General features: G+C 38.3%; 1 protein-coding gene across 1 annotated transcript; it reads left to right on the forward strand.

Moving 5' to 3' along the window:
• The first annotated feature begins 8747 nt into the window (after positions 1–8747).
• On the forward strand, positions 8748–34110 carry LOC119780101 (cGMP-inhibited 3',5'-cyclic phosphodiesterase A-like). The gene is made up of 15 exons (XM_038280003.1): positions 8748–8804; positions 9413–9658; positions 20120–20265; positions 20342–20457; positions 20537–20780; positions 20861–20937; positions 21021–21217; positions 21319–21456; positions 23210–23321; positions 23985–24092; positions 24338–24537; positions 25330–25533; positions 25613–25774; positions 30830–31085; positions 31289–34110. The coding sequence occupies exons 1-15, from the start codon at positions 8748–8750 to the stop codon at positions 31600–31602; spliced, it is 2577 nt and encodes an 858-aa protein (XP_038135931.1). The 3' UTR covers positions 31603–34110.
• The last annotated feature ends 21571 nt before the right edge of the window (positions 34111–55681 follow it).

Genomic DNA, 55681 nt, shown 5'->3' on the forward strand with positions numbered 1-55681 from the left:
CTTTTTTTTAAACCCTTTTGTACCCCCCCTTTTTTGCCCTCTATAACAAATGCTATGCCGGGGGGAAACGATTACTCAGTTTACACTTTGAGAAAGAAAAAATGCAAGCGACACTACAAAGACAGTGGAAAAGTCTGGAACACATACAAAGTAAATGACAAAAGCAGAGACCGTTGCCAGTCACTGAGCTTTTGTAGCCTCAGGGATGGAGGGGGTGGGAGGCAGATGGGAGATTTGGAGGCTTATGGATGGACCTGATCATGTGGGGCCTATTCGCTTGAAGAGCTGGCCAGAGCAGCAGAGAGATACAGGAAGTGCAGAAGTAGAGGAGGGGAAAACAGGCTTTGATTTCTGCGTTCAATAAGCTCCCCACTATGTTCCTTTAAGCTTCAACAAAAAAAAAGTCTTAGGTTATTTCTTAATTTAATTATTTATAATTTTTGTATTTTGGTTTTTCATCAATAAAAGTATAGAGATATATCAAAGTATTGTGATAGTCTTTAATCTCCAGTTTAATAACACTGATGATTTTTTTTCCGGGTTATGCATTTCTGTGTATAAAATATTAAAAAGAAAACAGGAGGGGGGTTTATTATGAACAGACAACGTAGATACTTCTGTAGAAAATATTCCTGAATCAGAATCAGTCATACTGTAATAATCCAGGGGGAAAATTACTTAAACTTTTTTAAAAACATATATGACAGGGACAATAAATGTTTCTAGATCCTTAATTGTCCTGGGGTAATCCAAATAGACTCTGAGCATTTACTGTTTGGGATCATTTACCCCAACAAAGTAAATGTTTGGGATAAATTATTACATTAAAAAGTGTCCAAATTTAAATTTCAGCTGAGTATACATCTTATATTCTATTTCAACAATAAAAAACAGACAAAAAAAGCTGATTACGGCTGTTACTTTAACTAATAGTTAATGCTAAAGATTTATGAGGTGTGTTATACTACTAAAAAAAGAAAATAAATCTTTACAGAGTTGACAGTTTGGTTCAGTGGTGTGCTTTTCACCGTTCAATGACTCCGGTCATTTTAAATGCTTGCATGGTTTAGCATACCTGAATCAAATGAATGAGTCATAAGCAGAAAAAAATGCAGAACTTCCTGAAATGTTACTGTTGCCATTTGAAACAGCCGTGTTGTAAAGCAGGGACCCATTGGAATCTGCATGACCCAAACTTAGAGTTGGGTGTGCTTTGTTGAAACCCAAAGCCAATATATTTGACCATATACAGTAAAACCCTCATCTGACAGAATGCAGTCAGAATGACCAGGTACCATTTTTAAACAAAACTTCAATTTGAAGCAATTTCTTATGGGGTGCATCCGATAGTCAACTGCTCATCATGCATTTTATCTGACTTCCGTCCAATTGTCCAGGATCCCACTAAGTATTCACACAGACTTTTCTTGAGCCGCAGTAGCCACTGCTCCTCTAGAGGCTATCTAGGCTAGGCTCCATCTTCTTATTATGTGGTCATCATATGAACAGCAAGTGGATTGGCTCTCATTGCTCAATGATTTATTAACACAGAAACCTGCATCCACTCTGAATTATTCAATAAAGCTTAAAAAAAAAAACTTCAAAGTAACATTCACATCCACATTTACTTCCGTAAAAGTTTAAAAAACAATCCTCTGGACTTGGTTTCCAAGGTTTAAAGATGTTTTGCGGGTCGTCGGTTTCAATTTGCATGTTTCCAAGCAATACAAGGCCTGGTATATGTAAAGCCTCAAACTCACTGTGGATCCAGACATTTGAATTGAGAAAGCTTCCTGGAGGGGAAGCGAAACGTATATGTGGGGTCTATTAGACCTTGGAAACCAAGTCCAGTGGATTGTTTTTTAAACTTTTATGGAATGACTATGACCTGGATGACTGAGAATCTTCATCACCACATTTACTTCCATAAACAGCGCTCTGCTGTCACGGTCTACATTCTCCCTTTGCATAAGCAGGTTGCTTTGGGGTTGTGAACCACTCAGATAGATGTATTTGATTTGTGGGATGAACAACCACATGCACAAAAAAATTATTTAACTAAAGAAAATAAGACTGGGTGAAAATTTGCTTAATTATTAGCCTTATCATTGCTAGCATTAGTAACTATTTCCAAGGGAGCACTAACTTTGCTGTAAGATGTTTCACTTTTTGGCTATTTGTTGATGAATCACCCTCATCCATGTAGCATGCAGTCTGGATGAGTGCAGGCATGACTCTGAAAAATACACAGTTTTCTTTTAAAAAGCTTGTTACAGATTTGATGTGGATATCATTGGCAGAAACCTGTGCCATCACAAATTGAATTTTAATCCGTCCAGCTGAATCTGTATTTATCTAAGTTAAAATTAAGTTCACTGGTTTAAAGTGAATTTTGCTTCCAAAATTTGTTTTGATGCATTTAAAATTCAATTACTCTGTTTTGAATTTAAGATTTTTTTAATTCAGTTAAAATGCATTGGCTTGGTGGATGGCAATAATTTAAAATTATCATAAATAAAAAGTCTTATCAAAAATGGGTGTGGGCTACCTGTAGCTATCAGCTAAAGATGCAACGATTTGCCTAAAGAAACACGTTTATATATAAATATTAACCAATCCATGGTAAATATATATTTTTAATCCAATCTTCAAATACGTATATATCTATATTTTTACATTGATGAAAAGTGGATCAGGCTTCCTAGAGAAACGTCTCTTATTAGGGCAAATATTTAACATAATCCACCATTTAATAACTCTTGAATTTTCGTTTAGGAATAAAATAGATCTATGTATAATTTTTTTTTAAATGTCATCTTGGACAAAGCATATTTATTTGACTCTCCACTTCAGTGTTGGAAACAATTCCTACCTCAGTTTAAACTGCAATTTTTTCTTTCCTGTGGTTGCCATTGGTAACAATTGAATAGCACTGATCAGCTGGCTCATTTAAATAAACAGTGCTTTCATGCAGTACTTCACATGGACCATTATTGGTTAAATGGGAGAGTGTAGAGGGCCAAACATCAGGTAAAACAAAAATTTCAGAAACAGCTGTGATTTATAAAGGAAAATTGTTTGGTTTTATAAATCAAACATTTTTTTTTGGGAGGAATACTCCATTTTTGGGTGCTCAGTGTACGTATGCTTTTATTATTGATTCTGTGCAGTGTTTTACTAATGACAGCTCAGGCCTGTACTACCAGAAAAAGACTGGACAAGTTTATACTCTTTTATTTTAACTGGAATTTCTTGTCAGAAATAAAAGAATGATACAAAACTTAACATAACTGCAGATCAACTGACTTAAAATTATGTTAATAAATAAAAACTCAAACCATTTTGGCAACCAATGAAATGAGACATTGACATTTTCCTATTATGAGTATTTTTTTTGGATAAACTTGACATTCTGTAATTATTGTAGGCCACAATTTTAAATGTTGCCCTGTGATAGACTGGTGACCTGTCAAGAGTGTACCCTGCCTAACACTCAGTGACTGCTGAAGATATGCCCCACCGTGACCCCGATGGTTAAAAGGGAGAAGATGGATGGATGGATGGATGGATGGATGGACGGACGGACGGACGGACGGACGGATGGATAATTTGATGGATGGATGCGTGGATGGATGGGTTATATAACTATGCCTCTTAGGTGCAGTTTGGAAGGAAACACATAGTCAGACACACAGATTTAAAGGGGTCATAGAATGCAAAACAGAGTTTAAATAGTCAACCATAGTTCAGTGGGTGAAATGGATGTACAGAGAAGTTCAAATCCCATCAACACCTCCTTTCTCTGCAAATCTCACAATTCTAAACTTCCACCATAAAACAGGCAAATTGAAACCAAGCACCAAATTTATGTCAATTCGGGGATTCAATTCAATTCAGTTTATTTATATAGCGCCAAATTCACAACACATGTCATCTCAAGGCCCTTTACAGTTCAACCAGATCATACAGTCAAATTAATACAAAGTTTTCTATCTAAGGAAAACCAGTTGATTGCATTGACTCATTGACTCAAATACAATCCCCCACACTAAGCATGCTTGTAGCGACAGTGGAGAGGAAAAACTCCCTTTTAACAGGAAGAAACCTCCAGCAGAACCAGGCTTAGTGTGAGCGGCCATCTGCCGAGGCCGACTGGGGTTCAAGGAGACAGAAGCAGAGATACAAAAAGCAGCTGTAAAAGGCGGCCCCGTCCAGGAAACACACAGCCAGGCAGACGAGCTCCAAGGCAGCTCCCATGCCAGAGGACGAAGAGAGCACATCCACTCAGTCACGGTCAGAGAAACAGGACCACACTGGAAAACAGGCCGATCTCCAACATCTATAAACAAGGGTGTTGATGGAAGCAGCACAGCTGATGTTTCTTTCCAGGATGACGTCACAGCCAAACAGGAACAGACGAGGCAAAGCTACTCTGAGGAAAAGCAGAGAGAGCAGAAGGTTAGAGATTGAACTAACAGATTCTGCAGAATAGGAGAACAGAGAGAGAATGAAGCAGAATGATGAAATGGGGGTCCCTATGTCCTCCAAAAGTCTAAGCCTATAGCAGCATAACTATAGAGATAGCTCAGGATAACCTGAGCCACCCTAACTATAAGCTTTATCAAAAAGGAAAGTTTTAAGCCTAGCCTTAAAAGTAGACAGGGTGTCTGCCTCACGGACTAAAACAGGTAGTTGGTTCCACAGGAGAGGAGCCTGATAACTAAAAGATCTGCCTCCCATTCTACTTTTAGAAATTCTAGGAACCACTAGTAAACCTGCAGATTGAGAGCGAAGTGCTCTGTTAGGAACATAAGGAACAATCAGATCTCTGATATAAGATGGAGCTTGGCCATTTAAGGCTTTATATGTGAGAAGGAGGATTTTAAATTCTATTCTTGATTTAACAGGAAGCCAATGAAGAGAAGCCAGGATAGGCGAGATATGATCTCTCTTTTTAATTTTCATTAGAACTCTGGCTGCAGCATTTTGGATCAGCTGAAGGCTTTTAACTACAGTTTGTGGACTTCCTGATAGTAAAGAATTACAATAGTCCAGCCTTGAAGTAACAAATGCATGGACTAGTTTCTCAGCATCACCCCTGGACAGGATATTTCTAATTTTTGCAATGTTCCTCAGATGAAAGAAGGAAATTCTGGAAACCTCTTTGATATGGGATTTAAATGACAGGTCCTGATCAAAAATAACACCAAGATTTTTTACTTTATTATCTGAAATCAGTTTAATCCCATCCAAATGAAGTGACTGGCTAATCAGTTTCTTTTTCAGAGACTCTGGTCCAAAGACTATAACTTCTGTTTTGTCTGCATTCAGAAGCAGAAAGTTAAGAGTCATCCAGGTTTTTATGTCTTCAAGACATGCCTGTAATCTATGTAATGGGTTAGCTTCATCTGGATTTATAGACAGATATAGCTGGGTATCATCAGCATAACAGTGGAAATTAATCCCATGCTGTCTAATAATTCTACCAATTGGGAGCATGTATAAAGTAAAGAGAATTGGTCCTAGCACTGATCCCTGTGGTACTCCACAGGTAACCTTTGAGCATGTGGAAGATCTATCATTAACATGAACAAACTGAATTCGATCAGATAGATAAGATTTAAACCAGTCTAGTGCTGTTCCTTTAATTCCAACAAAATATTCAAGTCTTTCTAAAAGAATATTATGGTCAACTGTATCAAATGCAGCACTAAGATCCAACAGGACGAGCAGAGATACAAGTCCATTATCTGAGGCCATGAGAATATCATTAGTGACTTTCACCAGAGCTGTTTCAGTGCTATGATGAGCTCTAAAGCCAGACTGAAACTCTTCAAAAAGTTCATTATGGTGGAAGTGATCGCAAACTTGTTTGGCAACTACTTTTTCAAGAATTTTGGATAAGAAAGGAAGATTGGATATAGGTCTATAATTGACCAAGTCATCTGGGTCAAGAGACGGTTTCTTAAGCAGAGGTTTAATTACAGCAACCTTAAAAGCTTTAGGTACATATCCCTGTAACAGAGATAGATTAATCACATCTTAAATGGAGGAGGAGATCAAAGGGAATACCTCCTTAAATAACCTGGTTGGAACTGGATCTAACATACAAGTTGAAGGCTTAGATGAAGACAATAATTTTGCTAATTCAGAGAGTTCAACTGGATCAAAGCAGTCTAAACCCGGTTCAGATTCCATGACTACCTCAGGTACAATCGCGGATAGAGGAGTGCTTATGATCTTATTTTTAATAAGATCAATCTTATTTATAAAGAATCCCATAAAATCATTGCTGCTAAGAGCAGGTGGAATGGACGGTTCAACAGAGCTATGGCTCTGGGTGAGTTTGGCAACTGTATTAAAAAGAAATCTAGGATTATTCTTATTCTCCTCTATTAATGAGGAGAAGTATGCTGCTCTTGCTTTACAAAGGGTCCTCTTATACAGCAGTAAACCATTTTTCCAGACTAGGAAGGACTCTCGCAGGCCTGTGGAGCGATATTTTCTCTCCAGTTTCCTAGCATTTTGCTTCAAAGTATGCAGCTCTGCATTAAACCAAGGAGCAAGCTTTCTATTTTTAACGGTTTTCATTTTCAAAGGAGCTACGTTGTCTAAGGCAATACGCAGAGAACTAGCAACCCCATCAACAAAATCATCAACCTGTGAAGGGGAATAAGCTAAGCTTTTGCACTCTGCAGCACTGCTCAGTGACACAGAGGAGAGAGAAAGTGAAGCAGATTCTTTAAAATTTATAACTGCACTATCTGATAAAGATCTACTAAAATTAAACCTTCTTTTGGGGGAGGAGAACTCTGTTAAAGTAATCCTGAAGGTTATTAGAAAGTGGTCAGAGAGGACAGGGTTGTGAGGAAATACTGTTATTTCTTCACATTCTATGCCGTATGTCAGCACAAGATCCAAAGTATGAAGATGAGAATGCGTGGGACTATTCACATTTTGAACAAAGCCAATAGTGTCTAAGATAGCATTAAAGGCTGCTCTTAAGCTATCGCCTTCAATGTCAGCATGGATGTTAAAATCTCCCACTATGATGACCCTGTCAGTATTTAATACCAAATCAGAAAGGAACTCTGAAAACTCATCTAACAATTCAGAGTAAGGACCTGGTGGACGATACAAAGTTACAAAAAGAAGAGGTTTTCTTGCCTTGAAATTTGGATCAGGGATATTAAGGGTTAAATGTTCAAAAGAGTTGTAGGTATTAATTGTTTTGGGAGTAATCAGTAAGTCAGATTGGAAGATTGTTGCTACTCCTCCTCCTCGCCCAGAACTTCTGGGGATGTGAAAATTTAAATAGCTTGAAGGAGTTGCCTCATTTATGCTCACATAATCCTCTTGCTGCAGCCAGGTTTCTGTAAGGCAAAACAAGTCAATGTGATTATCACAAATCAAGTCATTAACTAGTAGACTTTTAGAGGAAAGCGATCTTATGTTAAACAGACCGCATTTAATTGTTTTAACTTTTTCCCCAATTGGAGTTATTTTGATTTTAATTAGATTATCATGATTTACTCCTTTGGGAATCTTTGCTAATTTATTAGATTTTGGTCGTGGGCAAGACACTGTCTGGATGGAGTAAAGAGTGGGTAACAGTAGAGAAGCTGCAGAGATGTGTGTTAAACTACAACTCTGCTTCCTGGTCTGCACCCTGGGTGGTCAGGGTTTTGGAGGACTAATAAATGTGGCCAGATTCCTAGAAAGAAGAGCTGCACCATCCAAAGTGGGATGGATGCCGTCTCTCCGAATCAGACCAGGCTTTCCCCAAAAGGATTGCCAATTATTAATGTAGCCCACGTTGTTTTCAGGGCACCACCTAGACAACCAGCGGTTGAATGACGACATGCGGCTAAACATGTCATCACTGGTCAGATCAGGGAGGGGACCAGAGAAAATTACGGAGTCCGACATTTTTTTGGCAAACTTACACACCGAAGCAACACTAATTTTAGTGACCTCCGATCGGCGTAACCGGGTGTCATTACCACCAGCGTGAATAACAATCTTACTGTATTTAACCTTATCCTTAGCCAGTAGTTTCAGGTAGGATTTGATGTCGCCCGTTCTGGCCCCCGGCAAACATTTGACTATGGTCCCTGGTGTCTCTAATGCCACGTTTCTGACTATGGAGCTGCCAATCACCAGAGTGGGCTTCTCAGTGGGTGTGTCACTGAGTGGGGAAAACCGGTTAGAAACGTGAACGGGTTGGTGGTGACCAGTGGGCAGAGATCCACGACTACGCTTTCTGCGTACAGTTACCCAATCGCCTGGCTGCTCAGGCACTTTTGGAGGACAGCTACGTGGGGGGCCTACTTAAACTCCTGGATGTTCAACAGCCTGAAGCCTGGATTCTAACTCTGACACCCTCGCCTCCAAAGCTACAAAAATACTACACTTATTACACATCCCATTATCACTAAAGGAGGCAGAGGAATAACTGAACATCTGACACAGAGAGCAGCAGAGAGGAGAGGAAGAAGGAAGAGTTGGAAAAGAGTCAAGGGAGGGAGAGAGAGAAGCCATAGCAATGCTAAGCTAGCGCTAGCCTAGGCTAGCTACTCCTTGCTATCAGAAATAAAACCGTGTGAAACTGACAAGTGCTCAGTAGAAAAGTGCAGCAGAAGGTGCTATGTTTTAAAGTAGTCAGTTAGAGTTACTTGGGGATGTTACCTTCTTTGGTTGTGGCCTGTACTTTTACAGACCAGCCCACTGGTTCATTGGCGGGGGGTATGAAGTGTCGACTGCTGGGCCTCAGCAGAGAGTCGGAGGAGGGGGGCTGGCGGCTGGTAACAGAGTCTCCCGGGAGTCTCCTTGATATAGATAGTTGTTCATGGATGCCGGCGAGTTAGATTAATTATCCCAGATTTTAGACTATGTGAGATGCTTGCACTGTAGTCGACCAAAACCCTGGACAATTTTGAAATTCCACCTGGACATTTTTTTAGGTATGAAAAGTAGGACATGTCTGGGAAAAAAGGGACATCTGGTCACCCTGCCATATCAACAATCAATGTTTCAGTGAATAAGTGCTTGTTGCTATGATGCGCCTTTGCTCAGCAGCTTCGCTCATTGCAAACCAACCAATCAGCGCACAGCTCATCTAAATATTCATGAGCATAACATAAAAGGAAGAAAACCTGTTGTTTCATTCTGGGGCTTTTAACCAGGCTTGCATTAGGGCTCATAACAGCAAACATGCCATTTTCAGCCCAATCAATGTTACACACCCTATTCAGTGACCTAAAGGACCAGAACCAAATACCCTATATACTCATTCTATGACCCCTTTAAAAGTTTGCTAATAAACTCATTTCTTGTTTTTTTCAAAGAACAAAATCTTTGTCTCAACTAAATTAGCTTTTGTAACTCTTATCTTGTTTTTCTCTCCTTCCAGTCTTCTGGCACTAGTGTGGTGGTGGACATTGCGGTAATGGGAGAGGCCCACGGTTTGATCTCAGATCTGCTGGCAGACCCCTCCCTGCCCCCGAACACCTGCAGCTCTCTGAAAGCTGTCAGCAATCTCCTCAGCACCCAGATCAACATCCAGCCGCTCCATCGACCTCGCATCCTGACAGATCCCCACGTCTGCTCCGACTCAGAGGACGGAACAGAAAAAGGAGACAGATTGGCCATCCCAAAGGTTAATATTTGGCTTCTTCTTAAGAATTACAAGATGCTTGTTAGGGCAGAAACACACTGCATGTGTCTGATTCTACAAGCCCCAAAGAGTTTTGTTAGTTTTTCTCTTTCATGCGTAGGGGGTCCCTCTACGGACCACCAGCTGCCTGAGGTCAAGTATTCACAGGAGAGTATAGGGTTGGGAATTGAAAAGATTTTCACGATTCCGATTCCCTTTTCGATTCTATGAAACGATTCGATTCTTTATCGATTCTTTTTTCGATTCCAATTTGGGGGAAAAAGGAGAACAAACAGTTTGATTATCAGAATCAACTTTGTTTACTTAACTATTGCACAATCTTACAAAATCAACAAGATCAAGATGGCCACAGGAAATGTGAAACTGGAGTAACATCTGTGTTTAAATGAAAAATGAATACAAGAACAAACTTAATAACAAACAATGTCTAATAACAAATGATGGGATTATAACCTATTTTAAATAACAAAAAGTACTAATTATAAAACAGTAGTAGGGAAAATTAACAGTTCTTTTGCAGAAAGATGAGCATATCTGCTTTTTCTGGAAGGATACGGGATCTTTCAGCGCTTATGGTGTCTCCAGCCGTGGAGAACACCCTCTCAGATGGGGTGGAGGAAGCCTGCACACAGAGGTAGTTTTCAGCCAGTCAGATAGCAAGGGCAGCACATCTTGCTTGTTCCACCACCACAGTGTGGCGCTATCCCTGCAGGGGATGGAGGGCAAGCTTTTATAGAGCTGGATTTCCTGATCTACCCTCTGGGCTAAGGAAAGACGGGGCTTTGATTCACAAAGTGACCGCAGCTCGTTGTCTTCCTCCTCGAATAGTTCTTCCAACTTGCGTAACTTGCGTAAGTTGCGTAAGCTGCGTAACGTACGTAAAAAACGTGACGTAAGTCGTGCTCCCCAGAGCCGGCGCGCTAGGCTCTGTTGCTGCGGGAATCGAAAAAAGAATCGTTCAGCGAGCTGCCAAACGATGCCATGGAATCGAAAAATACGGAACCGGTTCTTAACAGGAACCGGTTTTCGATTCCCATCCCTAGGAGAGTATGTACCGGAAATTCCCGCAGCATTTAAATGATGGGCAGTAAATGGGAAGCTGCAGTTGCTTTCTTATCATAATTGGTTTAAATTCCTTAGAACCCTACACAAAGAGGTTTTTACAATATTAGATTTAATTATGACAATTTAATATTTTTTTCTGAAGCAATATAAAATTACACATACCGTGCTGTAAAATGTTTTTGCCCCGTAAAAGATTGCCTTTTTTTTGCTGATTTCTTCTATTTTTACTTTTTTGCAAACATAAATATTTCAAGTCAAACTTAATTTGCCTTGAGACCTTACACTTGTTAAGAGTATCTGGATAAGTCCTAAGAGTTTTATTGGGGTTATGGACACCTTATGAATATTTACGGATTACTTTTTGAGAATAGCTGACTTCAAAGTCTTTATCTTTGCTTTAGGTTAACACCATGTACCCCATATTGATTTAGGGTGAGCAGCCAAAGTATTAAAGTTTCTGTTGGAAATCTATTCTTAACAGAATAGCCACTGTGCTGCAATTCTGCCTGCATGGAATACAGCTTTTTTTCCTGTTAACAAATAAAAGCAAAGGATCCAGAGAGACTTTGGAATATTTGACAGATTTGCCTGCATGTGCCTCTAATGGACAAGCTGGATCCCAGATGGTTTTATTTCGATATATCACCAAAAATGTTTTCAATTGAAAATGTCCAGTGTTGTACAGTAAAGCAGGTCACATGAAAAAAGGGAAACGTTATCAGTTGCTTTAAATCTGTCCATCCTTTAGTGTGTCTGTCCTTGCTATCATCCATACACCTGCCCTGTTCTTCATCTGTCCTACCATATGTTCAGTTACTTATGGTAATCAGGGACAGCTTGTATTGACATTAGGAATTGAAAAATCTAATCCTGAAAAACCAAACACTGAAAATACCGACATTGAAAATTCAAGCATTGAATCATTAAAAATCACAGAAAATTCAAAATTCCTTCTAAACAGTGAAAACTTAAGATGGTACTGTCATTTCTAGCTGCAGCAGTTTCTGTAATGAGTGATGATTTTAGTGTCACTGCAGATTTCCTTCAGCGTTTATGTCACTAAAAGCTGGTGATGTTTTAGCATCAGAGGGCGGGGCTTTACAGAAAGCTCCCTCAGGATCCTTCATTGAACCAGCTCCATAGCTAACATGCTTCCATTGTCGTTCAAAAATTTATATATATATTATACAGTTGCTGGTCATAAAATTAGAATATCATGAAAAAGTAGATTGATTTCAGTAATTCCATTTAAAAAGTGAAACTTGTATATTATATTCATACATTACATACAAACTCATATATTTCAGATGTTTATTTTGTTTAATTTTGATGATTACAAATGACAACAAATGAAAATCTCAAATTCATCATATCAGAAAATTAGAATATTACTGAAGACCAATAAAAACAAAGGATTTATAGAAATGTTGGCCAACTGAAAAGTATGAACATGAAAAGTATGAGCATGTACAGCACTCAGTATTTAGTTGGGCCTCCTTTGGCCTGTATTACTGCAGCAATGCGGCGTGGCATGGAGTCGATCAGTCTGTGGCACTGCTCAGGTGTTATGATAGCCCAGGTTGCTCTAATAGTGGCTTTTAGCTCTTCTGAATTGTTGGGTCTGGTGTATTGCATCTTCTTCTTCACAATACCCCATAGATTTTCTATGGGGTTAAGGTCAGGAGAGTTTGCTGGCCAATTAAGAACAGGGATACCATGGTCCTTCAACCAGGTACTGGTAGCTTTGGCACTGTGTGCAGGTGCCAAGTCCTGTTGGAAAATGAAATCTGCATCTCCAAAAAGTTGGTCAGCTGCAGGAAGCATGAAGTGCTCTAAAACTTCCTGGTATGTGGCTGCGTTGACCCTGGACCTCAGAAAACACAATGGACCAACACCAGCAGATGACATGGCACCCCAAACCATCACTGACTGTGGAAACTTTACACTGGACTTCAAGCAACGTGGATGAAGTGCCTCTCTTCTTTTCCTCCAGACTCTGGGACCTTGATTTCCAAAGGAAATGCAAAATTTACTTTCATCAGAGAACATGACTTTGGACCACTCACCAGCAGTCCAGTCCTGTTTCTCTTTAGCCCAGGCAAGACGCTTCTGACGCTGTCTGTGGTTCAAGAGTGGCTTGACACAAGGAATGCGACAGCAGAAACCCATGTCTTTCATACGTCTGTGTGTGGTGGTTCTTGAAGCACTCACTCCAGCTGCAGTCCACTCTTTGTGAATCTCCCCCACATTTTTGAATGGGTTTTGTTTCACAATCCTCTCCAGGGTGCGGTTATCTCTCTTGCTTGTACACTTTTTTCGACCACATCTTTTCCTTCCCTTCGCCTCTCTATTAATGTGCTTGGACACTGAGCTCTGTGAACAGCCAGCCTCTTTAGCGATGACCTTTTGTGTCTTGCCCTCCTTGTGCAAGGTGTCGATGGTCGTCTTTTGGACAACTGTCAAGTCAGCAGTCTTCCCCATGATTGTGTAGCCTATAGAACTAGACTGAAAGACCATTTAAAGGCTTTTGCAGGTGGTTTGAGTTAATTAGCTGATTAGAGTGTGGCATCAGGGGCCATCAATTTTGAACCTTTTCACAATATTCTAATTTTCTGATATGATGAATTTGAGATTTTCATTTGTTGTCATTTGTAATCATCAAAATTAAACAAAATAAACATCTGAAATATATGAGTTTGTATGTAATGTATGAATATAATATACAAGTTTCACTTTTTAAATGGAATTACTGAAATCAATCTACTTTTTCATGATATTCTAATTTTATGACCAGCACCTGTATATAGATATAGCTAAAAGATAATAACAAAATTAATACCGTTACTTGTAGTTGAGTTGCCGCACTCTGACCAGAGTCCTCCATTAGTTTACCCCAGGTAGATAATGAGGACTACCGAAAAAACTGAGGACCTTGAAGGAGCCTTAAGTATAACAGTACCAGCTAGAAGTGTCTTCATAGCTGAAGGAGCACTGCAGTGACACTGAAATCATCCCTCATTGAGAAAATGCTGCAGCTAAAAATCACAGTATTTTACAAAATTTTGAATTTTCAATGTTTGGTCTTTCAGTATTAGACTTTTCAGTGCCAAATCTAAGGTTAGAAGTTACTGATTTTATGTAGCTGTGTAGCATTTTGTCTTTGAGAAGCATAGGTGTTTGGCTCTTGTTTATAATGTTCTAGACTTTGGGGTTGTCATGTAACTTACTGCTATTTGCAAAATAAATCCTCAGCTATTCTATAGTTAATTATTCTTACCGCACAACTAATAGCGAAGATGCCTAAAGAGAAAGCAGTGAGAGATGTCAACAGCACACCTTCGGTTTGTGTCATTTAATCAGCATGTATGTTGAGATGAGACATTTGTCAGATTCTACAAAACAATCTCATTCTTATGTCTTTTTTTGGTATAGGGATCTAGACAAGAAGCAAAGAGATGGGATTTTTGGTACTTTGGGTTTTATCCAGGCCTGCCCCTTCCCTGTATAAATTATGCTCGTTGTCGACTTTATTGCAGGGTTAGTGTGACTCTGAGGGCACAAAGGCCTCTAGATGGCTTTATAATGTTTGACCAGGGCCAATGCTTCAAAATGTACACAGGCGTTCAAGCCGGCAAGAAAACTAAATAAAGCGTGTGATGTTATACAGAATACCTGGAAAGTGCGGAGTTGCTTTAGGACATGCCTGACTGACCTGAAATGCTTAACACATGTACTGAATCTCAATGAGGAGCAGCTTGATCAGAGCAGTGATTTGGAGCAAGAGGGACAGAGAAGAATATAATGGAGAATAAGACAGAAACAAAGATATACTAAACATATAATCTAAATTACAAGAAATTGACTAAAATATATGAAATATTGGACGTAAACAGAAAAGAAATGGATAATACAGAACTAAAACCCGCAAACTTATCACAGCTGGATCATGACACGAGGGCAACGATATGTGTAATGGGAAAGCAGCAAAAAAAAAAGAAAAAGACTAACAGGGGGTGCATCATGGGACATCCTCCACAAGTTCAGGCCCATAGCTGTGTATCATAGGAACAGCTCAAGGTCACCTCCCTCAGGCTGTGCTTCCTGTTCCACTTTTAGAAACTCTAGGAACCACAAGGAAATCTGTACTGTGAAAACAAAGTCTGTGTTAGAGAGATGTATGAAACTTTGGGCAATTTGTGTCTGGTTGGAGCTTTTTAGATAACAAGTGAAGAAATGTAGATACAGTTTTTGGACTGAAGCAACAAAACTTGCATATAAAATAACTTTTAATCTAGCCTCTGCTGTTTTCAAAGGTGATCTAGGGCTGCAACAACGAATCGATAAAATCGCAAAAAATCGACTTTTAAAAGCGTTGGCAACGAATTTTATCATCGATTAGTTGTGTTGCGCGATTAAAGCGTCATCCGCCACCGTCATCATCGCTGCCACTTGATTGAAACGGGGGAAGAAAAGAAATACGGCAGAGCGAGCCAGCGCCGCAGGTGAGCAAAGGCTGTTTTCAAAAGGCAGTAACGTCAACTGTTCTAATGACCGATAGCGCAAATGCAAGCTGCGTCTCAATTCGCAGACAGCCTGCGCTTTGTAAAGCGAATAAAGTCATAACATGCAACTTTTGTAAAAACAAATTAACATGACACGGAAGCACCACTGTTATGATGCAGCACCTGAAAAGAAAACAGGTTGGAGCCTTCGATGGCAGTGAAGAGAGCTGATCAGCTGGGTGAGCGACCATGTTTGTTTCGTTTTAAAGGGGAAACGTAACGTTAGTTTCTCAGGTAGCTCATCTGATGCTTTCCTTACCTTGTTAGTAGGTTACAGACAGTGATAAGGTTGGCTACTTATTTTACTTTTAATTTCATTTGAATTAGCTTAAGCAGCGTTTATATTTTCTTTATAAATAAATTAACTTGCAAATTATGAGGGCAAGGCTTTTAAAGTTTAAATCTTCTGGCAAAGATAAAGTAAAGATCCTGCAATTTATGGAAGTAAAGCAGAATAAAATCTAGCAAGATCAGTAATATGTCAATATGCCACATTCCCATGTAAATATCTGTCTTTGGAGAATGTGTTTTTTAGCACCCCTAGTTCTCTCATTTTTATTCCAAATACAATTTATAATTTGAATCACAGGGCTATTTTTATCTCTATGGTTGAGTATTTTCTCAAGTAGCAACTTTAACTGCTATACTTTCCTGTCTTAAAAGGCAGAACTCTTCTAGTCTAAAAAAACCCTCATTTGTTGAAATGGGGGGACGTATTGTTTGAACCCCTTAGGGGCTTTTAAAAACAAAAATGTCCTTTTTTGCGCTTTATGAAACAAAGTAGCCTATATTTTGTGGATGTACAGCTACATTTCTCATGTAAGTTTCCGTAGTTTTAACACAAACATTTATTTTTCATATTGCACCAGTACAGTTAATGAGCAACCTGTACTTGTGTGCTTGTTTGTTCTGTCTTAAATGTTTATTTTGGAATAAAGAGGATAATATAAAAAATATTTTTTGTCCGATTCATCGATTAATCGAAAAAATAATCGGCCGATTCATCGATTTTTAAAATAATCGTTAGTTGCAGCCCTAAGGGGATCATGCATGGCTTTAGAACCTTCTACACCAAATAAAGGCACTGCATTAACGCAGAATGTGAATTTTTATGTAGGACAGAATTGACTCGTTTGGGCTAAGACAATTGCCCCGTTTCTGACCTACAGTATAATTTTACCCCAAGCTTGCTCATTAGTTCCAAACCTATCTAAGAAAAATCAAGTTTTCAAGAAATAGGACATTAAACTAGACTGCTTCTGTACTTTCATAATTACTTTCCTTATATTATTATATATGAATAAATTTAGCAGTAATATCCTTATTTCAAGTCTTCCTTTCTTGCATGCTCCTAAGGTTTTTTATAATAGCTTTCCATAACAGCACTTGGCAATGCAGGGAGTTCTCCTTATTTCTGCATCAGCTTGGACATGTGTTTGCTGCCATGTGGACACCTTGTGTTTGCTTACCTTTGAAAGGGTATGCTTAAACAGGCACCTTCTTGTCTTTTTGTTGTGATGCATTAGGAAAGGGTTTTGGCCGGGTTTATGGCATTTTTAAACGCTGAAAGATGTGGCAGTATACAGAGAAATGGTTCTTGAGCATTCCTCATTACACAGTCAAGATCAGGGGCTGCAACCTGTGGCTTCAGAGACACAAGTGGCTCTTTAGACACACTTTGGCTAAAATGATAAACACCCAATTAACCTCTTAAAATGACATATACTAACATTTAATTGTAGCATTTAATTTTTTGACTAATTGCTTTTTATCTCCAATAAAATAAATGTATTTTTTCCATTTTGGCAAAAATATTGGTCTTTTCAGCATGGTTTTCCGCATATTTTTGCAACCAACTGAGAAAATATTTACTACCTTTTAAAATGTTTTTTTCTTCATTTGAAAAACCTAAAATATGAAATGGAATGCTTGTTAAAAAGGCTAAATCTCCAGTGGTAGATATTTATTTTTTATATTTATTTAGTTTTTAAAAAAAGGTCATATAATGTTTGAGGCTGTTTACAAATGAGTTTTGTTCATTATTGGCCTTAAGTGAGAAATGGTTAATTGGATTGTAAAGGTTACAGAACCCTAATATAAATTGTGTGGCGTAGCCATTAATACAAAGAGGTCTGCTGAGAAGGAAGAAAACAGAAGAAGGAACATTGTCACTCCCTATGTTGCTGGAGTCTCTGGAGTTGGAGGAGGATTTTCAATTAGCACCGGATCCCTGTGCACTTCAAACAAAAACTGGTTCACCCCAAAGACAAGAAACCCAGAATTAAGGCCGACAACGTGGTTTATGCCCTTCGGTGTAGTGAAGAGTGCACAGACCTTTAAATTGGAGAGACAAGCAACCATTACACAGGCACATTGTTCAACACAGGAGGGCCAACTCCTCAGGATAGGACTCAGCTGTTCACCTACACCTGAAGGCTAAAGGACACTCGTTTGAGGACCAGAACGTCCATATTCTTGCAAAGAAGAACAAATGGTATGAGCGAGGGGTTAAGGAAGCCATCGTTATTAACCTGCAGAAACCATCTCTCAACAGAGGATGTTGTCATAGACATAACCTTACACCCACCTACAAAGCAGTTTTAGGAACAATACCAAGATGATTCCCCTCTCACCCTACTCACACTTCAACAAGGCATGCGACCGAAACCATTCTCGATGAGGGAGCTAACAACCCATCAGAATCCCCTAACGACCATTAACACCCCCCAGGTGACCTCCATGGCCAAGCCGGTGGGAGGGATCAGAGCCAACTTTTGTTTCCCCTAAATCTTTGTTACACCTACAGTATATTAATGTCAGTGCTCCCTACAGCTAGTTAGAACCGAAGAAGCCTCTTGGATGAAAGGTGAAACATCTTCCAGAACACTTCACGTTCAGTTCACTGTTCAGACTGAACTTTTTCAGGTGCCGACCATGACCAGGATTACTGAGAATCTTCACAGATACGTTAATGCTCCCCTCCTTCAGCTCCCAAAAAGGTCTTCTTTAGGACTAGGTCTTACGGCTAATAGAATAGAATAGAATAGAATAGTGTCATGATGGGTTTCAGAAAAGCCCAGTATGCAGAACACCACGGAAACAGATGAAAAGTTTAACAAGTTTATTTGAACACAAGCACATGGAGTTCACACAGGAACTGGTTCAGGCCTGGGGGCAGGTTCACTGGAGTCTGTGAGGATGACAGTTCAGTTAGCTTGGAAGCCGATGAGTTTAGATTTGAGAGTTTCTGATTTGTACCTTGAGGAGTCCGGGTTTGGCTTTGAGAGAGGAACTGTTGGGTCCAGAGATTGTTTAGTTCAGCAGAGTTCAGTAACCGTTCAGCGTCTTGCTTCTGACGTGAGAGCAGACCTTGACTTTGAGTTTCCAGCTCTTTGTCCAGAGCGGCATGGGAATCCAGAGGAGAGTCTTCAGGTTTGGCTCAGAGGGCAGGCTCGGCAGGTTAAGCTTATCCAGAGCTTACAAGGGAAACAGGATTCCAAACTGGATAAACACTGCTTTAAACACAAAGGACTAGAGATCACAAACTTGACTTGGGATCCCAACAAATAGAATAGAAAATCGCTTTATTGTCCTAAAATTGGGAAATTCTGGTGTTTAGAGCAGCAAAAACGTTATAGAAAAAAAGTCATACAAATATGGACCTTAGAAAGGTGTATAAGAATAACATAATTGTAAAGAGTGAAAAGAAAAACAATTAAATACTGTGTGTACTACTTAAGTGTACAGTATAAAGAATATAAAAACCGTCCACCTGGGGAATAAATCACCAATAACAGCTGTGGAAATTTTTACAGTAATGGATATGTGAAAATAGCAGCAACATCAGAGATGTGCAGAGAATGAGAGCAGCATGTTATTTAACTGACTAAGGTAGAAACTGTGTAAAGTCATAAATGTAACAACTAATTAAGGTTGTTGGGAACCGTGGTGGTTATAGAGTCTTACAGCTGCTGGGAGGAACAATCTGTGAAAACGCTCCTTGGTGCATTTAGGGTGCAGAAGTCTGCCACTGATGGAGCTCTCCAGTTTTGACCAACAACGACATTAACAACGATGAGTTGTTAATGTCGTTGTTGGTCTGCAGATTAACCAAAAACTGGCCCATGCCTCTGCAATAGGGAGTCGTTAGGGTCGTTATTGGTCTGGCTTAACAGGGCCAATGTTTTGACCACCTGCATGTAGATGAGGATTGAGGTAATAGTGGGAAGGAATCAACTCTTTCGTGGCATCGTAGGTTTTTGAGAGCTGAAACCTGAGTCCACCCCCTCTGTTTAATGTTGGTTTTTCACTCTTAACGTAAATGGCTTCCTTTACACCCCTTTCAAACCACTTGTCCAAGATGTGAACATTCTGGTCCTTAAACAAGTGTCCTTTGTCCTTAAGGTTTAGGTGGATAGCAGAGTCTTGTCCTGAGGAGGTAGCTCTGTGGAGAGGCTGTTTGGTTTCTCCAATATAAGGATCAGAGCAATCCTCGCTGCACTGAAATGCATACACCACTCAGCTCATCTTAGTTTTGGGAGTTTTGTCCTTAGGATACACCAGCCTCTGTCTAAGGGTCTTGTTTGGTTTGAAATGTACTTGGATTTTGTGTTTGGAGAAAATCCTCTTGAGTTTTTTCAGAGACTCAACATATGGGATGGAGATATTATCACTATATCCTTTTAATTCTCTTTTATAGTACAATGAACAGATCCAGTTTTTTTCCAATAAGTGATGTGATATAACACAACAGAAGAAACATGGATAACCTGCAGGTGCAGGTATGTAAACATGTGTCTGTTTATTTGCCCTGCAGCGTCTCAGAAGGAGTCTTCCGCCAGGATTGCTGAGAAGAATTTCATCAACATGGACCACGACTACATCAGCTACAGGCCTGCCCACCATAGAGCCAGGCCCTGTACGGCGAGATCGCTCAGCAAGCATCAAGCCCACTGTGGACAGGTGATCACATCAGCTCTTTAAACGACATGTTACTACTTTGATTTCACCATCTGACTGAATCCTCTTGTTAAAGCAGTGAATATAGGAACAACCCATTGATGATAACCACCTCAAAGAGCCGCTCCATGTCAGCTACCTACACTGCCTCTGGCACTTCCAACCACCTCTACAGCAAACCACTGGGAAGACCAGGTGTGTGAGTAGACAATCCTTGGCTTTTCTGCTCATGTTTTAAATGACTCCATTTAACCTGAGGAACAATCTTTTCCAGGTTTCCCCCCCTCCAATGTGTCACCTCTGGGCTCTCCATCTCCGTCTCCTCCTGTTCAGGGAACTCCTGTCTCCAGCCCTACAATAAAGACGTGTTCAGTGCAGCTTCCTGAGCTGGTGGGGCAACTGACAGAACAGGTTCCTGTGTCTATAGCCCCTAAGAGCCATCACAGAGCCTTAACTCACAGCCAGAGCGCCCCAAGCTCCACCACCATTCACTGGCGGCCTCCATCACTCTGTGGCAGGTAAATGTCAGGCAGTTGTGCTCTACTATAGGGTACTAAATTTAAAAAGTAAGCCGATATGTCTTTGTTCTGTTTTCTAGCTGCGGCAGGCCGTTGAGCAATCGACTAAACAATGGAGTAGAATCAGGCAGCAAAACAGACAGAATACCCCATCCAGGTACTGCTCCACAAACATTGCATGGAAATGACTAAACAGCCAAGATTTAGAACATCACATTTTTGATTCTGTGTGATCCCCAGAAGAGAGAGTTGTAGCTTCCTCAGATTATGACAGCACCTATGACAGCACTTATGAGACCAACCACAGTGACAGCAGCGACTTTGCACAAAACGACGAAGAGGGAGAGGGAGGCAAGAAGCCACCTGAGGTGAGGGATGGCTGTAGGGAGTGCCCGACAGAGGGCATTGTTCTTCACCCTCTACTGCCATCACCAGTGGTAAGCTGTTATAGTGGGTTTAAGAATATTGCAATATTTATAAGGCCTTCAAACATGAAAAGAAAGTAAGAGCTGTCTCTGGCTTTATGTTAACCTGTAAGGACAAGTCAGCGTCTGCCCCGGAGAGTCCAGTCATGCCGGGTCTGGAACCCCTGATGAGTCAACTCAACAACTGGAACTTCCCCATTTTCAGCCTTGTGGAGAAGACTAATGGTAAAACAGGCTGCATCCTCAGCCAGGTAAAATAAATAAATAAAACATGTCTGACAGAATTTAGAAACACCATATATCTAGACTACAGAGCACACCTCACTATAAGCCGCACCGGGCTATAAGACGCTGATATCTATTAAACTCTCCCACCAAATTTGTAGGGGGTGGTCTACATATAGCCCCTGGAGTTGGGACAGAGAAGAATGCTAGCTCCCGTCCGTTAGTTTTTACTCGCAGCAGGAAGAGCTTCTAATGAAAGATGGGGCTTCGTCAGCTCTGCAGGAGTTGAGTCCAGTCCCTTCAAAGTTCGGCAGCTTTAATGAAGCAAATAAATGGCAAAATGTGCTAATTCAGGACAATTGTTCTCCTTCGTGCCTGCTGCTACTATGTTCTTGTGATAAATGAAAATTAACAACTTATTCTTTAATTTCCAATTTTGACTTCCCCCTCTGGTGGTTAAATGAATAGAAAAGTCACACCTTTTTATAAGCCGGATGGTTCAAAGCGTGGGAAAAAGTTGCAGCTTATTGTTGGGAAAATACGGTAGTAACAGAAATAGAAATATCCTTTATTATCATGCAGTGTGTAATTCAGGTGTATCAGTGGCGAAGCATTAGGCAAACAGGTTCACACCTCTAAAAGTCTAGAGTGAATCTGAGCAAAAACAAGAATCTAAAATTAGAAGATAATCAACAGTAAAAGAAAAACCTGCATCACCAATAAGAAATACTGGGCAGTTAAAAAATGGACATTCTCAGATTAAATTAAAGGTGCAACATTTTTGGATGACAAGAAACCTACAAAATGTGCATCTCTGACAAAGAACAATCCATGATTCAGAGAAAAAAAAACAGAGCTAAAAATGTTGCAAATACCAGCAGGGATGTAAAAACAGTTTTTATTATAAACTGGCGTAAATGAATGACACACCGAAGTAAAAGAAATGTCCTCATTTATTGCAACCACAAACAATACTGAATTTATTGGGATCTTATTTGATGACTAACACTGTTAACACTTAATGACTGGATGGAAAATAATACACTATAATTATTGAAAAAAAAAAACTAATCTAAAATGTATGGCTCATATTTGTGTTAATTGCTTTTTTGAACCTCCTTATTCCACAATTAGTGCAAGTCTTTTGAGGTATTTCTTAACAGCTTTACACAGCTGAGAACTGAAGGCTTTTCCAATCGTTCTTTGTAAAATATCTCAATCTCAGCAGGATCATATGGAAAATGGTAATTTATCAGTCCTGTTATAGATTTATTTTATAGATTTTTTAAAAATTAAGGAGCTTTTTCGCTGCAAGAGTAGATGTCTTACAAGAGAAAAGTTGTTGGTTTAATTCGAACATTCCGGGCCCATTCTTGGAGTTTTTAACCTTTTATCTTTCTTTTACTAAAGACTTTCTTGGTTTCCGTATTATATTTCTGTCTCCTATAGGGTATGGGGCCAGAGTCTTTGCAGATTTACATGTAGAAATAAATAATTGTTAAATTAGCATGATCATTAAGACCCGTGAAACTTTACACCTTTCCAAAACGTAGCATTGTCTTACATATTAGTGATATAACAAAGAAATATATCCTTTAATATTAAGGACCTTTTCTCATCATTTTGCATCCATCACGCCGACTTTGTAAAAATGCAAATGCAAAAGTATCCAGTGCTTTAAACTTGCAGATCTGTTTATTATCTTTTAGATTGGATCTTGAATTACTTAAAGCAGTGGTTTCTCATGCTTTCAGCTGTTATTATGTTCTTATTTTTTAGGTTTCCTATCGACTATTTGAAGACACTGGTTTGTTTGAGACATTCAAGATTCCTATTAAAGAGTTTATGAACTACTTTCATGCCTTGGAGAATGGATACAGGGACATACCTTGTGAGTAGGCTATATTTGCATGTACATTAAAAAAACACACAAAAAAGCAAAAAAAAGCAAAACAAGTGTGCCAATATCTTCAGCTGCCACTAGGTGGATCCATTGCTCATATAATAAAATTTCTTCACTTGATATTCTTGACTGACTTGCAATAGGAAGCAGACATAAGCTTGATAATACTTGAACTTTCAACATTTTATTTAAAGTTCAGTAATTAATGCATGAAGCTACATATTCACGCATTGATATCCTTAAAACATTTAATACAAAATCAATGGAAGCCCAAAACAGGCGTTAATTTGTTAAAATATTGAGTGTCCAATTACACTGCAAGAAATTAGATCCCCCTAAACAATACTTACAATGAATCTAATGTCAAGATTTTTAGTTTTTAGTAACTTGTTTTACTCTGCTCACAAGTTATGTTTTTATGTTTACCAAATGTTCTTACTTGGTCTCTTAATCTCTTAAGCCTACTTATATATCTTCTGTCATGTTTTAAGCTATCCAGCTTACTGACTATAGACAGTTTCACAGGTCCTCACTAGTTTGATTCATTAATATTAATCATGACTCATTCCTAGAAGTTATGTTATGTTGTAATGGGCAGGAATATGCTCACTGCCTTCTTTGTCTAAATGAGATTTGGACGTCTGCTTTCAGATCACAACCGAATCCATGCAACTGATGTTCTGCACGCGGTGTGGTACCTCACCACGCAGCCGGTACCGGGCCTGCCCACCCTGCCCATGGAGAATGGGATACACACTGGTGATAGACTTATAGTGTTCCCTCTTCTTTACATTTGCCTTTAACGTCTGCTTTAAGTCAGCCATACCTTTGGTTCTAACAACATCAACACATTTGTTTACATAACCCAGCAGGTTTTAGTGTGTTTTATACCAGTATAAATTGACTCAGGTGTGCCTCATTTAGATTTCCAGCTAGTTTCTTTTTTTTATTTGGATTGAATGTATCAGTTTGATTATTAGTCTCTTTGCAATTGGTGATTTCAGACACGGAAAACAGCGTTACACCTGGAGGGTCAGGGTTCCTGGTGTCCAAGATGAGCTCTAAGCTAGAAGATGGCTATGGCTTCCTGTGCGGTCTGATTCCAGCTCTGGAGCTCATGGCTCTCTATGTTGCTGCTGCCATGCATGATTATGACCACCCGGGAAGAACAAATGCCTTTCTGGTAGCAACAAGTGCACCACAGGTTTGTAAATTATGTGTTCTGGCAGTAAGAGGAGGTTCAGCTAGAAGATCAGTATTAGCAAAGTTCTCCTTTGTAGCGCTCAAACTACAGCTGCAAATTTGGCTTATATTTATTTTACTCATAAAAAAAAAAGAAAATTAAGTTATTCATACTTTGTTCAATCTCAAACCACAGTCTGTGTATTATTTGAAAAGATAGGCTTCCAAAAGGTTATATATAACATCCAGAAGTGTCTTTAGTGATCACAACCGACATGATTTTACGCAAAGGGGCTTTTGTAGGTCTGACTGACATAAACCACAGGTCTATTTTAGCCGGACTAAGCAGTTATAAATTAAACAAATCCGCTTTGGGGGTAAATACAAAAATAAAATCTGTTAATGTCCCGAGGAAACAGTCAGTTTTGGAGTCACACATTACGTATTTAGTAAGCGGGACAGACTTGTGCAAAAACAATGAATGACACATTATAAAATAGAATACTTTACCCATTACAGGAATTCAGGGGGAGAGAAAACTGACAAAGTATGATGTCTGAAGAATAGCCATGTTTAATAATATTTCTTCCTCTCTAACTAATTTATTACAAACATAATACAAGTGAAAACCAAAAATAGTAAAGTAATTACATGAGAATGCTTTAGTCATCAAAAAATGTATTACATATGTCTTAAATGACTAACTCTCGTAAATTTTTATTCTATTGCAATGACATGAAAGACTAGGTAAACTTCTGTAAATCATCAAATGAAAATTGGTAATTTGAAAGTATTTTCTCTTTCTTTGCTGTAGGCTCTTCTTTACAATGACAGGTCGGTGCTGGAAAACCACCACGCTGCAGCAGCCTGGAACCTCTTCATGTCCCAACCAGAGTTTAACTTCCTGGCCAACCTTGAACATGTGGAGTTCAAGCGGTTCCGTTTTCTTGTCATCGAAGCAATCTTGGCCACCGACCTCAAAAAGCACTTTGACTTCCTCGCAGAATTTAATGCAAAGGTAGAATACTGAACTTGTAGTTGTCATCTCACATTATTCTAATCAATAGACAACACGTTATGTCCTCATTTTTGCTCAGGTGGGTGATGAAGGAGTGTCTGGCATTGACTGGACCAATGAAAACGACCGATTGCTGGTGTGCCAGATGTGCATAAAGCTAGCCGATGTCAATGGGCCACTAAAGAATAAGGAGCTACATCTGCAGTGGACAGAAGGGATTGTCAATGAGTTCTATGAACAAGTGAGTTTAAATATACATTTTATATATACATTTTATATATATAATATAATATTTATACTGGCTCCACTTATCATATGGCTTAACTCCAAAATACATTCCTGGCTTGTAAGTGTATAGACGGCCCAGACCTCTCAGGGTCTTCTGGCTCTAATCTGCTTTGCATCCCTACAACCAGAACAAAAGTTATTTTGCGTCACAAATCTTGAACAAATACCCTAGAAAAAAGTAGAAGTGCTGAAACCCTCTGTTGCTTTAGATCAAGATTAGGAATGCATTTTTTAAGAGTTGCCTTTGATTGTGCTGTCTGAATATTATTAGTTAAGTTTCCAGTCTATTTTCATTTTATCTTTTTATTTTATTATTAATAATTTTATGTTTTCTTATATAATCATCTTATGTCAATGATTCAGTTTCATTCTCTTTATATATTTGTGTTGCCTCTGAGCCACTGCAATTTACTTTTTTCATGGCACTTTGATTTTATTTTAACACTGAAATATGTTACATTCTTGCCTTTCCTCGTGATTACATATAAAAAAATTCTACCCAGAGTTTTCCGTTAAATTAATTATCTAAAAATAATCAAGTCTTGGTGACAATTAGGTGACTTTTTGGCCGATGTGAAATAGGCTTGTGTCTTCTTGTTGGTTGGCATTTGGTTTTCTTCTTGGAAATCTGTCTTGGTTGCCAATCTTTAATTGCCAAGTCGTGAACACTGACCCAAAATGAGGAAAGGGATGCTTTCAGTAGTCTCGTGAGACCATCCTGATCTCGCGAGTTTTCAAGATCTCACTCGCTAATCAGTCTGGAGACTCTCCGTTGAAGAAAATTTGGAGCCGTTCACCAAACGAACGTCCAATCAGCGTTGGCTTTGAGGCGGGTTGAGGTGTGACGCAACGAGAAGCGCGAAAGTTCAGTCTAAAGAACATGGCGGCTTCAGCCAATGAAACTAGCGTTAGTGTGGCTATCGAGCAAGTTTTATCGGAATTACAGAGTATTTCTTCACTGAAAGAAGAGCAAAACACTGCTCTGGAGGCTTTTCTCAGAGGAAAATATGTTTTTGCTCTTCTCCCGACTGATTTCGGCAAGAGTTTGATCTATCAATTGGCTCCTCTTCGTCGTCGCTCTGTTACGTCATATGCTTCGTTGATCTGATTGGTTTATTTGGCCCGTCTATCACCAACATAGGCCAATCAGCTAACCAGTATTTTCGCCCCTTCCCAAAATTACTTCTACGGAAGGTTTCCAGATGGATATGCGGAGCAAATCCATCTGGCGGAGTCAGGTTAGGCTTTCAGTGCCTTAGATGTTGTTCTACGTTCTTTTGGGACCTTCTGGATATGCCATCAGTACACTCTTATAGTAATTTGGTTCTTTTCCATTCCTAACAAGGTTCAGTGCTCCATGTTTTCTCTATTTATGATTGATTAATCTCACTTTGGCTCATTGCAGCTTGAAAGTCTTAGAAAGGGGTTAATAAATCCCTTGCCAGACTGAAAGCTGTCGTCGGCTTAAATTCTTTCATGTTCATGATTTTCTTTAGATTAGGGTATAACGTCTTGTTAATTTGATCATATCTAGCCTACTTAATGATGCCAAAGAGTTTCTATTGATGTGGTTTATTTATTCTGTAGTTTTAACATTTCAGACATTCAGCCCTGTTTATGGAAACTGAACTTGAAATTACAATTTGTGATAGGAACAGGTTGGTATGGATAGCTGGTTCCCTTGAGTAAATGATATCCTGATTTTAAAACTACTTTTTGATTAGATTTCTCAGAAAATCTCTAAAATTTAAGTTTGAAAAACAAGCAAAAAACAAGAAATCCAATGTCTATGTTGGACTACACTGTATATAGAAAACATGAAAGCATAAGCTTTTAACTGCTCGGATATATATCTCTAAAGAAAGGATAGATTATAAAGGAAAGTCAATATTTCTTTTCATGCAAGCCGTTCTCCTGCGGGAGATCATGGTTCAAGAGAACTGGAAAACATCTACCTCTGCATATAATGAGGATTTACACTTCCTTTGTGCTTAAGGACACTCCACTAAGGATCTTTTGTGTGTAACTGCATGCATCTGCCGCTGCCTGAAATTGAATATTGAGAACACTTTCTGGCTCATGAATTTATCAATGTAGATGGATGCTTGGCAACAAATCCTTCTTCAAACCACCTGGACCATGAAGATAAGATCTGATTAGTAGGAGCGGTACTGTTATTAAATGTACTCGTTTGGAAGTTTCAAGGAGCTTTCTTTTTATTAATCTATGTATTATTTCCCTCTGTAATTACTGAATTAAAAGAAACTACAAAAATCTGATAACATGCAGGTGTTGATAAAGGCATTTCAGAGGCATATCACAGGGTTACTTTGTCTAACATTAAAGGGGACTTGCATATCGGAAGGAAAAAAAACAGAGTTCAGTGGAGCTCTAATCTTTTGGGGGTACATCAAAAGAGGCAGAGTGCACATTTGGGGTTTTAGTTTTTTTTCTTTTTTTAAGGGGAAAGGATGACCTCAATGCAGGCTCATTGACAGCTCTCTTTCAGAGTGGCTGAGAAAGATCACAGACATTCACACAATTGGGGTCCTAAGATACATTCGTTTTACAACATGCTGTACTGTTCTTTAACATGTTATCACCGATGCAGGCCATCATTATGCATAGATGTAATATATACAATACCCACCCGCATTACACGCCGACACCACACAGGTTTTTGGTTGCCACGGCAATAGGAACCCCCTCCTTTTTGTACAGCTTGCAAGCAGTATCATCAGTGCATCAAACATAAAAGTAGAATTCTGCACCATCGTAAAATTTTCCATAGTGCAAAAGCTACTTTTTGTAATATTTCCTGTTTTTGTTGTGTCGATACAAAGATTTCTTTGGATTGGATTCAAAAATACTTAGTTGATCCCAAAGAGAAATAAGATGCTGCAGTAACTGAAGGAGGAATTTATTTTTCAGTAAATTGTTGCATGTTTTGATAGCTTTAGTAGCCTGTCTTTCACTCAGTCTCGAAAAGCCTTTGACTTCTTTAATAGCCTTCTGATGAGAATACTCACAGTTTTATACCTTAACAGCAGCACCGTCTCCGAAAGATCAGACAGAAGTTATTGGCAATTACTGTTCCTGGGATATGCATTCATTTTTCTTATTAAATACAAAATGAGTAAAAACGAAAGAATGCAAAGCATCTCAAGGACAAGAAACAGATGAAATATTAGGACTACTAAATTATAATCATGTTTCCAAATGTTTAATCTGTTAAGTGGAATAAATGAGGGCAGATAAATTTGTTTATGCCTTCGTTTGTTTTGATCATGTGGGAACAAATGTACAGATTGGAGCCGTCACGGCTGCAGCAAATCTCTTGTCTGTCAGACGGTTTTATTTGCGGGGCTGATACCTACAGATTAGTTCTACTTTGAACTCCTCTTTTTCTATTTGCAGTCATCTTGACCTACTTGCCAGTGACTGTACCCGGAGGCTGTATATCTGGGAATCCAAGTGTTTGACAGCAGTGTTAAAATTATTTCAGAGATAGGTAGAACTTACGCACAGTTGACTGAACAGCCTTTTTTTCTTATCTATTCAATACATTTCATTCCTATCACCAAATTTCCATGTCTCTATGCACTATTGATAAAGGTGTTTGATAAGCCTTAAAATAAATATTTTAATGAAGCAGAGAAAACTAATAACTACCTGCTAGTAATGCACTTCTGAGTACTTCAACTATATTCTGACATCTTGTGTCCTCTGGAATTACACAAGGTTGGAGCTCAGAGATGGAGAGATCATTCCTCTTTGCAGACTCTTAGATCATCTATCTTCCTGGGTCCTCTCTCTTGCACCCTTATTTTTTCAGGTCACATGTTTTTTAAAGGATTTAGGTCTAGGTTGATTTTGTATTTCTGTTATAGTCGCTATACAAATTACTAAAACAAAGTTTTTTGGAACCTTTGAAAAAAGGCCTACTGCATCTTAGATTCCCCACTTTGTCATGAGATACTTCTTCATATATTGATTTTTTCTTTAGAACAAGTTAGAGTATTTATTGCCTAATAGCACCGTTTTAATCTTACTGACTGAAGCAAACAGTCACAGTTATGTTCCAGTGAGTTAATCAAACTCTTCCTGTTACATGTCTAATGGTAAGACACAAATAGCCTTTCCTACCTCTCAAGCAATATTGCTGCCTTTTCTTGACTTATGGGGATTATCAAATATCTCACTTACATGAATGTCTTTTCTCTCTCCTTCTATGGATTATTTTTAAATACCTTTTCAGATATACTCAGTAAATTATTTTATTAATTATATGTGTCAAGTTTATAATTTTACTAGATAATCAGAAATAAACATATTACTCAATTATTCATTTCTGACTGAAAAAGTGTGAAAGTGTCTCTGGTTTTAAGCCTCAGCAGTGGTCATAATGAGTTAAGAAGTGCTACAGTATCTACATTTCTGTGGGGTCTTTGAGGTCTATTTCTCTCTCTTTAACAAAAGCTGACATTATGATACTGCAACAAAATTTAAATAGATTTTAAGACTATCCATACACGTTTAAAAAGGCCTGGCAAAAAAAAAAAAAACGGTGGATATTGCTCTGTTCTGCTTTTTTATGCATTATTGGCATTTTTTTTATATAAAAAGTGGGGGGAAAACTCATTTTTGAGTTTGAAGTTAAAATGAAACCTGTTCACTCTGTAAAAGATTTGCCATAAATCTGTTTTTTTTTTTTTTTTTTTTTTTTTTATTTCAGTATAACTGTGCTGTGTGGTATATTAAACTTTCAAATAACACGTATTAAGTTGATTAAACCAATAAACATCTTGGCTCTAAATACTGTTATTAAATATTGGCTCCCTGCTCTCCTTTCCTACTTTCTCTCTTTCAAAGTGATTTTTATAATGTTTTTCTATTAGTGAATGCCGTATCTGATAAATAATATTTGTTAATGTGTTGTTATTCCATTACCTAAATTTTTGTCCTTTCTTTCCCTTTTACATATGAACCATTTTGCAAATCCACTCAGGGTGATGAAGAGGCCACTTTAGGCCTTCCTATCAGCCCATTCATGGACCGCTCTGCCCCCCAGCTTGCCAAACTACAACAGTCCTTCATCTCCCACATAGTGGGACCACTGTGCTCCTCCTACGACTCTGCTGCTCTGATGCCAGGACGCTGGGTGGACCCGTCTGAAGAGGCGGCTGAGCTGGATGCAGAAAAGGAAGGACAGGATACAGAGGAGGAGGAGGAGGAGGACACAGCGGATGAGGATGCCTCAACAGGTTCCAGTGCCTCCCATATGTCTGCCTCCAATTATCTAGTTGCTTTTCTTGTCATATGGGAACTTTGTATAAACAAATAATGATAAATTATTTAATCTTAGGTTAAGTCCAATTGTATGTGGTTATTATATGACTGAGAGAGCTAGGGATTTTGTAGACGGTATGTAAGTCCATGTTTGACCGTTTTCCTTTTGTTTTTATAGAGCATCAGGAAACAAAAAAGCTGCACAGACGGAAGGTCTTTTGTCAGATCACGCAACATCTTCTGGAAAACCACGAAATGTGGAAACGTGTCATTACAAGCGAAGCCTCTCCCGAGGAGACCCAAGAAGAAAATACCAACTGCTTAGGGAACCCCGTGGATTCAATCACAGCAATCCGCGAGGAGGAGGAGGAGCAGGCAAGCAAAGAAGAAGAGTCAGCCGACGACCCCGATGAAGGGGAAGAGGCAGCGGAGGAAGAGGAAGTCCTTCCACAATCAGAGACCTCAGGAGAAAAAGAGGAAGTTCCAGAATGAGATTATGGATTTGAACCTCCTCTTAAACCAGGAATCTTGACCATCCTTTGAAAATGTTTGATTCTTTCCTAACTAAACTCTTTGTACGGTAGCCAGCACATCACTTTTTGACACAACACTGTAGAAGATGTTTTGGGTAAAACGTGCCTAACAAAAACAGGGTCGAGGACTGGGATGATGCATGACCAGTATATCTGATAAGGAGATGAGCAAAAGAAGAAGAAATAAGAGAAACAGAGTAGTGATTACAAATAATGGACTCAGATTTTGTTTGGTTTTTTTAACTGTAGCACTTGTTTTACTGTGGATCTGGAATCCTGCCCTCACCCAGGCTGCCCCTGTGCACTAATGCATCAGCAACTGTTCTTCCAGAATCTCCCACTTTATTATCAGTCAGTGTAGCCCCCTCAGCTGGACAAAGGCGTGCAGCAAGCCCCTTCTTTAGGACAGTTGAATGAAAGTAAGCCTAAATCTGTTGTCGGACATTTGGAATAAAGAAGACCAGTTCGACACAATCACACTCACATTCCACGCTTCAAACAGAAAAAAAGTTAGAGAACCTTGTAGCTCCAAAAGCTTGATTTTAGCTCAAGGAAAACAATGTTTTAGCATTTATTTTCTCTCCCATTTTTTAAATATTTTTTTGGCTATTCAGTCCAAAAAGACACCAGACTGAACAACTCAGGAAAGCAGATTTAGAATAACAAAAGGACTTCTGACATCCTTGTCCTTTTATTTCGCTCTGCTTATTTTATTTTCTTTGTTTTCTGTCCTCTGAATACCCACAAATGTCGGGCTAGATTCCCATAACATGGCAGAAACCAAAATAGAGTAAAAGAAACGCTCATGTTGGTAGTTTGGTGAAATCTTTGAGAATGTAAAATAATCTGTTGTAGTGAATGCGGCTACTGCTAAGTTTCAGCTCAAAATCACCCAAGATTTACAGAAATAAGACCTGAAAGGCCTTTTGGCATCCAGGAGGCGCTGTGCACCTACAAGAAGTTGTTTAGATGTTAGATTTTAAAAAAAGGGTAGTCAAGCTTTTATTTTTATTTTCTTTATAAATTTAAAAGAAACAATAAAAAATATGTTAGGGAAACTTAAGTAGCATGTATATGTAGCCCTTTTCTCAATAGTAGCATGGAGAAAATGCAGAATAAGAGGTGTAAGCACTTTAAATTACAGCAACATTTTTATTTCAAGTTGACACAGATCCTGTAGGAGAAGGTTCTTCCATCCACACTTTACACTCTAAAAACTGCTGGGTTATAAACAACCTAATGAGCAATTATTTTGCTTTTAGTTAAAAATGCTGATGCCTTTAACAGCCTTGAGTTGATTTTAAAAAACAGGATAGAGCAATTGGTTTCATACTATTGAGTCAAATTTAGGGCTGGATAATTAATTGAATTTGCAATATATTTGCAGTTTAACAAAATACAATTTAACAAAATACACTTTTTTTTTCACTTTACAGCTAAAATGGGTTTGCTGCTACACAGAAGGGTTGGAGTTAGCAAGCAGATCCAAGTAACTTTAAGCCCTCGTCCACACAACAATAATGTGCTGTGTCTGTACTTTAAAAAAGGCAGCATTCAGGGTCATGGAAATATTGAAACTCTGTAGTGAAACATCTTCATGCATGTAGTTAGTGCAAAGAAAAATCTAAATGAAATTGCTGTATTGGTTGAAAAAAATCTCAATTTAGCTTTTTGGCAAAATGTTTCAACCCTAGTTAGGTTATAACATCATAAGATCTAACATCAATGCTTAAAAACATTAAACACAATTAAGCAAAGAACATTTGGTTAAAATGCATACATCTCCCGTGTCTCCGAACGCTATCTCTGCAGGAATTAATTGCATACCATCCTCCCATTAAATTTAACAAAATGGTTTGTTTTCATATTTATGTAATTCATTTTTTTCAATAATGTTGAAAGCTTGAGCTCATTGATAATATGTGTAACATACAAAGCAGTAGGATTTTTTAGAAACAGTTAATTTTTGCAGCACAAAGTTCAATCTCTGTATAAAACATTGCTTTAAAGCTAAGCATGAATGTTGAATATATTTATCACTAGGTTGCCTTACCTGGTAAAATTGGCTATCAGGTACAGATCAAATAAAATTTTAAAGCTTGATTAAGTTCAACTTATTTTCTGGTGTGAATTCAAACCCTAACAAAACCTACTGACATTAGCATTAGCATGCAACATGATCAGACTCCTATTTGATTCTCTTCCTCAAATCTCAGTTTTTCCATAAACCTCTGTCCAAACATGAGTCTGGCTTCAGAAGTTAAGAAATAACCCAGCAGTATTTTAAGTGTAACTATTAGGCGTGCACTGATTAAGGGTTTCTGGCTGATCACAGAGTGCTGATCTTTAAAAAGTATGACATTCCAATGTTGACGCTACAGATTTCTTTTTATAAAGGATCACAACACACAAGTTATTGAATCTTATCTTACTGGTAAAAAAAAAAATGCAATCATTGCCCGTGAAATAACTGCTCTGAAATATAAATTAAAGGTTAATGAATTGATAGTGGGTGGTTTTCAGAAATGTACAGTGGTAGATCAGATAGGAGCCAAAGATCTGTTTCACATGTAAGTATTAGCTGAATAACTGATCTCCCAAAATTATGAAAATCAGGGCAGGTCGATTGGCTGGCTGGACGATAAATCGGTGCACCCTTAGTAACCATCTTCCAACAAATTACCTGACAGGTAGTGTTCACGTTCTCCTTTGATGTCCTCACAGATTTATATTGGTGGTGATTGAGGAAACTGTGAACATGAGGAAAAGCCCCAAGTAATGAGGCTTAAGGCTGATTTATACTCAGAAACCAGGTTGTCTGCGTGTGTCGCAGTGAATGCCCGCCCCGCCGACACTGTGCTGCATCTCTCCAGAATTGTAGGTGACCGCAGACAGAAGGCCTCTGATTGGTCAAATCTACATCCGCTCTACTCATGCGTATTTCCTGTTTGTTACCTTACCGGCTTGTTGTGTTTGTATGACCGCCATTGCGGAAAACAGCTCGTGAAGTTGGACCAGCTAGAATAGCGAGGTGCGTGAGAACGCTGGGACCCTTTTTCCACCTGGATCTCTGCTCTTTTTCACCCTCATGTCCCTCCATTGTCGTACAAACTTGCCCCGGCTTCCTCACCACCTCAGCCGTGTCTAGACCCACACCTAGTTTGTGATTATCCATCTTGCGTTGTGGCGTGGAATAACATAGCAGAGACCACGTTTCAATATTGGGCATAAATCAAAAATATCTGCGACAAGCTCACTGAGACACACTGGTGCGAAGTATAACCAGCCCTTTAGCGAGGAACAGCGGTGGATACATGAGAAGGGAGGAGAACCTTTTAGCATTACATGTAGTTTTCCTTGAAGGGTTTTTGGTAGATTTCAAAATGGAGCAGATTCTTCCAGATGAAGACATTCATTGACATTGTACTGTATTTACACCGACATGAGAAGAGCATCATAGGATGTTTAAGGCTGCTTAGTGTCTTAACCAGCATAACTGCAACAGGTGGCTTCCATCAGATTCATTATTACAACTGAAAGACTTTATTAACACTCTGTGAGAGCTTCAGACCAATAGACAGAAAGTGATTATATATATACACCTTAAGAGGTACAGCTGATTAATTGTTTAATAGCCCTAGTTATCAATCAACCAGTTGCTGAAGTTTAAACTGGGCATTAGAATTTGGAAAAATACATGTTTGTTTGTTCTAGACTTGATTTTAAAAACTGCTGATCCACTTGTGTTCTTAGAGACTAATACCTGTAGGATTTCCAGAGACTGGTCTGAAAACACGAGAGCTACAATCCAGGTGATGGTTTCTGTGTGAGTGAAAATGCCTTGTTGAAATCACAGGAGAATGAGCAGATTGGTTGGAGATAACAGAGAGGCAGTAGTCACTCAATCAACAAGGGAATGAGAATGTAAAACATGGGAAACCTTGAAGCAGATGGAACAAGTAGAATAAGGCTATGCATGGAGCTATTCCTATCAGCTATGAGCAGAAAGCTGAGACTAGGCACAGGCTCACTGTAACATGAGAATAGTAGATAAACAAATGTTCCCCTATCAGATGAGAGTTGATCCCTGGACCTATTTTCAGATGAAAAGGATATATTTAGTGATAAAAACAATCAATCCATCCTTCCTGGTATCAGATGTTCAGGCTGCTGCTGGTAATATGTGATGTGTTGGATCTCTATGTTAGGGTGATGGATGTGCAGCAGCTTTAGATGCTATCATATCATGTTTCTGACACTTTATTTAATCCATATTTGATTTACGGCTGTTCTAAAAGTAAAAACGGATGTATATCATAAGTCCTAACAAGTTGTACCTAACACTGAGAGGAAGAACAATTGTATGAGATCTAAAGCAATCCAACAGCAGGTAGTTTCCTTCTGTAAGAGGAGCAAGATGACAGCTTATAAGTGAGTATGGATGGTTGGAGCTCCTGTGGCTCTCATGTAGCGGGTGTGTTGCTGGGTAACTATTGATCAGTAATAACCACCTCACATACACTCATATGTGCCCTTTATGCAATCAAGCGGACCATTTTTTTTAAAATACCCTGGATGAAAAAACTAACAAAACAACTTTATCCAGCCTGTATAACAATCTTATTTGGTGTGACACAATTTCTTTACTCAATTGCCGTTTGCTAATACTGTTGTAATACTGCATAAATATTTAGCTGTATCACTTGCACAGTTATCAGAATGCCCATTGTTGCACAAGACGGCTAAACTGTACAACATAATACCCTTGGCTACTTATTGGCACTTTGTAACTAACAGATGCATTACTGCGAAATTCGGAATCAAACCAACTGTTTATTGTCAAAAGATTTGGGTGTGGATTTTTTTATGTCAGCCTTCTAGAAGTTCAAAGAACAAGGCACCATTAAAACAAGTGACATGAGGTAATCAGGTCAAATCACTGAAATCAACTGAAATCTCTAATTGAGATAAATATGAGCTTGAGCCTGAAAAAGGCTGATGAACCATCCTATAAGGGTTTGTCTTTACAATGCCAAAAAATGCACATTAAGATTCCCTAAAACATATCTTATGTCTAAATCTATAGGTTTATCCATATGAAGAGGAACCTTTTAAACTTGAAAACACAAAACTGCAGAAAAATTACATTTCACAGTGCTTCATACAGTATATTATAAAGTTCCCATGCATTTCTCTAAATCCATAACCACCCATTTTTTTATATTCTGCCACTATATTTTTGTGAAGACATGACATAGCCCCCAGTGTTTGAGACTTCATCAAAGTCCAAACAAAAATCCTTCCCCTCTAACTATAAAGTACAGTGCAACAATCAAAGACACACGAACCAAACAAAGCTGTTATTGATTTTATGGGTTTCTAGATGAAGAACACAGATGTATGTTTTCCCAGGGCACGTTCTTTTTATCCAACATTATGTATAGATTTCAGTCTGGGAAATCAAATCCTGTCTGTTTTTAGCTCAAGTCCTCAGAGGCTCAAACAGTGCACTGTGAAAAAGTATTTATCTCCTTGAAAATTTGTGCTGCATGCTGGACTAAGGTCTTTTAAATCATCCCTATCACACAGAAATAGTCTAAAAGCATAATGCAGTTTTAAAATGATGATTTAATGAAGGACGATTAGCCAATCCAACCTGGCCCTTGAGTGAAAAAGAAAACGCCCCCTAAACATATCATTCATTACACCCTGTGTAAAACAACTGCCATGAAACTTCAGAAATAATCACATTAGATAGTTTTCAGTCTTAGCAAAATGTGCCTAAAGGTCATGACACAATAGTTTTTACAAGGCCACACCTCTATCTTTTTTTCTTTTCTTTCAGACTGTTACCCACCATGCAGAAATAGGTTGAAAAGACATTATTTACGTCCAAACGACGTTTATATCTGGTTTAAATGTGAAAGGTGAAAAGCGTTAATTTGCAGAAAAGACTTTGAAAAATGGTTTTGCAAAATCATTTCAACACCTATTTTTGGACTAAATTGGGACAAAATTAGACTGACCAAACATAGCCTAAATTTTAACAACTATTTCTGGACTAAATCAAGACTATGACAGACTGACGTCTAAATGATGTCTGGTGTTTGTGGGGTTTACAGCTGGACTTGTGGTGTGCTTTGAATAATGATAGTCCAAATATTAGCCAAGTTAGCTGTACCATAAGATCCAATGGAAAAACATTCCATTTAGAAGGTCTGGGTAGAAATGAGAATTTATGAATCCATCTAGTTGTCCAGGCAACAAAATCATCCACACCATTATACTAACACCAGAAAATTCCACTTTTAGGTTGTCATGGCTCAGAATATATATTTATCTGTCCTATTAGAGAAACGTCTGTAGACCGGTCACTATGTTTTGCTGTGTAACCTTCTCCAGACTCATGGATGTAGACTCTTGATTTTCTAGATCAGTGCATGATGTCTTGCTTCTTTTAGATCTTTTACCTTATGTTGGTAGACCAATTCTACTGAACTCATTACTTAGTTTCTAAGGTCTAACAGTAATCAGGCAAGGGGGGTTTTCTAGAGAAGCAGAAAAAAAAATATTTATTTATTTTACTTAAACATTTAAAAAAAGAAGCAATGACTTCTGTCATAAGGCCATTTTTCTGTCCAGTGTCATCATTTTAGATTTGCTTTGTTTACGTTTGTCTTATTTTTTAACTGATTCTATGATTTGTTATCTAAAAAAGAGCAAAGAAGAAAATAAGAGATAAATACTTCTTAAATGCACTGCGGATATGCTCGAAGAAAAGTTTGCAAATTAGCTTCACCAAAACGAAGTTATAATCATATTAGAGCTAATTGTGCGTTACATTTTTTAAAACTGTTTGACCCTTTTTTTTTTTTTTTTTTTGAAAACCTTAGACTTACAGGCGTATTGCTATATGATGTTAAATGCATGAAGTTGATGGATTTGAGCATCATATATTCTCCCTGTTGTTAATGTTATCCTATTTTCTAGTTTTCAATTATGATGTGCACCTAGTGGAGCCATCTGGCTAAAACGTATATAATAGGGACAGAAATTACACCTAGAATGCAGCCAATTGATAATATAGAAGTACATTTCATTAACTTCTCAGCCCTATTTGAGTCTTACCCTGTCCACATCTGATATGTGAAAAATTAGCCTAAAGAGGAAATGACGAACCAGAGAATGTGTGGTGAGTGAGAGGCAGGCTGGTAAGGTGAATACATTTTTAGCACATATCTAAAAGCTAAAACAATAGATTGCCAGTATCAATATAAAAAGCCCAATGCTCATTATTACTGCTTAAAATCAATTTAGAGGCATGTACAAAACGGAGTTGCAGAGCTACTGATATCAGTTTTTTCTGGCTGACCTTATAATATCTTTGGAGCCAATACTGATTTAAAACTCAAATGTAGTACACTTCTCAAACACTAGGAAGGAACCATTTTCGTGTTGTAAAACTAAACATTTGAAATTGTATTGATTTTCATAAAAAATTTGCAAAGAAGTCTACAAATTACCACTTCTTCAAACTGTTTTTAAGCAATTACATTTTTGCCACCATTTATATCCAACTCCATATCCCTTGAGTATCATCTAATCTGCATTGAATCAATGTTTTATGCGTATTAAACTTTAGAGTTCAACACCAATATAATGAAGAATGGATAATCAGATGTAATGCAAAAAATGTAGGTGAATCAATACAACATTCTGAAAATTACTTTTCTTTAAAAAAAAAAAAAGATTAGCAGCATAGAATGTCTTAAAGACATTTTAGGCAATTTTATCCTCCCCCCCCCCCATAAAACGAATATGATGATGCACAACTAAAATGTTTGAGACAAATATTATTTTGAGAGAACAATAGAATAGATTTATTCATGAGTATTTTTTCCTAAATCAGTCTTGATGTTTCCGTCGGGGTATTTTTTAAGTAAATTTGCGGGTTTGTGAAAAAAAAAAAGACATTTAGCAGCACATTAATATACCAAATTTTTTTCTGTTTACCGAAAAACACAGGTCAGCCGTGTGAGCAAAATTAGGTTTGTCTTTATTTCCCTTGTCACCACAGCAAGTCACTTTTCTCCATGTAACTCTATTTTCCGCATCTTTATGTGTCACACCAACTATGTACATGTCTGTTTTAATTCCATCCATACATTCCCTCATTGGACCTCCTCTAGGTCTCCTGCCTGGCAGTTCTAGCCTCACTGATATACTCGTTGTCACTACCTTGGGCATGTCCAGTCTAGGCTTTATCTCCTAAACATCCAACATAAGCTAACCCACCGATGTACTCATTCCTGATCCCATCTATCCTTGTCACTCCTAAAGAGAACCTCAACATCTTCATCTCTGCTACCTCCAGCTATGTCCCGCTTACCTCAGTGCCACTGTGCCTCCCTCTGAGGCATACTGGATTGCTGGTCACACCACCATTCTTTCCATTTATACATGTGTTTATTTGTGTTGGATTATACATGTAAAAAAAAATATGTCAGAAAAAAATATTTTAAAAAGAAGATAAAAAAAAAACAATTGGCACATCACACTGAATTAATTTTAAAATCTTTCCTTTGACATAATTTGAAGATCTAAGGCAAATCAACTGAGTGCTGTTCTCTGCAAAGTTAAAAATGCAGATGGAAATTCCTATTATGGGATGATGTCCATAAAAAGAAACAAGCATATATAAATACCAGGCAAAAACAAAATAGGAAAAGACAAGGCTCCAAGCAAAGAATTTGATAATTTATCCAATTTGGAAGCAGAGTAGAAATGATGTCTGACAGTTGCACTTTGGAGAGCTAACAAACCAGCACCCTTCAAAGATTTTCTATCTATAATTCCACCATATAGATCAATCATTGCAAAATGTGTTTTCAAAAACTCATTCTAGCATTATTTGGGCAGATATGATTTTTGATTGGAAGCAGCTGGAAGTATCACCTTTCTACTTGTTTTCATTTCAAATGTAGGATAAGTCAAGACCCTCAAAGTCCATCTTCTTGTATTTTTTTCTAAACATGCTGTTTGCCCTAAAGGTCAGCCTGAAAGTTAAATGGCTAAAATTAAGGCCAAAGTAGAGCAAAAGTATAATTTTGGCTTAAATTTTCATTGATCTTTCATTTAGTTTAGGCAATAAAAATAAAAATCGATACTTTTGTGATTAAAACTCTTTACGTTATTGATTCAGTTTAAATGGATCCCATGAGATCAGCAGATCTTTGGTTCTGCAGGAGCTCAAAGAAAAAGTAAAAACTTTTGTAAAACGAAAAAATGTCACTCCTGAGATGCATTTGCTCACATATGGGTGTCCTTACTATCTGGCTACACACCCGCTGGAGTCATTTTAAGTTGCTATGGCTTGAACTGTGTTGTGTCTTTTGCCCTCAGGATCCAATCATTACCTAATCCTGGGGTGAAAAATGCTTTGAGCAAACCCTATTTTGTGTCAAAAAAAAAAAATTACATTTTAAAATAATTTGGCCGATTCTAGACAAAGGCCATCAGTGGCCAGGGACCATGTGGCTCTCTCAGTATATTAAACAATTAAATACTGCCCTGTTTTTGTTTAGTTTGTTCTAAAAACACCAGCCACACCATGGCCCACTGGTAGATTTAGTCAAGAATCGCCACTGCCTTTCTGCGCTGAATATTGATAAATATAAATTTTTTTCTTTTCTAAATACTTAAAAATGGCCAGGTTTCTGGTTCTTATTATGATAATAAATGCCCTTTAAACAGAACGTATCATTAAACCTCTTAAGTGAACAATTTTCATAATGCAAAACACAACAATGCACTACTGCAAAAATAACCTTTTTTTTTCCATTTTAGCCCGCTGTGTCTGTCTTAAAAATTTTAAATACATTTGAGTCATCTTAATCATTTATGCTAAAAAAATAAAGTTTTTTGATGATCTGCCAGAACTCAAAACATAGGAAAAATAGAGCCTATGATTAGAGCCTAATTTTTTTTTTTTTTTATCAAAATGAATATGAGGGTTTGTTTTGTTTTTTTATATCTTTCAAACAAAGAAAAGGGGATTGCTGCAAACAGATTTACTTGTGCAAACCAAAGAAATACTTTTGAGCTTTGCAGGTTTGTTGATTTGCACAAAATGAGCCCTAAACGAAGCATGTTGTGTTTGTTTTTTTTCCACACTGATATGTAGAATTTGGTGATCATTTTAGGATATGAATATTGTATACACATTTGATTTTTATACGTAAACACAAATGATATCGAAAGAAAAACTGTAAGTAGTAATTTAACGGACCACCGCTTAAAACGTTTGTATCTTTTATTCACTTCACTCCCATGTTGGTGGATTTTAGTAGATCTACAGTTTAACTCACAGAAGGAAGCCATTATACACCAAAAAAAGGCTTTTTTTGTGTTTGTTGCTTGTGCTAAGTTAAAAGGAGGCTTCTCTCCTGTGCCATAACATGTTCATATACGTACGTATCAACAAACTGTTTTAACGGCTTTTCACATTTGTCACAACCAAAACATTTTTTTTCCACCAAGTGTAAAATTAAACAAGGCTGGTATGGTTTTTATCTGCAATTGCAAACGCTTCACAGACTCAGTTCTTTATCTTTTCTCTCTCCAGTATCTTGCACTTGACTCATGTAGCAATACCTACAGGATGGGGGGAATTGTGTGATTCACCAGTATTTAAGGAAAATATAACATTTGATTTCTTGCTATTGTTTGACTTTGTATAAAAATATATACTGTACAGATTCAAAAGTATATTATGAAAAAGGGAAAAAAACTTTTAGAAATATTTATTTTTACTGTTTTGTAATTTAGACACAATACTGTAGCTCCTCTATTGCCAGACTTACTGGAAGTGCCTCTCAATAATGTATTACAAAGTTAACTATACAATATATTGGGATTATTAGAACCTGTCACTAGCAAGGCATTGTTGATGTTGTATTGTGACTATTGTTCAATAATAAGATTTATAAATGCTCCCTGTGTCTGACTGCTTCTTTATCTATCTCAATCTGGTTCTTTTACCACATATCTTTATTGTTCAACCTTAGGTCGGATTAATCAGTTAGGAAAATATTTCATTTAGTTCATAGACAGGGTCCTGACAATTTATTGGCACCTTTGGAAGAAATAAACTTTTAACACACAGAGGGCATATTTATAGGCAAATACTAACATAATAATGATAATACTTAGAAATCTAACAGAAGCACTTTTTATCCATTCATTATTCAATCAATGACTTTCTGTTTGCCTGTGTTATGAATACAGAGGCCAAACTGTATCTTGTTAGCATGCAAAGTAAAAAATAAGGATGCAGAAGGGTAAAAAGAGGAATACATTGGAAAAACCTAACCAAAGTTTGCATTTCACACTTCCCATGTGACCCAAATGCCAACCAGTTGTTATGGATGCATGCAAGGGGAAAAAGCCTTTTTTGTCCTTCCATCATATATGGGAACATATATGTTCATTAAATAGGGGTATAAATTGGAACGAATTCCAGGTGGACCTGATATGAAGTAAAGGCTAATTATGTAGTAAGTTAAGTATGTTAAATGATCTATGTTTCTGTGGGCACTACAAACTGCTAAGAATATTGTGAGGTCATTTGTACATAGGAGGCAGCATTGTATTACTCATGGCTTGAGTCTAGAGCTGAGGAGTAGATTGCAAACCTAAAAATTAAAACAAGCATAAACAGTTCCATTTGATAAGAGACCTATGGATTTTTCATGTTAAAGACCTGATAACAAAAGGTGGTTTCCAGACAGAATTGTTCCATGTATATCCTGACAGGTTATTAGGTACACATTTTCCCTCTGATCCTCAAAATGAAGCTTCCAACATTCTGTAGCTCCAAGCTAAACTACAGCTCATTTCTTTGTAAAAGAAAGCTTACATATAGTTAGGTATCCTACAGTAGCTGTGAAATTTTGAAACCTGTACCAGACAGACTTAATAGGTCATTATTGGACAGGAGAATAATCAGTCTATATTTTTCCATAACCAGTTTTGCATTCAGACGTGGATCCTATAAAAATAAATCTGAAATTAAGAAAATAGAGAAGACCCAGGGCTGTGGATGCTTCATAGGATGCATCAAAAATCCCTCTTTCTTTGACAAACTGGGTTGTCTTAAGCAGTAGTTCCCAGCCATGGTCCTCAGGGACCACTGCCCTCCGTGCTTTAGAAAAGTGTTTTGCAACTCTGGTCCTCAAGGCACACTGCCTTGCATGTTTTAGATGTTCCTCTGCTTCGACACACCAGATTCAGAAGACTGAAGTTAAGCAAAGCCTGATGACCTGCTGTCAATTGATATCATGTATGTAAAATTTGGGGAAAATACAAGACATGCAGGCAATTTACCAGGATTGAAAAACACTGCTTTAGACACCTGTTCAAGTGATCACCTGACTTTCTTTTAATCATTTATTCATATAAGGCCCAATACACTTCCTGCTTTGAACCACCAGCTCTTACTTGGTACAAGTAGTTGCTGTACTCCGTATATTGCATCTATAGAGGCTAACTTAGCCCCGGTCAGCTGTAGCTTCTCCCCTCTTAAGCCTTTCCCCGCCAGATTGGCTTCTCCGATCTACCACTCTGCTTCTTCACTTTCCTCTTGAGCTAGCACCGGAAAATCGCTCTCTCTGCCGGTGTTCTCTTACCGATATTTCACTCCTCCCATGTTTTCTGTGAAATTGTCTCTTGTCCTATCCCAGCAACTCAACATCATAAATTCCTTGTAATTGAGGGCCAGATTTATAACCCCTGCCCCTCTTTAGGTCCAGTGCTCCTACACTCAAAGAGGAACTGGGTTACCACTATCCTCACAGGAACATGCTAAATTTAGGGGGCAGGTATAAAAGTAGGGCTGGGGGTAGATTGGGATTGGGCCTAAGACAGTAGTGTAACAGCAAGGAAACTTAAATTCAGTGGACCATTGATATGAAATATTACTACTATTGGGGCGACAGTGGCGTTGGATGTAGGAGTTTGTCCTGAAATCGAAGGGTTGATGGTTCAAGCCCCGACTCTGACTATCAGTGTTGCTGTGTCCTTGGGCAAGACACTTCACCTGCATTGTCTACTGATGGTGGTCAGAGGGCCCGGTGGCGCCAGTGTACGGCAGCCCCGCTTCTGTCAGTGAGCCCCAGGGCAGCTGTGGCTACAATGTAGCTTGCCACCATCAGTGTGTGAATGTGTGCGTGAATGGGTGAATGAATGTAGTGTAAAGCGCCTTGGTCAAGTCTCCTAACTTGAATAAAGGCACTATATAAGTACATACCATTTACTAGCAGGGATACAATGATTGCGGGAGAGCTGATTCTATTAGAATGAATTATTCCTTATCATAGAATGTTTACCACACATAGCCTAGTACAACTCCACATATCAAAATATACAACACTTTCAGTGTAAGATAGGGCTGCATCAGTCAAAAATGAATATTTGTCAAATAATTTTACACATATTTTATAAGTTCGCCAATATGTGTTGATAACATTATTCTGCCCCATAATTCATGACAAAAAGTGTCTTTTACATTCCAACATTAATTATTCAAACACTGTCTAGCTAATGTGAAATGTTTTCCTTTCCAACTGAGCACTCAATTATTATACATTTCAAATGAGTCAACTCTATTTTAGTGCTATTATCTATATACAACCAAAGGTAAAACATGTCACACAAAGCTGATGAAAAAAAAATCCCCAGGAGCTACTGTGTGTTTCAAATGTGTCATCTCTAAACAGTATGGGGTTAGAACGCAGGATCACATTCAAGGCTGGAAAATGCTGGCAGAAAGTCTTTTACTTTTGCATTGGGAGACTGCTTCACAGAGATCCAGCCATAGCCTCAATGCAGGTTAAACACTTAAAAGTTCATCAAGGAGTCTCACAATTGACACATACCTTATTTGTGTACGAGAAACCAACTACCAGTTTTTGTCTGTGAGGCAGACACCCTCTCTACTTTTAAGGGTAGGCTTAAAACTTTCCTTAAAGTTTTTAAGTTTAAGTTTTCCTTAAGTTAAGCTTATAAGCTAAGCTTATAGTTAGAGTGGCTCAGGTTATTCTGAGCTATCTCTATAGTTATGCTGCTATAGGCTTAGACTTCTGGAGACATAGAGACCCCTATTTCATCATTCTATCGCTATTCTCTCACTCTGCAGAATCTGTTAGTTTAGTCTCTAACGTTCTGCTCTCTCTGCTTTTTCTCATAGTAGCTTCATCTGGTCTGTTCCTGTTTGGATGTGACACCATGCTGAAGAGAAATATCAGCTGTGCTGCTGCCATCAACACCTTTGTTTGTAGATGTTGGAGATCTGCCAGTTTTTCCAGTGTAGTCCTGTTTCTCTGGTTATGACAGGCTGGATGTGCTCTCTTCATCCTCTGACATGGGAGCTGGCTCTGAGCTCCTTTGCCTGGCTGTGTGTTTCCTGGACATGGCCGCCTTTCACAGTTGCTTTTTGTATCTCTGCTTCTGTCTCCTCTGCAGATGGCCGCTCACACTGAGCCTGGTTCTGCTGGAGGTTTCTTCCTGCTAAAAGGGAGGTTTTCCTCTCCACTATCGCTACAAGCATGCTTAGTGTGAGGGATTGCATTTGAGTCAATGAGTCAATGCAATCAACTGGTTTTCCTTAGATAGAAAACTTTGAATCAATTTGACTGTTTTGAATTGGCGCTATATAAATAAACTGAATTGAAATTGAATTTTGTATTTATTTAATGTAATACAGACTCTGCATCACACTGATAACACCAAACCAAAATACTGCATATTTGCACCAAATATATTTGTCTTGAAATGCTTTGAACTTCCACATCAATGATTTTTTTGCACCATGTTTTTTTCTCCCACACTGTTTACTTTTAATCACTGCTGCACTTTATGGAAAGGAAATGTTCATTTCACTGCTAAGCTGCTGCTATTTTACTGCCTGACAGCTGTACAAAACGAAATTTAATTTTGTACACACTCTGTGTATACAAAATGACAATAAAAGTTGTCTAAGTCTATTTGGCTCTGACTGACACATCTCTTGCTTTTCAACAGTAAAAATTTATTTCAACAGTAAAACTATTTTTTTGTGATATTTGATGTTTCCATATCAACCGGGAAGCGAAAGCAATCAAATGACGTCACTATACTGGATATTTGTCTTATACTGTAGAAATGTTAGAGATGGAAGCCAAGCTCTTATATCCTTATCCAATTTCAAAACATCCATTTTATGCTAGATTAAACAAAAAAAAAATTAAAATCTTTAGCTAGAAAGGAAGAAGATTCAAAGAACTTATTTAGATAAACACACAGACACATGGATTTGACCATGCTTTTGGGTTTTCTAAGTCTGTGGAGAACCAAATAGACAATCATTTGGAATAATAATCCTTTTAGATCAGTTTTAAGTTAAAATAAAAATCTGTAGTTTGTTGTAAAGTCAAAATGATTGATGCACTAGGAGTTAAATCTAATTTAACTCTGACTCTGTGAGAAAAGGAGAACATCGCAGTTTGCCTCTCAGTAACTGATGTAGAGAAGCTGATACACTGGGAGTATGTTCTGCCAGAATAGATCAAAAGTAATCCCTTTGGTAATCTTGTTTTCGTTGAAGCGGCCCTCTCTTTGAAGCTGTCCTTGTCTGATTGATTTTGTGTCAGCCTTTGGAATTAAAAAAGCAAGTGTATTAAACATCATGAGACATCCTTTTTATCCAACCACGCTATAAACGAAAATTTTGCACAAGTTAGCCCTCTATACATATTTTACCAAATAGCTTTTCACAGAATTTTAAGAAGCACCAACATAAACCTGGTTTTGGAATAGGCCAGAAGGCCATGCAAATTATCGCTGTTTGACACCAGTCAATTTGCAACTATGTAAACACACTTTAGGCTACTGTTTACTTTTTGCTAGATTTTTTTTTTTCTGGACTCTGATTCAAAATCTTCCTCTTTTTATCATAGTTCTGTCTTCTGCATGTTTCCGCTCTGTCCATTTTTCCCCCTCATGTACTCCCACCACCTAACAAAGCTTCTTAACTTTAACCCAGTGGATTATTAACACCATTGGAATTAAACCAACCTGACAAAAAGGGACTTTTGAGCACACGTCATCAGTGACCAGAACATAAGCAGTTCAGATAAATTCCCTCCCTAATCTAAAATGGATATTTCGAGGCCAACATTAGCAGAACAGTGTTGGTAAAGATAGCACATAACTTCTGCAAGACATTTTTTTTAACCATTTATTTTAATTGAAAGTGCGTGGAATGTAACTTGACATAATCGAAATAACACATCAGCAAGCTGTAATCCTATTAAGGCGGATGGTATGCTTTGAGTTATCAAGATTTGAGTTCAGATTTTTCTTAACCCCTATAGCCAAGATGGGGTAGTTGGTCTATTAATACAGAAAAACTTCTAAAAATATATATTTTTATTTACATTGTCGAATTATAATAAACAAGTTTCCAAACTGTCTCCAAAATTCTATCCAAATTACCAAAGCTGTAACTGTTAAAACATGTCAAGAGAACACTTTTTTGGTCTCTGTTCAATTTTTCTTTGATAGAAAGAGCTAAGCTAAATACCCTAGATTGATGTATGATAGCAGACATCAAATGAGATAAGAGAGCTGCTGGCCCTTAATAATAGCCCTCTTTTTTAACATAAAGGAGCCCACACTGACAAGCAGAGCCTCCTCTATCGTTTCAAACTAATTCTAGAAATTACAGCAATTACATCATCAGTATCTTTTCAATCTCTACCATTCATTTTCATATTTTTAGCAAGTAAAGGCCTTTTCCTGTGACAAGGCTAAGATCACTTTTGCATACCTTGTAAGCTCATAAGTACAGATAAGATTTATAAAAAACAAATGAAACAGAGAAACAGTTTATGTTCTGTACAGTTTCACCTAAAGTATTGGCCAGATAGATACGCCACTTTTTTTAACGTTTTCCTCCCAAATGTCTTAGGTTACCATTTCTTCCTGATACAAGTAAGATAAAGAAATACATATGGGTTTCACTCTGACCATTAAGCTTAACTCCAAGGTATGAATGATATGCTGACAATGAAACATAAGACCTTTGAAATTCTTTTCGCCACATCCCTCCAGAAGATCTTGATGATGCGGCAAAACCAAAAGACGTGGGAATGGTAAGCACACACCCCTCCACATCCACAAATCTAACCCTAACTAAATCTGAAATTAACAAAGGTAATAAGTTTCCATTTTTATTAAATCTTACAGATGGCAGTAGTGCCATAATATTCTAGCTGTTACCATTTTAGGGACATATGGTAGCAAGCATGTTCAATGGCGCATTGCCTTGCAGCAAGAAGGTCACAGGGTTCGATTCCTGGCCCGGGGTCTTTCCGTATGGAGTCTGCATGTTCTCCCTGAGCATGCGTGGGTTCTCTCCGGGTACTCTGGCTTCCTCCCACAGTCAAAAAACGTGACTGTTAGGTTAATTGGCTTCTCTAAATTCTCCTTAGGTGTGAGTGTGAATGGTTATTTGTCCTGTTTGTCTCCGTGTTGCCCTGCGATGGACTGGCGACCTGTCCAGAGTGTACCCCGCCTTTCGCCCATAGACAGCTGGAGATAGGCACCAGCACCCCTCGCGACCCCACTTAGGATAAAGCGTGTTGGAAAATGGATGGATGGATGTTAGCCAACAAAGCATTATTCTGCTTTTTGAAGAAACCTTTTTGAGTTTAAGTCGACTGAAACCGACTAAAACTATCACATATAGTTATGACTAAAAATGTGACTAAAACTGATAACAGTTTTCATTCTGAAGATGAAAACTGACTTAATCTAGGATGGTTGTCAAAAACAACACTACTTGTGAGAGAGCAGCTTTTTTGTGTGTATGATTGCAGAGTGTAAAAAAGGTCTTTTATATGCCAGGCTGTTTATACAACTCTACACCATCTGTTGCTTCAAGGATTGACGTGTTTAAAGGATGTCGCAGAAACCTTAGTTAGAAAGTGATCATTGGTCATATCTGAATAAAAGTTGTCAGTGTTTCAGACAAAGTACAGTCCTCACAAACAGTGTGTCAAATGTCACCTTGTGTTTGTATTCTCCTGGTCTTTGCACCATCTCACAGATGTTAGTGCTAATGCGAAGGGATATAATATGCAAGACAGGTGCTTTGAGAACATAGCTGAGCTAACCAGTCACCTTCTGTGTCTATAAGCATATGTAACAGTAATAGGCAGCAGAAGAAGGTTACACTTCAGCTGAGCTTAAAAAACTCTGTCTGAAGTAGAGCAAAGCGACGATATGTATTCTAAAGGGGTAAAATCCATTAAGTTTATTATTATTTTACTCAACTTTAACTCAATTCTGCATGTTGCTGTTGAGAAATATACTGACAGTTGTTTGTTGTTCTACAATAAATGATAAAGCACACTTTTTATAGACTGAACTAAGTTTTAGGTTAGAAAATAAAAGAAGAAAATGACAAAATAAATAAATAAATATATATCATCATTAGATATATTTATACCAATCAATGGGGTATAAGGATTTGAATAAAATTATTTTAAGATTAATTAATTCATATTAGATCAATTAGTCAATTTTAGTATTACAGTACTAATTATGTCAAAATTATGTATGTATATTGAATAATTATTACTAAATAAAAGAATATGAGTAACATGGACTGAAGGAATTATTTAGAGATGTAAAAATAAAATTGCCGATAATGAGAATAATTCATCATAAAACAATTATTTACCTACAAAATTAGTAAAAATGGAAAAAGGAATATATCCAAACCTGGACTGGCAGTACAGGTAAACGGAAATATGAGTCTTTTATTATTTTTCCTGCAGGCATGTCAAGGCTGTTGCTTTTTGTGAGGGGACAAAGGGAAAGAGGAATAGACAGGAATGCAATGACTGCTCAGCTAGAATTTCAGCCATCTTATTTGTATTAGACAACATCTGTAAACAAAAGCTTACAGCTTCTCGTCAGATTATGTGTCAAATGTGTGTTTCCAACTCTGAAGTCTTTTGTAGCTTCTCATTGGTTTTCTACAAAGGTTTTCCTTTGTTAAGGCCTTTAAAGACACATATCATAAGATTGAATTCAGCACTTTATTTCCTTGAAAGGCAACTGCTGAAGGCTGGTGGTTGCACCAGATTCTATTTAGGGTATTTAGTGGAACAACAGACATGTATTGGTCGGTCGCACACAAATCCAAATAAAATACGTTTTAATGGTTGTGTTGTGTTAAAAAAGAAGCTGTTGAAGAGATTTAAATACCTCATAGGTATGAACTGGAGCATCAAAACTTTATTTCCTGTTTTCTGAGGTATAAGTCTGACATGACAGAAGCTAATTACCAAATTTGGGAAATAACAAGAAAATAACTACATGCCTAACTTATATGTATATATTTAGTGGAACATTTAGAGATGTTTGTGCACAAGGGCAGTCCACATTGAAGTTGTGGAGGAGATGAGCTCATCAAGTTTCATCAATGCATTGAGGCGCTTCTTTGCTCTGCGTGGTCCTGCAAAACAGCTGCGCTCAGATTGTGGCACAAACTTCATCGGAGCCTACAAGGAGATGTCCACAAAAACCCAAGAAACGGTCAAAGTACAAAGGTTTCTGCAGGATCAGAAGTGTACCTGGATCTTCAACCCTCCTCATTCTTCACACATGGGGGGAGTATGGGAAAGGATGATTGGGTTGGCACAGCGCATATTGGATAACATGCTGCTGCAAGCTGGTCGTGTTCGACTCACCCATGAAATCTTAACCACTTTTCTTGCAGAAGTCACAGCCATAATAAATGCACGTCCTTTGGTGCCAGTCTCATCAGACCCAGAGCATCCCCACATTCTCTCACCTGCAATGTTGTTGACTCAAAAAACACAATCTGTACCCCCCATCTGTAACAATGTCGACCCCAAAGAAATGCTCAAAAGCCATTGGAAGCGTGTTCAGTTTCTTGCAGACACATTCTGGAGCAGGTGGCGCAAAGAGTATCTCAGCACACTGCAAACTCGTCAAAAGTGGCACCACAAGAAGATGGATATCAAACAAGGGGATGTTGTACTCCTCAAGGACAGACAGACAAGAAGAAATGAGTGGCCAATGGGTGTCATTGTTAAAACTTTCCCTAGTGAAGATGGGATCATAAGGAAGGCAGAGGTCAAAGTTGCCTCTCAAGGGACTGTTAAGTGTTATCTTAGACCAATTTCGGAGATGGTTCTTTTGTTATCTAGTGATGTTTAAGTTAGAGTTTGTGGTATTCCCAGGATACCAGGCGGGGAGTGTTCTGACATGTGTCATGCGCTTTATTTTGAAGGCTGACTTTGCGGTTTGAACAGGATATGACATCACTTCTATCAGTTATGTGCAGTAGCAAGCAGAAGAGCAGAGAATTCTCTGATGGCTGACGTGTTTCTGTGATTTTTGAGTTCATGAAAGGCATTCCCTGTGAGTATGCAATACATTTGTGATTAAGGATTAAGTTAAGGATTCTGATTAATAAGATTGTTTAAAAGCACGTTTTTGAAGATAAAAGGGAGCCGTTTTTAAGCTAGTTCTGTTATTCATGTTGATACATGTGGTTAGTATTAGCATTTAAAGCATGGTTGCTGTATTTCTTTTCATTTCCACTCATGTATACTGTATTGTTTCATTACAGTTTCACACCTGCCATATAAAGAACAGTCTAAACCCATCCTGGCGTCGGTGACTTATTTTGTGGAGGTGTTTAACTCCTGGATAGTAGAGCTGGGTTCTACGAGGCCAGTACAGTGAAAAGGGAGACCCTGTGTCGAGCTCCTCACCCCTACGCCGTCAGCACGTCACTTCAGCACAAGATGGAGAATGAAAGGTATGAAGTCAGATCAACAGCCTCAAAGAGATCCAGCCGATCGTCTGCCTCAAGTGTCATCTTAGCAGCTGCAGCTGCACGAGCAAAAGCCGAAGCAGCTCAAAAAAGAGCTGAATTTGCAAAGAGAGAAGTTGAAATTAAAGTAGAAAAAGCCAAATTGGATGCAAGACTTGATGTTTTAGCAAAAGAAAGCGAAGCTGAAGCTGCTGCTGCTGAAGCAGCAGTTTTAGAGTCTGCTGCTGCTGGTTTAGACACAAGTGACGAAAACCTGTTCCTACCACAACAAATGGAAAACTTCCATGAGCGAACTGCAGAATATGTAAAAAAGCATCAAGTGGAAGTCGAAACAGTTATACCAAAGGATGTTACACTGGAGAATAGCAAAACTTTACACCAAGCTAAAAGATCTGACATGACACCTAAAACCCACCATTTCTATAAAGCCCAAGTCCAAAACAATTCAACTGAAAGACAGATTGATCTGCCACAGTATAAACAGGACAGAGGTGATGAAATTCCTGTATATATGCCCCCCCCTGCTGGACGTCCTCGGTACTACTCACCTGCTCAGAACAATTACAGTGAAACAAATTAGCTTGCAAAGTACTTAGTGAGGAGTCAGTTGTTAACATCAGAGCTCACCAAGTTTGATGATAGTGCTGAAAACTATTTGTCCTGGAAATCTTCTTTCATCAATTCTATTGAGTCACTTGAACTTAGGGCTTGCGAAGAAATTGACCTGCTGGTAAAATCACTTGGGCCAGAGTCAACCAAACATGCGCAACGCATTAAAGCTGTAAACATTAACAAACCAGTTGTTGCATTAAATCTTATCTGGGAGAGGCTAGAAGAGATCTATGGGTCACCAGAGGCCATAGAGGGTGCTCTTTTTGCCAAGCTTGATCAGTTTTCCAAGATAGGGCCTAGAGAAAATAAAAAATTAAGAGAACTCAGTGATTTGTTGCAGGAGATAGAATCTGCAAAACAAGAGGGATACTTGCAAGGACTCTCCTATCTTGATACAGCAAGGGGCATTGCTCCTATTGTGGAAAAGCTGCCGTTAGGCCTACAGGACAAGTGGATGATGGAAGGCTCTTCCTATAAGCAGCAGCACTGTTGTGATTCTATAGTTAAATTCTATTCCCAGCCTGCTGGGAATTTATGTTTCTGATACTTTAAAATGTTTATTGCCCTCCCCTGTAGGGGTGGTAAAATATCTTATTTAATCAGATATTATTTCAGCTGTTATATACTGTTTATGACACACAGTCCTACTAACTGTGTGTTAGAACAATAAATGAAAGAGTGATTCGAGCACTAATCATGGTCAAACAGTTATTTCTGCACATACATGGAATAAATTCACCACAACTTCTGTTCAAAATATAAGATTTTATTAACAAAAATCATTCAGCTCCAAGTCAAACATATTTCAGTTTAACACTCTCAACTAAGACTAGTAAAACTCAGCTAAACTAAACTAACTACTATGTACAAAGAGGAAGGGGAAAACGGTTGAAAAACATATTACAGTTTAAGATGGATTCTGTGTTTGAAACCAATGTTTATCTGGAAGAATTTGGAATGTGATCAAATTAGCTTTTCACTAATTTTAAAGAAATTGGAATGTTTTCAGACCAATTGACAATGCAAATCCATGAGGTGAATAAAACATTATTTGGCCAAATAATGTTTTATTAAATGATTTGCTTAATCAAGAACCAAAAACCTTTAGTTAAATGATTCTTTACCCTCTTTGAAATAGCTAGCAGCGAATAGACATCAGGCTTCCACTAAATGACTCTTGGTCATACTTGGTAATGGAAATTAAATGAGCATTTGAGGAACATATGAACACTAATGTTATTTCAGTGTTTAAATCCTTAGTGAATAAAGCTTGTCTAAGCTTTAGCAACAGCTCAACACATATTCCTGTAGCATAGCGTAGCATGCAGTCCATTCTTTAGCATCAGTTTGCGTTGTCTTTACTCAGCAGTAAACACACGATATGATTAGCATCATCAAAACACACATTGCTTGTTCTGTCCCTAATCATGCCAGACCTGCAAACCTTTTTCCATGTCCGTTTGGAAAGCTTGAGTTTCATCCAGTTTTGCAGCTCTGCAGTCAGGGGTTCTTTGTCTCAGTCTCACAGCAGGGGTCCCCTCAGTCTCACACCAGGGCATGGTCTTCATCCAGTTTGGCTCTGTAAGTTCTGAAACTCAAGAGAAATGTGTTGCAAAGGTTCTGTTTGCAGCAGTTAGGTTCTGAAGAGTTCTGACTCATCCTTGATGGTTCTGGGGATCTGGTTTCCCTGGGGCCTGCATCTCCACTGTGGGCCACAGTGGGCCCCAGCTTTGAGAGCAGGAGCAGAAGCAGGCTGGATCAGACGAGGGAGAAAAAGGTGAAGAGGCCAAAAGAGAGAGAATCCTGTGTGCTCTGTGGTTTTGTTCTGCCCTCACAGAGGGGGGTAGGTTTTCACACCTCTGTGACTTCCATGTGACTGCTTTGGCTGAAAAAGGGGGGCTGCTGAAGTCCCCCAGCTGTTATTCACCAAAGCTGCGTTTTCTTCTCTGGTCATCCTATCAGGATGAAATATGGACACTGGTTCCCACTGTCCAAAAAGTATGATCATGGCAAATGGCATAACAGCACCATGTGACCTTTCCTCCATTCACCTTCTTTCTACACTTCATACAGACTCAGGCAAGGGCACGTAACGACCCAAGTTTTAATCTACAGTCTCCATCCACCCTCACAGTTAAAAAAGACAGGTATGGGGAGACCTTAAACAATAATCGCAGAGCAGTTTCAGTGCACAAGACTTATGTTTCAGACCCACCCACTGAAGGACCAGATAAATATTGTCCAGTGCATAACAAGCCACATGCCTTACAACAGTGCAGAGGTTTCAGAGAAAAATCCCTACAGGAAAGAAAAACGATATTAAAACAACACAGAATTTGTTTCAGGTGCTGTGCATCTAACAGGCACATGGCTCGTGATTGTAAAGCTGAAGTCAAATGTTCAGAATGTAGCAGTGATAAGCATCCAACAGCAATGCACCAAGTCGATCCTACCTTCTCCAAAGCCGTCAGACCAGCAGAGCATGGCGGGGAGAAACAAGAAGGACAAGAGGCAG

This window comes from Cyprinodon tularosa, unplaced genomic scaffold (genome assembly GCF_016077235.1).
Source record: "Cyprinodon tularosa strain WSP-4 unplaced genomic scaffold, ASM1607723v1 ctg1549, whole genome shotgun sequence".
NCBI classification, from domain to species: domain Eukaryota; kingdom Metazoa; phylum Chordata; class Actinopteri; order Cyprinodontiformes; family Cyprinodontidae; genus Cyprinodon; species Cyprinodon tularosa.

Coding starts and splice junctions, on each gene's coding strand:
- LOC119780101 (XM_038280003.1), top strand. CDS start 8,748: ATGAAGTGTCGACTGCTGGGCCTCAGCAGAGAGTCGGAGGAGGGGGGC. Junction 23,322..23,984: donor TGGATACAGGGACATACCTT/GTGAGTAGGCTA, acceptor GTCTGCTTTCAG/ATCACAACCGAATCCATGCA. Junction 24,538..25,329: donor TAGCAACAAGTGCACCACAG/GTTTGTAAATTA, acceptor TCTTTGCTGTAG/GCTCTTCTTTACAATGACAG.